The sequence below is a fragment of the Solanum dulcamara genome, chromosome 1 (genome assembly GCF_947179165.1).
Source record: "Solanum dulcamara chromosome 1, daSolDulc1.2, whole genome shotgun sequence".
NCBI classification, from domain to species: Eukaryota; Viridiplantae; Streptophyta; class Magnoliopsida; order Solanales; family Solanaceae; genus Solanum; species Solanum dulcamara.
The window spans coordinates 51,081,284-51,153,372 of NC_077237.1; the positions used below are offsets into that span (position 1 = coordinate 51,081,284).

The window sequence follows — 72,089 nt, forward strand, 5'->3', positions numbered from 1 at the left end:
TTCCTCTCCTTAATTTCTACCACTAGTGATGATTCAACCCCATTCTGAATAATAGAACCACCTTCCTTCGAGCTCACAAGGAGAACTCCCAAACATGCAAGTCTATGCACTTTCTTAGCCAACTACTTTTTTCCTTCCTCAATATGAGCGATGCTCCCCATGGACAACCTACTAAGAGAATCAGCAACAACATTAGCTTTACCTGGATGGTAGAGAATCCTCATGTCATAATCTTTGAGAAACTCAAGCTATCTCCTTTGTCTCAGGTTCAACTCCATTTGAAGTGAGTGTTAAGGGACTCTACGAATCATAGAAAACTCTATTTATCGTAGAGTTGAGTCGTAACTATTTATGATCTAGCAGCCTCTAGTTAAACGATCATAAATTTTTACTCTAAACTCCAAATGAGACAAACCTGATGGCGTTGGAAACAAGACTCATAGAACCTTAATTTATAGTTCATGGGCCACTAAATCTTTATATTCTAGGAGATATTATTGTTTGAAGTTGACCCAAGTAAAATCTTATATCAAAACTCAATCGGTAAGAAATCTTTCAACTCAACCTTGGGCTAGAGGATTCTTGTGACCCTAATTCACATCAAATACATTTCAAACACTCAAGAATCAGTCATAATAATCATATACAATTAGAGTTTATTGGATTTGGTCATATACGCATACGAAGAATGGTTCGAGTCTTATCATAAAATAAATTTGGGGTGTTACAATATCTCCTCCTTGGGATCATTCATCCTTGAATGATGACTAATCTAAGAATTTACCCAAGGCATGAGTAAAATGGCTCACGTAGAGTTACAAAAGTTGAAAGAAAAATTGAAGGACCTTTTAGATAAAGGTTTCATTAGGCGAGTATCTCACCTTGGAGCGCTCCTGTCCTATTCGTGTGAAAGAAGTAAGGTTGTACTATTCATTAGGCGAGTATCTCACCTTGAATGATGACCAATCTAAGAATTTACCCAAGGCAAGAATTTATTCTTTGAGTTTGTACTATTCCTACTAAAAAGATTCAAACTCAAGAATAACTCACTCAATTGATCAACTCAAGAAAGGACAAACTCAAAGATAAGAGTAGGAATAGTACCTTCAACATCTACTCTAGGTGGAATGAATAGGTTCAGGTACTTGACTTTCATATCCTCCTCAGCTTCCTATGTAGCTTCCTCAACGAATTGATTTCTCTATAAAAGTTTAACTAAAGCGACCTCTTTGGTCCTTAATTTACGAACCTGTCAATCAAGAATTTGTGCAGGAATCTCTTCATAGGATAAACTATCTTTCACTCCAATGTTTTTGTAGGAACAATGAGTGAAGGATCTCCCTAAGTATTTCTTAAGCATAGAAATATGGAACACCAGATGAACGACATCTAACTCTAGTGAAAGCTCACTCATAGGCAACGTTACCAACTCTTCTTATAATCTGGTAAGGACCAATATATCGCGGACTCAATTTTCCTTTTCTTCCAAATCTCATAAATCCTTTCATGGGCAAAACAGTTAGGTACACCCAAGTCTCCTCCTAACATCAGTGTAGAATTTCTAGCGACTTTGCACAGTCTTCAACCTCTCTTGGATAATATTCACTTTTTTCCATAGCTTGATGAACCAAGTCTGGTCCAATCTACTCAGCTTCACCAACCTCGAACCAACCAATTGGTGATCTACATCTCTTCTCATAAAGAGCCTCATATGAAGCCATTTGAAAGCTAGAATGAAAGCTACTATTGTAAGCAAACTCAAGAAGTGGCAAGTATTCAAATTACCTTTGAAGTCGATAACACAAGCTCTCAATATATCCTCAAAGGTCTGAATAGTATGCTCTATTTGACCCTCTGTCTGAGCATGGAAAGCGATACTAAGATTCACCTTCAAACCCAAACCTTTTAGAAAGGACTTCTAAAACTGCATAGTGAATTGGGTACCTCTGTCTGAGATGATGGGCAAGGGAACTCCATACAATCTAACTATCTCTCGAATATATATCCTAGCATAATCTTTAATTGAATCTGTAGTCTTAACAGGCAAGATGTGGGTAGATTCGGTCATTCTATCAATAATAACCCAAATAGAATCATGATGTATGTGAGACGTGGTAAACCTGTAATGAAATCTATGTTGATCATCTCCCACTTTTATTCTGGAAACTATATATTCTAAGCTAAACCACAAGGCCTTTGATGCTCAACTTTACTTTCTGGCAATTTGCGCACTTTGAAACAAAGTCTGCATTGTCTCTCTTCATACCATTCCACCAATAGACTTCTCTCAAGTCATGGAACATTTTTGTAGACCCAGGGTGAATCAAATATCTAGACTTATGAGCCTCCGCCATGATTCTATCTCAGAGGTCATCAACACAAGGGACACATAATCTGCCTTGATATATAAATACCCCATCTCCCCCTTTAGACAAAGCCATCACTTTCAGTTTCTGAACATCCTCCTTCAACTAAAGTAGAACAGGGTCTTAGTCTTTATTTTCCTTCACTTCAACCACCAATGAGGACTCAGCCCCATTTTTAACAATCACACCGCCTTTACTAGAGTCTATAAGTTGAACTCCCAAACGTGCAAGCCTATGCACTTTCTTAGCCAACTCTCTCTTTCCTTCCAAAATATGAGCGGTTCTCCCCATGGATAACTTTCTAAGATCATCGACAACAACATTAGCTTTACCTAGATTGTAGAGAATACTCATGTCATAATCCTTGAGCAACTCAAGCCATCTCATTTGTCTCAGGTTTAACTCATTCTGACAAAATATGTATTATAGGCTCTTGTGATCAGTGAACAGGTCAAAATGTATGCCACAGAGATAATGACGCCAAATCTTGAGAGAAAATACACCACTATAACTCTAGGTCATAAGTCAGATAATTTCTCTCGTGAAAATTAAGTTGTCTGGAAGTATAAGTTATGAACTTACCTCTCTACATCAACACAAAACCCAATTCAACTCTGGATGCATCGCAATTAATAACAAAACCATTTATTCCCTCGAGTAGGAATAAAAATAGAGCAGTAGTCAATATCACTTTCAACTCTTGAAAACTTTCCTCACAAGCATGGAACTATTGAAACTTAGTCTTCTTCTAAGTCAACTTAGTCAATGGAGATGATATGGATGAAAATCCTTCAATAAATCTTCTGTAATAGCCAGCCGAACCTAAGAAGCTCCTTATGTCTGTTAGAGATGTGGGTTTGGGACAGTTATTTAAAGCCTCGATTTTCTACAAATCCACTCAAATACCATCACCAAAAATAATATGGCCCAAGAATGCCATAGATGCAAGCCAAAACTCACAATTTGAAAATTTAGCATACAACTCCTTCTCCTTAAGAATTTGGAGGACAATTCTGAGATGGTTGGCATGCTCATCCTCATTCCTCGAATAGATCAGTATGTCGTCGATAATCACAATAATAAACATGTCTAGATATGGCTTAAATACTCTATTCATGAGATCCATAAATGCTATAGGAGTTTAGTCAAACTGAAGGACATAACTAGGAACTTATAGTGACCATACTTGGTACTGAAAGTTATCTTTAGAATGTCACTTTCCCTCACTTTCAACTGATGATAGCCTGATCTGGGGTCTATCTTAGAGAAATAAGTGGTACCCTGAAGTTGGTAAAAATGATCATTGATTCTCTAGAGAAGGTATTTATTCTTTACGGTGACTTTGTTCAACTGACGGTAATCAATGCATCTCCTCAAGAAACCTTACTTCTTTCACACGAATAGGACAGGAGCGCTCCAAGGTGAGATACTCGCCTAATGAAACCTTTATCTAAAAGGTCCTTCAATTTTTCTTTCAACTTTTGTAACTCTACGTGAGCCATTCTATATAGCGAAAAAGAAATAGGTTGAGTATCGGGGAGAACATCTATGCCGAAGTCTATCTCCCTATCGAGAAGGACTCTAGGTAAATCATCAAGGAAGACCTATGGAAATCATTCACTACTGTAACTGGCTGAATGAATGGTGTCTCCACACTATAATCTCTAACTCGGAAAATGTGGTAGATACCCCCCTTGGAGATGAACTTTCTGGCCTTAAGGTATGAAATGAATCAACCCCTAGGCAAGGCTGGACTACTCCTACACTCTATAACTAGCTCATTTGAAAACTAAAACTTGACAATTTGGGTTCTAGAATCAATTGAGGTATAATAAGCATAAAGCTAGTCCATACTACGAATGACATCGATGTCAACCATATCTAACTCAACTAAGTCAGCATATGTGTCTTTATGATAGATGGAGACAATACAATTATGATAGACTCTCTTAGAGAGGATAAACCCACCAACAGGAGTAGAAACACAAAATGGTTCTATAAGTCATTCGGGAAGAATTCCAAACTTAACAACTATGTAATGGGACACAAAAGACAAGGTAGAACTTGGATCAAGTAATGCATAAACATCATGAGAAAATACTCAGAGCATACCAGTGACAAAATATGGCAAGTTCTCTTGGTCATGACGATTTTCCATAGTATACAGATGGATTCAACCTCCATTTATCCCCGAATTAGCATCTCTCTAATTACCTCTATTCAGCGGTGCTGCCAAAGAGGATTGAGCCTTGTTCCCCTCATTACCCTAGTTCCATATAGGAAAATCCTTCATAAAGTGACCCGTCTACCCACACTTGTAACACCCTTTGGTGCCGACAAGACACTCCTTCGAATAAGGCCTCTTACACCTATTACAATATGGCTTTCATGAAAAACTCTGAACCATACTTCTCTGGGACTGAGATCCTTAAGATCTGACATTCTAATTTCCTTGGGAAATCTGGTCCTTCCTTTTATTAGCCTCATATGCACTAGCTATATATAGTGCATAACCAGAAGACCTATTTCGAAAAAAAGAGTGGTTGCCATTTCCACCTTTTTGATAGTTGCCTTCATTACCTGTGGACTCAGATCTCTTTCTTTATTTCTTCTCTTTGTCCTTCTTCTTATTTTCCTCAACTTTTTGGGATTACACCATGAGTTTTGAGGTGTCCATATTTGAGATCAATAAATCTTCTTGGCACTCCTTCTTCACATGCCTGCCCAAACCTGACTTAAACTTTCTCATTTGGGCTCTTATATCAAGAAACATTTCAAGAGCATATATGGACAGCTGAATGAACTTAAGACTGTATTCCTTGATGGCCATCCTCCTTACTTTAGGTTCATAAACTCTTCTACCTTTGCCTCCCTCAGCTCTTATAGAAAAAATGGTCCAAAAATACATTCTCAAACTCATCCTAAGCTGTAGGATCAGCATCCTCACCTCTACTTTCTTCCCATAGATTATGCTAGATATTGGCAATATCTTTCAGCTGGTCAAAGACAATTTCAACTCCTTCTATTTATGTGCATGCATGGCTTTCAAAATCTTCCACACGTCATCAATAAAGTTTTGGGAATCTTCCTCAGCTTTCAAGCCGGTGAAACTGGTAGGTTCATCCTCAGAAAATGTCTAATTCATTTGGTAGTAGATGGCTCTTGAAAGCTAGATCTTGATACATGAGTACTCTTATGAACAGACTATGCAGCCATCAGTTGGGTAAGCATAGAGATAGCTCCCATAAATTTAGCCTCTGGGTCATAGTAGGTCAAGCAGTCTGTGGAACCTCCTAATTCCATCCTCACCTTCATTCTCAGCTTCTCGAGAACGGTTTCGAGTATACATCCTGTGTTGTTGTGAAATCTCATCCTCGGTGATGTTGCTCTAGCTCAAAGTCCTTTTGGAAGGCATGATCTGCAAATTGTGAAATGCACTAATTAGAAAAAGATCTCATAAAGTTAAACTCTAAAGCACGAACTGGAGTATGAAAGATGTGAAATAATTCCTAACGACTTGTAGCCTCCCCATTATAGATATGGCTCACTTCATACCGATAATAGGAACTTTACTAGACTCGGGCTCATAGACACCCTAGAACTCTTAAACTCTATGCTCTGATACCAAGTTTCTCACACCTTGAGTCTACACCCTAGACATGATTGGCACTTAAAAACCATTGTTGGTCTCAAGCGAACCATTGGCCTTCCTATCTCACTTAAGCAGAAGACTTAACTTATGACCAGTAACTTAGATGGGCATAGTAAGTACATAAACTTTACCATTCAAAGATAAGTCTCAATACTTAATCATATAGATAAGGAAATATAGTGCAATGTTTAAAAACATTCTCAAAATAAATACCTAGACACTGTCTGACTAGTCTATGAAGCATCTAAAATACTAACGCTAAACTAGGTACCGATAAAGGCCTACGGCTACATCAACTAATAAATAAAGGACTTAAAATAAGGATTGAACTAAGACTCAAGAGCTCCTCTGAATGCTAAGCGGTCTCACCAAAGCTGAGTAGAAAGTTGATCTTTAACGGTGTGCCTATTGAGGATCTCTATCACTTGTGTCTGTATCATAATATGATGTTGTCCAAATGGCGTCAGTACATGGAATATATGAGTGTGTAATAAATCTGAAAAGAAACTTACTCAAGAAGCTCAACTCTGAAAATAGCTCAACTCAATAAAGTATACAATACAATAAAAACAATACTTTAAAATATGTGCAAGAATAAATGCAACTCAGTATATCATATAATACTTTAATTGTTAGGGAGTTTCTCTAACCGACAACCATTACTATGAGCCTCGTGATAATACAATGTTTTTTCCACTTTACGAGAGCTATCATATACCTTGCCAGTGTATAGGATAATAACTGAATTATGAATCCATCTGAAAAATCCTCTTTTGGGACCATGCAGAGTCGCCTGAATGAATGGTACAATCCTATCTACACTGCGGTTTAGGTTATGGGGTTGAAGTTATCTAAACTCATACCCAAATCGATGTTCGATACTACTCCTCAAATAACTTCACTCTACTCATTTTTGAAGTGATTGTACTTACTCAAACTAGCTCTTTTAGTCTCTTTTGGACTTAGCTCAAACTTAAATTTGCTTAACTGATATCTTTTCTTTAAGATAGGTAAAAATCATGTCATCAATAATGCATTTAAAAGCATACTTTATTTCTCAATTTAATCTCAAAAATAGATGTTAAATGTAATAACCCCAACTCATCTATGCATGAAATACTCATGCTCAAAATACATATTAAGAGACTTCTTCATCTTATCTTAACTCATGCTTAAACTCTTTACTTGTTAAATGATGTAAATAATCATTCTTTAACTCAAAATAATGCATAAAAAATTCAATGCAAAACTTAACTAGGGTTCATGCGAATACAAAAATGCTACCATAATCTCAAGGACTTAACTCATGAAAGTATAATTAAATATGCATACTAAAATTCAATGATGAATAATATAGATACTCAAGAATTCACTTTATCAGAATTGAAACTTAAAACTCAAAGCTTAACTTGACTATATGAAGATGTAGGGAATGAGTACGAACTTAGTCCAATATTCTGATAGCCTTACATACTTGGACCGAAGATTATCAAAGCAAAACTTGAAACTCTTGAACTCTAGCTTCTCTTTTTCTCCCCAATCCTTACTCTCAGAATATTCTAAGTAATAATGAGAGGAATGGCACATTGGGTATTGATAAGGGACTGATTTTAGTCCCAAAATGGCTTAGGTTCACAGTTTTGGAAAGGTGGTAAGAGACTAGAATACCCCTCACTAAAACTGACTTTTGGCCATATACGGGTCCTTCTAAGGATCGTATAAGACCAATCGTGGAAACTATGGGTAAAAATTGGACCTCGCTGGTTCAAGGTGTTTTGGGTCTACGACTAAGCTTCTATGGGTCATTGACTTTTATACTAATCGTAGAAAGCACTTCTAGGATTCTATGGAGGTTAGGCTTAGGGTCTACGGATGTCTTTTTAATGAGTCATAACTTTCTCTACAGGTCGTAAGACCCATTCGTAGGAACTTTGTGCAGATTCCAGTAGCTACTGGAATGTGACACTAAAGTCTACCATTAGTTCTTATGAGTCGTAAGAACTTCTAATAGTCGTCAAAATCAATCATAGAGAGGACCTTGCGGACTGAAATTTGACCAAGTATCGAGAGACTCTATGACTCGTAGAAAACTCTACTAGTCGTAGAGTTGATTCATGACTATTTATGATCTGGCAGCCTCTAATTAAACGATCATAACTTTTCACTCCAAACTCCAAATGAGGTAAACTTGGTGGCGTTGGAAAGAAGACTCATAGAACTTTAATTTGGTTGTCATGGGACACCTTAGTATTTATATTCTAGGAGATATGACTATTTGAAGTTGACCCAAGTAAAATTGTATATCGAAACTCAATCGATAAGAAATTTTTCAACTCAACTTTGTGTTAGAGGATTCTTGTGACCTTAATTTACATCAAATACACTTCACAGTCAAGAGTCAGTCATAATAATCATATACAATTAGAATTTATTGGATTCGAGCCTATACGCATACGAAGAATGGTTTGGGTCTTAGCGTAGAAATTTTTGGGATGTTACAAGCTTTAGTCAAACCAAAGGACAAAACAAGGAAATCATAGTAACCATAGAGGTTTATAAAGGTTGTCTTCAGAATATCACTCTCACTCAATTTACACTAATGATAGCCTGATCTCAAGTCTATTTTTGAGAAATAAGTGGTACTCTAAAGTTGGTCAAACAGGTCATTAATTTTGGGAAAAGGGTACTTATTCATTAAGGTGATCTTGTTCAATTGATGGTAGTCAATACACATTCTAAGGGAATTGTCTTTCTTTCGCAGAAATAGGATAGGAGCACCCCAAGGTGAGACACTCGACCTAATGAAACCCTTATCTAAGAGATATTTCAACTGCTCTTTTAACTCTTTTAACATGGTTAGAGTCATTCTATATGGGGATATAGAGATAGGCTGAGTATCAAAGAGGACATTTATTCCAAAGTTTATCTTCCTATCAGGAGGGACTCTAGGTAGATTGTCGAGAAAGACTTGTAGAAAATCATTTACAACTGAGACTGAGACTGACTGAAGGGATGTTGTCTCCACACTAGTATCTCTAACTTAAACAATGTGGTAGATACACCCCTTGGAATCTAAGTTTTTGGCCTTAAGGTATGAAATGAAATAACCCTTAGGCACTGCTGGACTACCCTTCCACTCAATAACTGGCTCATTTGGAAATTGGATTTTTAACAATTCGAGTTTTACAATCGAATGAGGCATAACAAACATAAAGCCACTCCATGCCTAGAATGACATCAAAATCAACTATACACAACTTAATTAGGTCAAATGTGATATTCTGTGATAGATAGATATTGTACAATCTCTATAGACTCTCTTAGACACACCAAATGGAGTAAAAACATTAAAAGGATCTAGAAGATGTTTAGGACAGATACCAAACTTTACGGCTATAAAAGGAGTCACAAAGGACAAATTTGCACCTGAATCAAGTAGCATAAACATCAAGAGAAAAGACATTAAGCATAACAATGACAATAGTTGGTGAGTTCTCCTGATCTTGGAGACTAACGATGGCATATAGACGGTTTGAACCTTCGCCTTTCCTGAAGTAGTACACCTTTGGGAAACTCTAGCTATTGTTATTGTTGCTGACACCCACTACCTTGGTTCCACATCGGACATTCCTTCAGAAATTGACCACTTTCCCAAACATGTAGCAACGATTTGTGCCAATACGATACTCCCCTAGATGGGGCCTCTTATACTTACTTCAAAATGGGTTTCTCGAAGAACTTTGAGCCGAACTGCCTTGTGACTGCGAATCCTGAACTTCGAGATTCTGGTTACTCTGCTACCTTTGATCATTCCTATTGCAATGAACCGATGCACTTCTTGATAATGATGCATGACTAGAATACCTCTTTTAAAAGAATGACTTTTTGCCATTACCATTATTCAGGTGGTTATGTTCATGTCCTGCGGACTTTTCCTTTTTGTTCTAATGCTTCTTCCTATCCTTATTCTTATCCTCCTCAATTTTTTGTGCATAAACCATGAGTCTGGAAATGTCCATGTCAAAAATCAGCAAAGTGGCCTAGCACTATTTTTCACATGCTTACCTAAACCAGAAATGAACTTCCTCATCTTAGACCTCACATTTGGGACCATCTCTAGAGCATATCTAGGAAGTTGAATAAACTTAAGACTGTACTCCTTCACTATTAACTCCTCTTGCTTCTAATTCACAAACTCTTTCACCTTCGCCTCCCTAAGTTCTCTAGGCAAGAAGTAATCCAAGAATGCACTTTAGAACTCATCCCATGAAGTTGGCTCAAAATCCTCCCCATGAATCTCCTCCTAATGGTTGTACCAGATGTTAGCAACATCCTTGAGCTGATAAGAAACAAGCTCAACTCCCTCGATCTTAGTAGCATGCATAGCCTTTCGAGATCATCCACATCTCGTCAATGATGTTCTGGGAATCCTCCTCCAGCTTGGACCATGTGAATACTGGTGGGTTCATCCTTAAGAAGTCCTTTATCCTCGTAGAAGCTGAATATTCTTGGGAACTGGAGCTAGTAGCTAGAGTACCTTGACGACCTGACTGGTCAGCCATCGATTGGGTGAGCATAGTAATTGGTCCTCTAAATTCTACCTCAGAGGTGGGATAAGGTTGTGGAGTGGGTGTTTATGGAACCTCCTGAGGTCCAACATCATTATATTGGTCAATCAGACAAGCTCCATTACTTGTTTGTATCCTCGAAGGTTGAGGCATTGTATTTGGTGGGGCTTGTACACATGTGAAACCTATGAACCTGGGGATCTAATACCAATTTGTCACAAACCAAAATCGAGTGTTATGGCACTCGCCTAACCCACCGAGACGAGTCGGCCGAAGAGTCTAAGTAATTCAAAATAAGTGGAAAAGAAAACGGAAATGGAAAGTTTAATATGCTATAAATAAGTTTAAGCAGAAATAGATTCTATACTACCCAAGACTTGGTGTCACATGTACAAACCACTATTTCAAACAAAATGAAAATGACACAAGTATATATGTCCAGTTCTCAAGTAGAACAAAACATAAAGTAAATAGATGACGAGAGTCTGCCGAAGAGGACAAGTTGCTACCTCTCAAGCGTTCAGAAGCTCGACCTGATCAAGGAGTACTAAATCTTATAATAATACAATGTTCTACCCATGTTGCCAGCGTCATCCTATACCTTGCCAGAGTATAGGACAATAACTTCACTTATGAATCCATCTAAAAAGTCCTCTTTTGGGACTAAGTGAATTGTCATCTAAATTAACGGTACTATCTATCTAAGCTGGTGGCGCAGGTTATGGAGTTAGAGTTATGTATACCCGTACCCAAATTGATGCTTAATATTACTTCCAAAATATTTATTATTTTCAATTATAAAAATATTGTCTGTGATGAGTCAATGCTCAAAATGCTTCTTGAAGCTATACTGAACTTTTCTTTTAACTAAGTGAGACTACTTTTGAAAACTTATTTATGCTCTTCTTAAAAATACATGTGTTTTTCTCGGTGCTAATAATGTATTTGGAACCCCTTTAATTCCCTTAAACTCTTTACTTATAAATATGCAAAATGCTATATTATACTAAAGGTATGAATTCATGCATTATAAATTAGTAATGCAAAATACTTTACTTAATCAAGTGCTGAAAATCATGCATAATGAGTAACAATGACATACCTTTAACTTTTCAACTAGGTAGGGTTCATGGATGAAATAATCATGTACTATACATCAAGAAAATCAGAATTCATATGAGGAAAGCATATATTCAATAATAATACTCGAAATTCAATAAAATGAATATAAGTTTAATTTAACCCTACATAAATCTTTCACCGATTGAATTTAGACATAGTCTGTGAGAACGAACTTAGTCCAACACTCTGAGTAGTCTTATATACATGGAAGAACAATGTTCTTGACGAAACTAGAAAAACTCTAAGAATATGCTCAAAACCCTAGCTTTTCTCCTTATGAATTCTTGCTCTAAGTCTTTGAAGTGATTATGAGAGGAATAGGGTCGTATGATACTGATAAGGGACTTGATTTGGTCCCAAAACATAAGGCTTTGACTTAGAAAAGGTGGAAAAAAACAAAACTACCCTTCATTAAAAGTTGACTGGGCCGTCTATGGATACCTCTTATAGGCTATAGGAGCCCTCTCATAGAAGCTAAGCTAGGCTACTGGAGTTACTGGAATTTCCTAAAGTTGGGCCACCGGGACCTTTTACGGACCGTAGACCCTTATGCGGGTCATACAAATCCATTCATAGAAAAACCCCAAGGTTCGTCTGAGGTTTAGGTCTTCAGGACCTGGTTTACGGGACCTTCTACATTCTGTAGAACCTTCTACAGATTGTAAGGTCCCTTCGTTCTAAATACTTGAGGGTTCTGAGTCTCTGATCTTCTCCTACGGGAACCACCTACGCTCCATAGGAACTCCTACGAGCCGTAGAAGCCATCCCTATGAAGTTGAAAAATGTCATACATTTTTGTAAGTCTAGCACTGAACTACGATCCCCTAGCTATGACCCGTAGCACCACCTAAGGTCTGTAGATACTTCCCGCGGTTCACAAATTTGAGGGACTTTTCTCACTTTCTCTTGGGTTCTTCTGCACTAATCTAATTTAGAATATTTCAGGGTGTTACAGCTCATGTTTCAAACATTTCCGCACAATTATTATTGTTTTTAATATAGTAGTAATTCAGGCCAAGACTTCTCTTAGGACCAACAATGATTTTGAGTGTTGACTTCGTCTAGGGTGAAAGCTCGTAGAATGACATATCTCTTCATATTCTAAGAGATATGATCATTTAAAGTTGACCCTTGTATAATCTCATGTAAAAATAATCGATCGAAAAGTAATGAACTCGACTTAGTGCTAAAGGTCTCTTATGACTCTAATTCACATTCAATACACTTTCCACACTTAAGAATTGACCTTAACACCTATGCACAATTAGTAATCATCTAGTCTGGACCTATATGCACACAAAGAATGATTTTGATCTTAGCTATGAATTCGCGGGATGTTACAATTGTAGACTAAGGAATCGTTTGGTAGGGTGTATAAGAATAGTGTTGAATATGATGTTCTAGTAATGCTAACATCAGTAATGGTTGTATTAGTGATGCTTGTAGTTATGCTGAGATAATGTTTTATGTAGTGTTTGGTTTAGTGTATTAAAGGTAACGTGAATCTATAATTTCTAAAAAAATATTTATTTATAAAAATACCCTCCACAAATATGGTGAAAGAGATGTGGAAAATTGTTTAGGGGCAATTATTTTTTAATCATGCTAATACATGCATTAAAATTCTTTGCAATACTATCATGGATTTTCAAGTATTAATAATACACACCTCAATACACAATAGAGTGTATAACTAATGATTCCATTAGTTAAATCATAGGCTCAAAAAGTGTACCAAACAAGGTACTAGTAATACATAAAGCTAATGCATGCATTATTTTTTTTAATGCACTCTATCAAATGACCCTTAAGTGTTATGTGATAATTAAGCATAGTTTAATGGAGTCCTAAGGAGTTTCTCGAGGATAAACAAAGATTCTAAGTTGGGATGTGATGTGCCCGAAAATGGGCACATATAATTATTTTTAATAAGAAATTAATGCAAGTCTTAAGCGCGTTTTGTGTGATATGATGATTTTTTGTGATGTTTTAGGCGAATAGGATAAAGGACAGAAAAGTAAAAATTGGAGATAGAACCAACTACGGTCCGTCAAAGGCATCGATAAATCATTATTGATGCCATTAAAAAAACAAAATCCTGCAAATGCAAGCGGATCCAATCACAGAACATAAAAGGAAATGATAGACCATCAGTGACACTGTAAATAGGAAAGAAAATCGCATACCAAAACTTCAGAAAAGGTGTAATTTTTGGAAGAGTTCATGTTGGTGAAATTACAAGATTATAAATTATAATTGAAAAATAAAATGAAGAAATTAACTTCACTTCTTGGCTGAGGCGCGGATATCTCGCTCCCTTTAAGGAGATTCAAGCCCACTATAGTAAATTGTTTCACTGGTCCAGCAGTAGTCCTCTTGACTTGTCCCCTTCAGGATACAACAGCCTTATCACAAAATATAACTCAATAAACTCTGGACAAGAGTTGAGTTTAAAGCTCCACACAAATAACACCTCCCTTCAACTAATAAGAACTCTCTTTTTAGACAAACTTAATTCTCTCAAAAAAAATTCTATTATCTTACATTTCAAAACAAAGAAGACCTCTCTATTTATAGGAGAGAAAATCATACAAAGATGAAAAAATAATGAAATGTCATCATTATCATCATTTAGTGTACCATTATGATTTAGTGCACCATTATGATTTAGTGCACCACTTATTAGTGATAATTATGTTAAAATACATAATGGAATGATTTAGTCTTGCACTAACTAAAGATGATAATGAAAGGCATTTTATGCACTAATGAAAAATAGAATAAAGATGACATTAAATGTCATCAATGAAAAATTACTAAAATTGCAATTTAATAAAATGTTAAAATGCCCACACTAACAATCCCCCACTCATTTTAATATTGTATAAGAGAGGTTATCAGTTGAAGGAAGACTACTATACATAATAAAGGTGTGCTCTGCATTGAACCTTTACTTAGTGAAACAATAACATTTATTCCAGAGTCGTAGTGGTCTCAGACTTGAACTATGACTGCTTAAGGGACATAAAATATTACTGCTCACACAAAGTAATCAAGGTGTTGTCACGAGCTTTATAAGCCAGCACATTACGGCCTTGTGCTATCCCGATTTTATGAGTGCTTTTGAGAATAAGCCCAATTCTCATAGGAAGAGGCCTACTTCCACACTCACATAGGTGAAATCTGTCGAGAGTGCTCCTGTAAGTTTAACACTCCACCCATACGGGCTACAGATTTTCATTAAGAGTTTTTTAAACTTAACCTCCACAATTCACTACAGGAAACAATGCACTCACATCATAGAGAGGGAATAAAAAATAGTGCATTTTTTCACAACAAGTCATCATATGATTCGTTTTTCCCATTGAACCTGGTTATAGGATCTCTAGTCTTTAGGTTGGGTTTTCTCATATATGACTCATGGATTTATAGGCTTCAATCCCATCCCCCTCGATGTGCTCCAGACCTTTTCTCTTGTTAAGGCCTTAGTAAGAGGATCTGCAAGATTTTTACAAGATTTGACATAATCAACATTAATGGTACCACTTGTCAAATACAATCATACATTACTGTGCTTCCTCCTTATAGGTCTAGATTTACCATTGTAATAACGATTTTGAACTCTACCAATTGCTGCAGTGCTATCACAATGAATTAAAATTGGAGAAATTGGTTTTTCAAAATAAGATATTTGAAATAATAAATTTCTTAACCAATTCGCTTCCTCACTAGCTGAAGCTAAAGCAATAAGTTCAGCCTCCATGGTAGAGTTAGCAATTATAGTTTGTTTTTTTGATTTCCAACAAACAGCACCACCACCCAATGTAAAAATATAACCAGTGGTAGAACAGGAATCACCTGCTAGAGTGTTCCAACCTGCATTAGAAAAGCCTTCAAGTACAGCAGGATATTTTTATAGAACAAACCACAAGTTTTTGTTCCAATTAAATATCTCATAACTCTTGTTATAGCATGTCAATGTTCATTACCTGGCTTGCTTGTAAACCTGCTAAGTACTCCTACTGCATATGCAATATCAGGCCTAGTGCAATCAGTCACATATCTCAAACTCCCAATTAAGCTAGCATACTCCTTTTGATTTATTACATCATTTTCACTTTGAACAGGAAATAAGTGTACACTTGAATCAAAAGGAGTTAAAACATGCTTGCAATCAAGAAAGTTATATTTTTTAAAAAATTTCTCAACATAATGTGACTGGTCAAGGAAAATTCCATCACATGTTCTAGTAATTTTTATTCCCAGAATAAAATTTGCCTCACCAAGATCTTTCATATCAAAATGGCTTCTAAGAATGTTTTTAGTATTATCAATAGCATTCATATTCGAGCCAAAGATCAATAAATCATCAACATATAGGCAAATAATAACATGTGTATTATTCCAAAACTTATGATATATGCACTTATCACACTCATTTGTTTTAAAATTATATTCAATCATGCAGGAATCAAACTTTTTATGCCATTGCTTTGGTGCCTGTTTCAAGCCATATAGATTTAGTAAGTTTACATACTTTGCTTTTTGGCCTGCTTCAACAAAATCCTCAGGTTGTTCCATATAAATTTCTTCATTAAGGTCTCCATTTAAAAAAAACAGTTTTTACATCCATTTGATGAATATGCAAATCAAAAATTGCAGCCATAGCAATTAAAAGTCTAATAGATGTAATTCTTGTAACCGAAGAAAAAGTATCAAAAAACTCTAGGCCTTCTAGTTGCTTAAATGCTTTAGCAACTAGTCTAGCCTTATATTTATCGATTGATCCATCTGGTTTTAACTTTTTTTGTAAGACCCATTTGCAACCAATTGTTTTACAACCTGGTGGTAAATCAACTAACTTCCAAATTTTATTAGAAATTACTGATTCAATTTCATCATTTACAGCCTCTTTCCAAAAAATAGAATCATGCGAAGATAAAGCTTCTTGTAAAGTGAAAGGGTCATCTCCAACATTAAAAACATAAAAATCAGGACCAAAATCTTTTTCTACTCTAGCTTTTTTACTTCTTCTTAATTCAAAATCATCAATTTCTTTATTTTTTTTAAAATGGAAGAAGAACTAGGTAGTGATAAAATATTTTGTTCAATTTTTTGACCCCCACTATTTTTAGAATCAAAAGAAAATTTATTTTCATGAAAAATAGCATCACCTGATTCTATTACAATATTATCTTCAAGATTAAAAAATATATAGGTTGTACTATTTGAAGCATAACCAAGAAAAGCACAAGTAGTAACTTTCTTATCCAATTTTATAACTTTGGGATCCATTAGCCTCACAAAGGCTAGACAATCCCAAACTCTTAGATATCCCAAACTTGGCTTATAACCTTTCCACAACTCAAAAGGTGTTAGTTTAGTCTTTTTATGAGGTACTCGATTTAACACATAACACACAGTCAAAATAGCTTCACCCCAAAAATTCAAAGGTGCATTTGACTCAATAAGCATGGCATTAGTCAATTCAACCAAAGTTCTATTTTTTCTTTCCGCTACACCATTAGATGAAGGAGAATAAGGAGGAGTAGTTTCATGAATTATTCTCAATGATCTAACAAAAGAATTAAAATCATTTGACTCATATTCACGGCATCTATCAGTTCTAATTCTTTTTATTTTCTTTCCAAACTGATTTTCAACCTCATGGAGAAAAAAATTAAAATTTTTAAAAGCATCACTTTTATTTTTCATCAAGTAAACATATGTAAACTTAGAAAAATCATCAATAAAAGTGATAAAATATCTATTTCCTCCACGAGTTAAAATTCTTCCAAGTTCACAAATGTCAGTGTGAACTAATTCTAATAAATCAGTTTTTCTTTCAACTTTAATATGAGGCCTTTTAGTGATTTTTGCTTTACTACAAGCTTCACACTTTTCAAAATTCTTTTTAATCACTAGGATTAATCCTAAAATACTCATGATTCCAACATAACGATCATTAATATGACACAAACGAGCACGCCAAAAATTAGTAGAAGAAAGCATGTAAACAAAAGTAGAAATTTTATTCATTTCAACATTCAGTTTAAACATCCCATCACAAGCATACCCCTTTCCCACAAAAATACCCTTTTTCATAATTACATATTGATCAGATTCAATAATCTGTTTAAAGCCTGCTTTATTAAGAAGAAAACTAGACATCAAGTTTTTTCTCATGGAAGAAGTATAAAGTACATCTTTCAAAGTTAATACCCTTCCAGAGGTAAAACACAATTCGACATCTCCCATTCCAAGAACTTGAGTAGTATGAGAATCACCGAGCATGATGGTTTTGGGCTTTCCAAAAGAAGTATATTTTTTAAACCAATCTTTGTCATAACAGACATGACGGTTTGCACCAGAATCAGCCCACCATCCATCAATATTCTCAACCATGTTTATGTCTGTAATCATTGCCACAAAAGGCTCTTCGGTAACGTTTGTCTGAGGTATAGGACCACGTTTTCGGTATCTGCAAAATCGAGCAATATGCCCACTCTTGCCACAGACAAAGCACGATCATTTATCATAAACTTGTTGATTTTGTGCTTGGCTATTTTCACAATTATTTTTCTTGGGAAGTCTTACCATTATTTTTCTTAAACTTTTTCTTCTTAGGCTTCAAAGAGGTATTTTTGTTAGATTCAGGAGTAGCATATTTTGAAGTAACTAAATTTACCTTCGTTGTGATGTTGCTCTCATCATTTTGTAAAAGTGCATCTTGGCCCCTTGCCTCCTCTTCCATGCGGATTTTCATGATCAAAATTTCAAGAGAGGTTTCCTTTTGTTTATGGCGCATAGTTTTTTGAAACTCCTTCCCTGAAGGTGAAAGTTTGTCTATTATGCCACAAACAATAAGGTTGTCTCCAATTTTGACTTCCTCGGACCTGAGCTCTCCAACGATTATTATAAAATCTTGAGCTTGGTCTATCACTGATTTGTCATCCACCATTTGGAAATGAAAAAATCAACTAGCAGCATATTTTTTCGCTCCAGCTTCTTCGGTATCATATTTACTCTGCAATGTTTTCCATATTTTCTTTGCACTAGAGTAAGTTCTATCATAATAATCATAAAAATTATCAGATAGACAATTAAGCATATAATACCGACACTTGTAGAAATCATTATTGTACTTTTCCACTTTCTCTTGATGAGAAATAAGTTCATCATTATCCATGGAGAGGATGTCAACTTTATTAGGATTTTTTTGAGTTAACACATATGAAACATTGAGAAGACTTAAGTAGAAAAGTACTTTACCCTTCCATCTCTTGAAATGATTACCATTGAACCAAAATGGCTTGTTTAGATCTCCCATCTTGATATCCGTGGATTTTTCAATTGTAGCCATATTGAATCTCCTTAAAATTGTTGGTGAAATTACAAGATTACAAATTACAATTGAAAAATAAAATGAAGAAATTAACTTCACTTCTTGGCTGAGACGCGAATATCTCGCACTCTTTAAGGAGATTCAAGCCCACTACAGTAAATCATTTCACTGGTCCAGCAGTAGTCCTCTTGACTTGTCCCCTCCAGGATACAACAGCCTTATCATAAAATGTAACTCAACAAACTCTGGAAAATAGTTGAGTTTAAAGCTCCACACAAATAACACCTCCCTTCAACTAATAAGAACTCTCTTTTTAGACAAACTTAATTCTCTCAAAAAAAATTCTCTTATCTTACATTTCAAAACAAAGAAGACCTCTCTATTTATAGGACAAAAAATCATACAAAGATGAAAAAATAATGAAATGCCATCATTATCATCATTTAGTGCACCATTATGATTTAGTGCACCATTATGATTTAGTGCACCACTTATTAGTGATAATTATGTGCATTTTATGCACTAATGAAAAATAGAATAAAGATGACATTAAATGTCATCAATGGACAATTGCTAAAATTGAAATTTAATAAAATGTTAAAATGCCACACTAACAGTTCACGACAAACACTACGAACCGTGAAATAGATTGACGGTCCATAGAAGATCCCGTAAATCAAGAATCACAGAAGTGTATCTGCAGAAGATCCTGTTGATAGTGAATCGGAAGGGTCGTGAAACCCATTGATAGACCATCAATGTGAATTATGGTCTGTCTGAGGTAGCGTCGAAAACATTTTCCAATTCTGATAGGACTCATTTTTAGTTTATATAGATATTCTCCTTATATTTTTAGGTCAGAACACGACGTAGAACAGAGCATTATCAAGGTTTTTCTTCAAGTTTGTTGATAAATTCCTAAGTTTTAGAATGCAATCTTTCAGTTTATTTCTCTCTCATTCTCCACAAGTATGATGCTTTCAAATTCTGTGTTCGTGCCTTAACTATGAGTAGTGAAATCTATTGCTAGTGTTGTTAACCTTAATGATGAAAAGCTCATAAGATATGTAGTGTGTTTTACACAGAAGGTTGTTGATGGATAATTAATTCTCATTTTTTATATAGATTAATAGTTGCAAATGTTGGTCATGTCATTGCTCAAACTTAACTTGGAAAAGTTAATTGGGTTGGACCGATTAATTATCAAGAACTCAAGGTTTCATCCCCTGTTTAATAAACCCGCATAGGAATAAGTTGGCTTTACTTGTTTTAGTAGGATCAATAATATGTATCACTTCAATTTGTTTGGATAATCAATTGGAGGAAAGTACATTTAACCATTAAAAACACTAAACGTTAGAGCAAAATATCATCGCTCATCAAAAGACAACCTACTAAATTTTGTATTATCGCAAGTATCTAGTGACACTAACCATTAGGAAGGAAAACAACTCTAGTCATTACATTCATTAGAAAAACAACACATAAATCTTATGCTAATATTGCATTAGATACAATACCAATTTGTTATACATTCTTACAATATTAGATCTGACAGAAAGCAAAGTAAGACCAACCATCATAGGTGACATTTTTCTAACCATATTCCGTGTGGATTCAACCCGACCTATTTGTATTTGACTACGATCGCGTGCACTAATTGTAAGGCGTACTTAGAGCATATCACCATACAAGGAATCATCTCCTATAACGTAGGGAGTTGTTTATTTAGGGAATTGAGGATTAAACTAGATATGTAAATGATGCAAATAGGCAACCAGTGGGAAATACTTGGTACTGCATGGGTTAGCCGTAAAAATCCCATATAATTACTGCCGAGAATTACAGCATCTGTTTAGAATGGAAATTGAGAATTCCAGTTTAAATAACAATCCAATCAAAGGACTTTAGAAATATCATATGAATTATGGACAGGTCCAAAAACTGGATCACTGAAAGGCACAAAATACAAGTACAAAAACTCTTGTATAGCTATTGAGTATTCCATTTGCCAGTATATAATCTTTTGTACAGCTATTGGGTATCCTAAAGTATCATAGTAGTCTTCTTCTGTTACCACTTGCATTTTTAACATCTGCATGCTTACACATGCAATCTGGCATTGGGAATGTGTAAAGGGAGCTACTAGGTTTCTTTAACTCGACCCCCTTTGTATCACTATGGCGAAGCATGTCTTGCAATTGGCTTTTGAAGTCACTCCATCTGTAGAAATTGAATGCAAATAGATTGTATTGTAATTTAAGTTCACAACATGCATCCCAAATGTTGTCACTATTCAAATGTTACATACTATAAGGCAATGCATCATTCTCAGCACTTGCTATGACAGATTTTTGCAGATACCATCAGCAGCAGAAATGATAGAGAAAACTGACGTTCCAATAACCAATATGGTATTGTTTTCACTTTTGAAAAATAATGACCAAGTTGAACTGCAAATTCAAACTAATAATTAGTCTCCAATGATTACCTAGGTTCTCATTTACATTTTTTCCCCTATTGACTTTTCAAATAACGATTCATTAAAACTGTACTTTCAAGTGTAAGATAAATATTGCGGATATCCAACTGCCAAACTGAGAACACTGATGACTTATAGAATTTCCCGTCTCTGGTTTCACTAATTATCAGGGCATGAAAGATATTTCTGTCCTTTTTTAGTCCGGGAACAGATGCCTAAGTACTATAAAAGTTCAACATAAAATGAAAAAGAAACACCTTATGATGCTGTCAGCTGTGTATTTATTCCTTTGGATTTTATTGTCTTTCCTGTTTTCAGTTTTACATGTATTCCATGCAAATCTATGTGGAAAGAGAGCTTGGACACCACAATTATCAAAAACAAAGTCAGAAGTAAAGAGAGAAAAGCTGAGAAATTCCAGTTTTTTAGTGCCAATGCAATGAAAAGATGTAAGACCATGTGAGTATGTTTGTTCATATCTGAAGCATAATAACACAAGAACCTGCAAGGACAGTCAACTGGTGCAAGTAACCACTGAAAAATTAAAAGTATGTTGCATTCACTAACCTGATATCTGGACTGTCAAACAGAAGAGCCAATTTCCTTTTATCAGGTCTGATTGTCTTTGCATGTCCTTCATACAGATATCTTCTGTGACCCACTAAGAAGTGAGGAAAGTTGCCACCCTGAGTTGTGACAAAAGCTTCACTATAAAGACAGACTGTATAATCAAGTGCTGCCAACCTAGATGAGTATCCCTGAACCAAAAATTTATGCAGCTTACTTTTCTGATAGAATAAGCCTGTTTCATGAGGCAAAATGGGCAACAGAGTTGTACCTCAAATGGAGCAAGTTCTTCTGTGGAAGCTAATGTATCCTTTGATTCCATCCGTGGGAACATCTGTTTGACTGGGGTCATATATTTCTCAGTTTTATAAATTTTTCCCGCCGCAACATAAAGTGAGGTGTTATTGTCAAACCCCATACCTCTAAGCATCATGCCTACCTAAAGAATAAAATCATTGAATTGCTCAGCTTGATAAACCAGAAAATGAAACGTATCCTTCACCCTATCAAAAGACACCACAACTTTGCGGAGCTCAGTAAAGAACAAACAAAGTGGGAAGTTCTTGATCAGTAAAGAATACCCAATCACCTATTTCACAACCCTAATATTCTAATCTTTTGATAACTTGTCCCAGAAGCATTTCTTGGAAAATATTTATTGATACAGTTTGTCATTCATCGTAGTGCAAGTTGCAGGCAAGGAGACAACCAAAGCAGTTAAGAAGTCTTGCCTATATAAACAAGAGTTGTGTAGAAGAACATAAAGTATATCAATTTTGGTCCCAAAGCCACACTAATCTTTTACAAGATCATTTGAGTAATTCTTCATTCATCAAAAGTCAATTGAATCTTCCCAAAGAACGTGGGGAGAGAGAATAGTAAAATAAGAAAACCACCAATTCAGTTGAATATTATGTTAAGAGAGGAAGGAAACTGGAAAAGGCTAGCTTTTGGACAATTTATTGGAGAAATAACTTAGATATTTTATTAGAGCATGTTATGGAGAAAAATGTGTTTTCACTTGCAGAGTTTACTCAAAGTTATACAAGAAATTATGTTTTGATTGAATGTTTCCTAAAGGACACCCACATCATTAAGTCACTCTATTCCATTTCAAAAGTATGCCTAAAGTGATGCTCTCTTTTAATGTCATAGCTCATTATTGTTTAGGCAATTGAAGTAAAAAGCAGAAACGATCTGATCGTCATGAATGCTTCTGCCTTAGTGTGCTTCACTGTTAGCTTTATGTTCAGAAGTTGCTGATTGAATATTGTAACGGACCTTGCACCTTTAGTTCAGAAGAAACTCTTTCTCCTGGCTTCTTAGAAAGCTTCAACTTCATCTGTGTAATTTTTCTTACAGCGCAAAACACATTCAATTCTTGTTTTGTGGTATTAGAGGCTAAAAATATAATGGAACTAGAGTGGAGTGTGCCTCACAGTGTTCACTATATTGTCCTAATCACTGCTGACTTTGGCACTAAACCACAACTTTACAACTGCCTAGTCAAACTTGTATGGTTGTTGGTGGTCACAATTCTGTTTGGAAAGAAGGATTCCAGTCTTAGATTTGCTTTCAAACAAACACTTAGAATGACGGGTAATTGAATAAGTGACCTATTTCCAACTAATTCCAAGCCTATTTTCAACCTACTTTCTTATAGGCTGAACCCATATTTCCCACATTGTAAATGGGAGGGATGAATATGATTTTACCATGAGCAAATTGGGTGGGTCAGAAATTTTGGGTTAAAATTGCTAGCACTATTGATGATATAAGTATCAAAGGGGCATTTGACTAGCTTGAAAGTTGAAACGACATCACTTTCATCATTTTCATACAAAAGACCTGGGTAAATTACAGTATTGCTAGGTATTGAAGGAACAAAAAAAAAGTAACAAATTAGGCATAGTCATTCGTTATAAAACAATGTTCTCGACATAATTGAGGACACCGAAATGACGAACAGTAAACCAATCAATGCTCTTGTGGATCCGAATGTCAAATTTCTGTCAAGAGAGTCTATCAATCAACCCCGTGAGATTAGGAGATTGGTTGGAAAACCTAATTATCTCATTGTAACTCACCCTACTATCGTCCTAGATTCTCCATATGAAACTCATTGGGATGCAACTGTCTGTATCATTCAGTATATTAAAGGGTTACTTTATGAGGATAGAGGACATGAAAAAATTCTAGGGTATACAGATGTGATTGAGCAGGGTTCTCTTCTAAAAGACATTCTACCTCTGGATAACGTGTTATAGTCTCAAGGCAATTTAGTATCTTGGGAGTACGTTAAGAAATGGACTTTGGATCTAACTCAACCCTAAAATGCTAAGTTATGAGATAAAAATTGCCCAAACAATCATATAGGGAGATGACAACTCATTTCCCCGGCAATGTGGGACACTAACAATCCTCCTCACTGTACGTGTATGATTTGACATCTAGAGTACAGACATTATAACATGAGGACCCATCTTCTTCCTATGCCATAGTTGGGAGGGTGGAACCCTGTGATATGACGAGAAATCCTGTAATTGTGCCTCAAATTCCCAAGTCGAGTGTAGGCACCAATCTGCAGGGTTTCCCCTTTCCAGCATCTGTCGTCCCATAGCATTATGATACCCCCTCTAGGTCCACTAGCTTCCAAACATGCATGTCTTACCCATCTAACTCTTAACTACTATTCTTTTCTCCCTCCCATCCAGATCCCCGACATTCAATGAAATAAGATTGAACTTCATGGATCTACTAAAACTATACTCCTGCCCCTGGTTGTCTTGCCACTGGTTTTGAATTTTACATCAAAGTTAACTAAACCTTTCAATTCCCGTGCCCCTTTAAATCTCGTTTTTTTACAGTTAAAATCAGCTTCCATTCTACAGGCTTGTCTACAACTGTCAACCTGTAATAGAAGCTCCAAAGCTGCCTCCTCATACCCCTGAAAATCTGCTCCAAACAGTCTGGTAACTCTTGAGCATGTTTTGATTGAACCAAATTGTAGCATCCATTTCTCTATCCAGTATTCAACGATGGTCCTGAATTTTCAGAGGTTCTACCACCTCCACCTCCCAATTACCAGTATCTGAAGTGAGTAATTGTCCTTGTTGGGACTCGCCCCCTTCTATAGCATAAATATTCTCTCCCCTTGTATTGAGATTACTGATCCTTCTTCCAGTACCTGCTTTTCTCCCATTGTTCTGATGTCTTTGTTTCCCCCAGCTACATCAAGAACAACCGTCTCCAAAGAGATTTGTGCCCATGCATGCATCAAGTTCTGTTTATAAGAAGAGCAAATGTTGGGTTCTTTGAGTAAGGAATCAACTTTAAAACCTTCTTTGGGCTCCCCTTGTATATCATTAAAAAATAAAAAGGCCTGCTAAATCCGGCCCAATTACTCTATTTTTTAGCTTCTGACTGGGTCCCCAAACAGAGCAATCTTGAGAAAAAGGACTTTTAACTCCTAAGCTTGCAAGTCACGTGACTTCTCCACCTTAGGAGCCCCAGTTGTATTACAAGTACACATACTTTCTCTTTCCAGATCCTAAATATTAGGGATTCCTGGTACTTCTTTGTCAGCAGAATTTGATTTTGTCCTGCGGCGATTAGGAGATGCTGGAAACATGGTCTCTATAGGAACTCCGGCGACTTCTCTGGTTGTCGTTGATGCCATCTCAATTCTCAAACCTAGGTTTTCTCTCTATCCATACCGGTATGAAATATAGAACTCCTTCTCTTTCGATGACAACCTCATTGGGAACATTACGACCATCACCGACGACCGAAATTCTAGCCCATTTTAGATGGTTCTTGAGCTCCGTCTCTTCCTCCGTGGCCATCCAACCTCCACAAAGGTCGCCGATTTCATGAAAAACGTTTTGAGACCAAAGGTGAAGAGGGACAGCGATGACCCTGATCCAGGTGGCTTTGTGCTTGGATGAATTTGAAATACAATTGGGAATGGGTTTTCCACCATCCCAGATGAAGTCTCGAGTTTTTCACAGACCAAGTTTTCTTTCAGGATCTTCTCCACCATGTCTATTAGAGAACTCGAAGAGAAGACTCTCCCAGCATTTCAAAAATATTCACTCCAAAAACTGCTTTCCAGTTAGTAGACATCCATCTTCTAATGTTTGCCAGCGCGGGTTTTTCCTGGATCTCCTTACCGAAATGTCCCACCATACATCTATTCAAAAGCCCAACCTCCTTGGGACCAGCTCCTGCATCAACACTAATACTTCCCTTTATGATGCTCACCTCAGCCTCTCGAAGTTTTTTTGTTTGCCATTTACTATCTTGGACAGTTTTTGCATAAGGCTAGCTTGCTTCAGTTAATCTTGGGGGTTCTGTTTTGTCCAGGTGGGAGGAAGAGTTAATGAACCTCTCTATCTTAAAAGTAATGTCCAACCAACTTGCATTCAATGCAGCTTCAGGGATGATTAAAGTCGATCTCATCTTCACCATTTAATGCCAAGATGCTCATATATCTGCCATAAGCATTGTACTTCCTTGTACTGAAGTAATTTGTACTAGTATCTTTTGTCTTCCATCTCCAGACCAGATTTTTCTTATCCTTTGAAGCCTCCTTAAAAGTGTAGCAAATCCATTCCATGATCTTTTGGCTCAAAGATACTCACCTCATCATATTTCGACTTCTCTCCACCCATTCATACAAAGAAGATCTATCAGAATTCCTTCTCGTTATATCAAAAGACTTGAAGACGACGTTAAAATATATTCTGTTTTCCCCCATGTCCAATAAAACTGCCAGAGAGCAGGAAAAAAAACAAAGGAAGAGAGATGACTACCACCAACCAACCAGAATCTCGTGGCAAAAGTACTGTGAAAAAACTCGAACTAGGGTTTTGTGACTGGCTGGTTTGTACTCTTGGGAGAGAAATGGTAAAAGGGGTGTGTTTTGCTGATGATAGAGGTAGCAAGCACGAGAAAGAGAATAATAAAAGGGTTTCGAGGACAGAGAATTTCTAGAAGAGGGCTGGGGAAGACGAAGATCGGTAGGGTTTTGAGGAGAGAGGAAGTGGATGGGTCACATCGGAAAATAGTTTCCATCGGTGATGAGATTTAAAGAGAGAGAGTGACAGGAAAAGGTGTTTACGGACTTACCTTGTGACCCATGTCTGAGAGCACAACTTTTGTTATTTTCGATAATTCAGAAGTACATCACATTACTTATCAAAATTTTAAGAAATTGTTACAAGCTGAAATGGGAGGCCATCAGAAAGGAAAAAAGTACAGAGAGCATAAGCAAGAAATCTGGGTCATTAATCAAATCCTTCATACCTCAAGTGGAGTTAGTGGGCACTTGCCATCGATTCGGTTTGCACCTGGCCTTATAACTCTTCCTCTTCGCCTGAATTTTCCTCTCCAACTTCTTTCACGGGCAATATCCATTTCATGTTGTTCTTCTTCACCACCATCATATGTACAGCATGAAAATGCAACCATGTCCTATTATAAGAGGAAAAAACAATTTTAAGTTGCAGTCTTATCTTTCAAAAGGAAAAGAATCTTGGATGATCAGCGTAGCCCTTAAAGAGAACAAACAATTGAAGCATGGTTTAAGAAGAAAAGGTAACACCTCTTCAAAGCGGATGTGCACCGAAACATATCTTCCACTCGTTTTAGAGCTCTTTTTTACCATTCGATCAACCATCTTTGCTGCAAGCATGCGTATGGGTTCGGAAAACCTAAGCGCTTCAAAATTGCACAGACATCGCAACCCTTGGATATTTGGAGGAACTGAATGGGCCAATCTGTTAGAAAACGGTGCAATGCGAACAGCCCTGCACATTCATCTTAGGCACAAGTAAATATGGCATCTTTACAAGATTAAAGGAAAAATAGGTTAAAGGAAGATGAAACATTAGCACATTGATGGTGCAAGTGAGGCAGGGGTAAAACCCGATGTTTATGAGCATATGATCCCTTCATCACCTTATGAGACCATATAAAATGCATATTATATGAATCTAGAATTTCAGATATTGTTCTTTCATCAGTGAGACAGCAGATTCTAGAGAAAAAATGGAACATGTCTTTGTGAGACAGTATATTCTAGAGCAAAAATGGAACATGTCATTTGCAAAAGCTAAGAGAAGTGGATATGACCTACTTTTCACTGTAGCAAGAATATTAATTACCCTCAAGATGAAAAATACGTAACTGGCAAAATTCCTGATACACAAAAGTATTTCTTTTCGCAGATAACTCTTTTTTGACCTATATTCCTGATCACAAATTAAGAGTTATTATCAACAAGAGCGAGAGCTTCCTTCGTGAAATTGGGAAAATAAAAGAAATTTCTTTATCCAGCAAAGGTAGAGGTAGAGCTACCAAAATCGGTTGCGTTCAAGGTAAAGCAAAAAAACTTAATCTGCAAACGAAAAGACTCGCAAAAACCATATTTCAAGAGCGAATGATTTTTTCAGGTTAAGTTTTTAGATCTCACAATATCCTGAGGCAAAGTTTTGAAATAACAGACCAGTAGATTAGAATTAAAAGAGGTAGAGAGGATTCTGATGACTGAACCACAAATATTTTATTTTCTATAGTATGTTCCTTCGTACAATAGACCCTTGTGATGGGGCCCTTCCCCGGACCCTGCGCATAGCGAGAGCTTAGTGCACCGGGCTGCCCCTTTTTATTATGTTCCTTGAACTATCCATTATTCATGAAGTATGTGTCAAATGAGTATGACACATGTACATATACAAATACAAACTGTTCAATGTGCGCCAAAACTTGCTAAAAAGAAGTCATACACATACTAGGTACATACTTATATCTGACAGTCATACCTGAGTTCATAACATAGTTTTCTTTTTTCATTTACAGTACTGGGGAGGGGGAGAGAGAGAATATAGAATCCCCAATTAAAAAATTATTGCATCCTCCCATATTGGTTTCTTAGTTTAAATGGATAAAAGTTTAAAGCGAGAGTTGCAACTATAGTCATTTATAGAGAAGTGTGCCCAAAATAAAAATAAACATATGATACCTTTGTTTCTTTTCTTTTTATTTTGCAGGGATAGAAATGGAGTAGGTATTTTAGTAGACGGGGACCTTAGGGAGCATGTGGTAGAGATTAGGAGGATCAATGATAGGATGATGACAATTAAGCTAGTTGTTGGCGGGTTTAATTTGAACGTTATTAGTACTTATGTGCCTCAAGTGGGCCTGGACGAGGAGGTCAAAGAGCTCTTTTGGGAGGATTTGAACGAGGTAGTGAGAGGCATACCGAACTCAGGGAAGATTTTTATTGGTGGAGATTTTAATGGACATATCAGGGCAACTTCTAGTGGCTTTAGCGATGTTCAGGGAGGCTTCGGTTTTGGAGAGAGGAATGGAGGTGGAGCTTTGATTCTGGATTTCGCTAAAGCTTTTGATTTGGTAATTGCTAAACTCGTGCTTTCTGAAGAAGGAGAATCACTTGGTTACCTTTCGTAGCATGGTAGCTAAGACTCAGATAGAATACTTACTCCTTAGGAAGGGTGATAGAGGCCTTTATAAGGATTGCAAGATCATTTCGAGTGAGAATCTTACTACCCAATACAAGCTTTTGGTGATGGACTTGGAGATTAAGAAGGATAGGAGGAAGAAGACCTTCAATGACATACCAAGGATTAAATGGGGAGGCTTGACCCCTACCCTTTCTCGGGAGATGGGGGAGAAGTTGATTGGTATGTGGACTTGTAGTAGTAGTGGGGATGTGAACAACATGTGGGATAAGACAGCTAGTTGCATTAGGGAAGCAGTTATAGAGGTGCTAGGGGTATCGAGGGGTAACTTTGGTGGTAACCAAGGAGATAGGTGGTGGAACGGAGAAGTCCAAGGCAAATGGGAAGCAAAGAAGGTTGCATATACAAAGTTGGTGGGGTGGGGACGAGGAAGAGAAGAAGACACTTAAGGAAGTCTATAAGATGACGAAGTTAGAAGCCAAGTTAGCGGTTACGGTTGCTAAGACGATAGCTTTTGAATGCTTGTATGTCGAGCCAGGGGACAAAGGTGGGGATAAGAAATTGTATAGGCTTGCAAAAGCAAGAGAGAATATAGGAAGGGGACATTTCTTGGTATCTCCATTCTAGAATTACTTCCCTTCACTTGGAAACATTTAAAGAATCCTGAACATTTCTTGGTATCTCCATTCTAGATAACCGAGAAAGAAAAGCAATATAGGAAGGGGGCAAGTTTCTCTATGACACAAAATTCAACATAAAAGTTATATAGAAGGGGACATGTTTCTATCTGACACAAAATTGAACATGGGATGCTCGGTGACTTTTCTAACGCCTTTACGTTTGTCAACTGAAATGTCAATGTCTAAAGGAACAAATGTAAATTAGAGTTGGACCTTGGAGAGCTACCTTAAATTTCAGTGTGATCTTGTGGGGTGGGCGATCCTTGATCACTTTTTTTCTAGTTCCAGTTTCCCCTTCCTTTTTTTGTTCCATGTCCTTGTCAATAAATGTGTCATGAAAAGGCTCTATTGTCTCGGTATTTTCCATTTCCATTATTTAAGCCTTTATGATCTCTTACCTTTCTTATATTGTTTTCTGCTTCATCACCAAGATTACCATTTCCAGCATCTCACAAAACTTTATCATTTCTCTTTTGACATACTAGATGGTAACACGTAGTGGGTTTCATGGATTTTAGTAGCCAAGTGGATACCATCGAGTTTCCTGAACTCCAAGCATTCATTCTTGGGTCTACTGGTTTAGGCTTTCTAATCTCCCTAGTTTGGTGCTCAAGTTCCCCTCAAGTATCAATAGTTGAACCGAATGATTGCACCCATTTTCTAAATAATTCTTGCTATTCAATCATTGAATGGTGAGACAAAAAGACAATGAGAGGAATCACCGCCTTGGTTTATGGTTGTCTGGGCCAGAACTTACGTCATTAGGCTTCTATTGATGCCGCTTGGTGATCTTTCCTAGAAAATATTGTTTTAGTCATGACTGATGAGAGGCCAAAAATACATATATTTAGCTATTATTTTGTCTCTCACTTTAGTGTTTTTAATCATTGCTTGAGTATATATTATATTGAGTCCTGCTTAATATTATATTTTAAATGTATAGGAATAAAACAGTGTTAAGATAAAGAGATTCTCAGAGCAAAATTGAATAAGAAGCGAAAAACGAAGAAAGAAAATAAAGCGGGGAGACAAGGGGACATATTATTACCCATATCCACACACACACACACACACCGATTGTGAAGACAAGAGGCAAGCAAATATTAAGGAAAAATAACAAAGAAAACTCGTGAAAGCAGCGAAGTAAAATAGTGCACTCGACAATTGCCTTGCCGCAGCCCGCATCACGACAAGCTATTTAGGGCTGATTTTATCCAATTTGTTCTGGACTCGATTATTTCATCTGAGACTTTTCCCTACACCTATAAATAGTCTATAAGCACGGTTTTTACATAACTTTTGATCTGGAAAGAGGTAGGAGCTACCGTGGAGGACGGAGAAAATTGATTTCAATTTTTCTTCTCCAGATTTATTTATTTTTACATTTTTCTTTAGATGATTTGTTGTAATTCATCCATGTCTATGTGGAGCTAAACTTCTCCATCTACGATTATTATAGTTGCATGATTGTTGTTGTATGAACTTGATTGACTTGTTAAGATAGCTATCATCGTGCTACGGCTCGTGTCGTCACTTATTTTTTCTTGACCTTAATCATTTGATTGTTTGATCACCTTTCGACTACTATTTTTGGCTTGTAGGAAGAGAGAATTGATTCGCTAACGTGAATAGGAATATACCCAGTAGCCTTGCTTAGTTGATATAGAAGAAATATACATCCACTTCACTATTGACCGACGACCATAGGAATATAGACGTTAGGGATAGTCGAGTAGTCTTAGATTTATCGACAAGATGCTTAATAAGTAATATCAAGTTGCAACTAGTAACCGGATAGAAAATCAAAGTCAGTTCAAATGATTACTCAACATGATTACTAGCGAAACCATAACCCTGGATCGATTTCATCTCATTGATTACGTAAAAATATGCTCTTCATTTAGTTATTTGTTCATTAGTAATTTTCTTTTTACTTTTAGCTTAGTTAATTCAAGATAATAACTTTGGAATTTATTGCTTGAATAAATAATTAGCATTAGTTTAATTTAGTAAATAGTTAACCAACAAATCTCTATGGGTACGACATCTGGCCACATAATCCTATATTACTTATACGACCGCGTGCACTTGTGTGTGCGCTTGGACACAACAATGACCAACATAGGGATAAAGTTTTTTTTGATACCACTTAATTTAGGTACCAAAATGTTTTATTTTATTCATTTGTAGAGGTACAGATTTATAGAGAAAAGAAAAAAAAAATTAGGAACCTAATTCATTAACTTTGGGAGAAGACAATCAAGGGATGGTTTCAACCTGATCTAATTCCCTAAAATAATTAACAGCCTAGCAGATCTGATTTTATCAGATTCATTTAGATCCGACAAATCCTTTCTGATCACAATTGATCATAATCAGATATTCAAAAATCAGCACAACTCTTTATGTTAATGTTGTTATTATGTGATTTCTCTATGCAAATTGATGTTTTAGCAGTAGTATTTGTCCCCAAGTATGTATGACAAGTAATATAAACCTTTCCCCAAAGTATATATGAAAAGTAATATACACCTGATTTATCATTCAATGAGAACAATAAAGGAGAAAATATCTAAAAAGAATCACAAAGAAAAATGTAACTTTACAACCAAAAAGGATAAGACAAATTAGGTCATAGGCAAAAGACTCATACCCCAACTCCTTCAGCTTTGGCAGGACCTTTAGAAGATAATAGGTTGTGCTGGACCATGCCTTTACTCTCAAGTTTACAATGCTACTTATGTTATTGTCAAACTTTAGTAGAAGATCTTCAGGGAGCTCTCGAACCACCTTCACATGATTTCTTAGAGCATAGATGAAGAAGTCCTCATCAAATATGTCACAGAACTTGCTGCAAGTATGGCAATATATAAGCACTTCTGGAAAATTTCAATAGACACTACATAAGGGATGAACTGATATTTTCTGAAAAGAGGAGAGCTTAGTTACATATAACAAAATGCTAAATCAATCCACACGAAGAATGACATTACCACTTTTGAGTATTTATGAATTTGGGAAGCTCGTCATGCTTTAACTCAATTTGTAGATCGGCCACATAAACTTAAAAAACATACACTGTTCAGCTGAATACAAGTCCTATAAAAGTGACTACTGAACAAACTGACATGATACTTGAATAACTAGGGAAAACGAGCTAAAAGGGGCCTTTAAGAGTGGAATGAAGGATAAGAGACTTTGACCTAATTAAAGTTAATTAAGTGAATTTGAGGCTTATTTAAAAATGGGAAAATTACGCGAATTGGCAAACATTACTAGTATATTTAATATCGCTATAGTTTCAAAAAATTACGCAAATTGGCTACAGTTTAATGAAATTTGCTATTATATAAATCTGGGGGCTCATATACAAATTTGGAAGCGAATATACAAATCTCCAAAGAAAATTTATATTTTCTTCGGTATTTGTATATTTCGGAGCTCATATACAAATCTGTGGGGGCACATATATTAATCTCTAAGGGTTTGTATTTGTATACAAAGCGAATTTAGGAGCTCATATACAAATCTCTAAAACAAATTTGTATTTGTATATACAATCTCTCTGAAAACCCAATTTGTATAATGCGGCGAGATATACAAACAAGAAGCCCAATTTGTATGATACAGCGAAATATACAAACGGAAATTAGCATGGTAACTGAAACTATAGCTATGAAATGTAATTAGGCAAACTGTAGCTAAGGAGCCTAATTATCTTTCAAATTTATGCTATTTTTGAAAGTTCAAATTTGTTATTGTACAAATCTGGGGGCTCATACACAAATCTGGAAGCGAATATACAAACCTCTCTTCTTGTATTGACATGGAAGGGGAGAGTCTCCCTCATTTACGTTTTTCTTAGTTTTATTGTATTGAGAGGAGTCCTCTCATAGGTTTATCGATTTCCATCTACCAATGGAGAGGAGCTGGCCGATCTTAGTAGGTCGGCTGACTTCTGAACCATCTTAAGTTCGGAGGTAAGTTTTATGTCCCCCTCCGTGTATTTTATTATTTTTATTAAAAAAAAAATATATACAAACCTCTAAAGCAAATTTATATTTTCTTTGGTATTTGTATATTTCGAAGCTCATATACAAATCTATGGGGGCACATGTACTAATCTCTAAAGGTTTGTATACAACGCGAATTTTGGGGCTCATATACAACTCTCTAAAGCAAATTTGTATTTGTATATACAATCTCTTTGAAAACCCAATTTGTATAATGCAACAAGATATACAAATGGAAATTGGCATAACAACTGAAACTATAGCTATGGAATGTAATTAGACAAACAGTAGGTAAAGAGCCTAATTATTTTTCAAATTTTTGCTATTTTTGAAAGTTCCTCTTTAAAAAATTTAAAATATTGGGAAGAGGTATTAAAATATTAATATTTCAAATTTCAGACATTTTATTCCCTCCCTTCTCTTTTTCTAATATGCTTCTTTCTTCTTTTATTTTTCCTTCTCCTTTCTTCACCTTCTTCTTCTATCTTTTTGGTCATTACTTATTCTATTTCTTCTGCATTTTTTTCCTTCTTCTCTCTTCTCCTTCCTTCTCTTCATCTAGAGTTTCATCTTCAGTTTTTGTGATTTCATCTTCTTCATTCTGATTTGGTTGTGAATATTGTGGAGAATATTTGGTGAAAAAAGTTTAAAACATTGGAGGATTTTGCAGTTCATCGAAAAACAATCGAGAGTTGTTTAAGCAACCGAGAGACGTTGTTTAAACAATTGAGAATTGTTTAAACAACACTAAGTTGTTTAGTTCAATCAACCAGAACATGTTTAAACATCTATCTGAGAGGTGTTTTAAACATCCTATGATTGCTAGTTAAAACGAGGACTTTTTGAATATCAATTAGTTGTTTTGAAGATATGAAAACATTTTCTAGTTGTTTAGAAAGATATTTAAACATTTGCTAGTTGTTTGAAGGTGGTGATGATGTAGAGGGGGAGAGGATGGGGCTGAGGGGATGGAGAGGGAAGAAGAGTGGGAGGTTAGTGCAAATAAAAAAACTTGTGGGTTTTAAAAATATGTGGCACTATCACTAATTAAAGAAGTATTCCTTTTACCTAATTTTAAGTCTTGAGTCCTTGAAACTTGAATAAAAGTTTCAAAAGTCCTTGATAATTCTATCCCCCGAATAAATAATCCTTGTTTCAGACTATTTCCTATTAATTTTCTTTCCCTCAATCATTTACCTGTGTGAGAAATATTGGAGAAAAATATTATTGAATTGTGTATCTACATTATTACACAGAGACCTATTTATAGACACTATAATACAATCTTTTACCAAGCAGGATACTATTTATTAATTCTATTCTTATTTCTATTCTTATTTCTATTCATATTCATATTCCTATTCTAAGTAGGATTGTATATAACTATTCCTATTCTAACACTCCCCTTCAAGCTAGTGCATACAAATCATATATACCTAGCTTGTTACAAATATAATTAATACAAGGACTGGTGAGGACTTGGTGAAGATATCTGCAAGTTGGTCACTTGACTTCACAAATTTGGTAACAATATCTCCTGAGAGTATCTTTCTCTGACAAAATGACAATCAATCTCAATGTGCTTAGTCCTTTCATGGAACACTAGATTGATGTGATATGAAAGGCCGCTTGATTATCACACACAAGTTCCATATGACCGGTTTCTCCAAACTTTAGTTCTCTCAGCAACTGTTTGATCCAAACTAGCTCACAAGTTGCTACCGCCATTGCTCGATATTTTGCTTCTGCACTAGATTGAGCAACCACACTCTGTTTCTTACTTTTCCACGACACCAAATTACCTCCTACTAAAACACAATATCCAGATGTAGAACGTCTATGAGAGAGTGATCATGCCCAATCAGCATCTGTATATCCAGTAATATGCTCATAGCCTTGATCCTCAAAGAGTAGTTCTTTATCGGGAGCTGACTTTATATATCGCAGAATACGAACAACTACATCCCAATGACTATCACAAGGAAAAGTCATAAACTGACTTACAACACTCACAGGAAAAGAGATGCCAGGTCTAGTCATTGTAAGATAATTCAACTTTCCAACCAGCCGTCTTTATCTTTCAAGATTACTAAGTGGCTCCCCCTGTCCTGGAAGAAGTTTAACATTTGGATCCATAGGAGTGTCAATGAGTTTACATCCCATCATTCTGTCTCCCTCAAGAATGTCTAAAGCATACTTGCGTTGAGAAATAACAATATCTTATCTAGACTGAGTAACCTCAATACCTAGAAAATATTCAGTCTGCCAAGGTCTTTAGTCTGAAAATGTTGAAAGAGATGTTGTTTCAAATTAGTAATACCATCTTGATCAGTGATAATGATATCATCAACGTAAACCACCAAATAAATACACAAATTTGGTGCAGAATGTCTATAAAACATAGAGTGATCAGCTCCACTACGAGTCATGCCAAACTCCTAAATTACTGTGTTGAACTTCCCAAACCAGGCTCGAAGAGATTGTTTCAAATCATAGAGTGACCTACGCAATCAACATACAAGACTACTAGACTCCCCCTGAGCAACAAAAATAGGTGGTTGCTCCATATAAACTTTTTCCTCAAGATCACCATGCAGAAAAGCATTCTTAATATCCAACTGATGAAGAGGCCAATGAAGAACAGCAGCCATAGATAGAAAAAGCCTCACAGATGCTATTTTAGGCACGGGAGCAAAAGTGTCACTATAATCTAGTCCAAATATCTGAGTATACCCTTTGGCAACAAGGCGAGCCTTAAATCAATCAACTTGATCATCAGGACCAATTTTGACTACATAAACCCAACGACAACCACCAGTAGATTTACCTGCAGGAAGAGAGACAAGTTCCCAAGTACCACTTAAATGTAAAGCAGACATCTCATCAATCATAGCCTGCCTCCATCCAGAGTGGGAAAGTGCTTCACCTATAATCTTAGGAACGGAAATAGAGGACAAAGATGATACAAAGGCATAATAGGATGATGATAGACGATGCTAACTCAAGAAAGTATAATGTGGATTAGCATTTCGAGTATATCGTATACCTTTTTGAAGTGTTATCGATTGGCCAGGAGAAGGCAAGTCCGCAGTGGGAACAGCGTCTGACGCATAGACATGAATCATCTGGGACTAGTGCTAGATGAGGGCGACGATGATAAGTCAGGCGTGGTGGCACTACAACTGGAGATGTAGAAGTAATCGTAGATTCCTCAAAAGTCGGTACAGGTAAGACCTGAGGTATGGGTAAGACCTTAGAGAGATCGGCATGATCAGAAGAGGTATAATAAGGTTGAGATTCAAAGAATGTGACATCGGCACAGTGTTTTGGATGGCAAAAGGCGACAAGGGTTTGTCTCACCTAGCGGCGAGGCGCTCGCCTTTTTGAATTGAGGCGCCAATTAATACCAAACTCTTAAAATATTTAATTGCATATATAAATATCCAAAATCTCAATAGCAATAACATACATTAGCAAATATTTCAATTCAAAAACTAATAGTAGATACTAAAAGTCTAGAACTAGAATGACTTAATAATTCATAAGACTAAATTGAGTAGGGCAGAAATAAATATAGAAGGATTCGAATTTTTTTTAAAATATAGGCAGATTGCATAGTAGTCAGTAGCTCCAGTCTCTAGAAATAAAAAAAACAGAGGATTAAAAAGAGTTTAAAACAGAGCATTAAAAACACTGTTGTGATAACTGCATATGAAAGAAAAAGAGGAAAAGAGGAAGAAAAAAAGAAGTTGGTTGAATTCAAGTGTTGTCTCGAAGTAGAGGAGAAAGAAGAAAGAACTGAAGAAGAAAGAAGAAGCTAAAAACTTACTTGTTGACTATGAACTGGAGAGAAGAGGGTCGCGAGCTGGAGAAGAAGCTCGCCGACTGCAACTGGAGAGAAAAAAGGGAGTCTAGTCGCGGAAACCCAAAACTCCAAATAAACCCTAATATTTCTTTTTAATTATTAAATCAGGTCTATTTAAAAAAAAAAAAGGCGACGCCTACAACACCTCACCTCGCCTCTCGCATTTCGCCATTTTCTCGCCTCTGACCGCCTTTTTGAATGTCGCCTCGCGTTGCCTGTAATAGGCGAAAGGGCTTCGCCTCGCCTCGCAATTCACCAAAGGCGCAAAGGCACTCTCCTTTGAGAACACTGCATCGGTGGACATAAGGTATTGACGAAGATCAGGCGACTAACAACAATACCCTTTTTGAACTCGAAAATAACCAAGGAAGATACATTTGAGAGCACGGGGGTGCTAATTTATGAACAAAGCATATGCTCCCAAAGACACGAGGAGGGATAGAGTAAAGATGTGATTGAGGAAACAACATGGAATGTGGAGGGAGGGATAGAGAAGATGAAGACATTCTATTAATTAAATAACAAGATGCAAGGACCGCATAGCCCCAAAAATGCAGCGGAACATAGGATTCAATGAGAAGAGTGCGAACAGTCTCAATAAGATACCTATTCTTCCTTTTTGCTACGCCATTCTGTTGAGGGGTGTACGGACAAGATGTTTGGTGAATAATTCCTTGGTGAGTCATAAACTCCTGAAATTGGGAGGATAAGTATTCTAAGGCATTATCACTACGAAAAGTACGAATAGAAACACCAAACTGATTTTGTATTTTAGAAAAGAAACTTTTGAATATAGAAAATAACTCAGAACGATCTTTCATTAAGAAAACCCAAGTGCATCATGAATAATCATCAATGAAACTAACGAAATAACGAAATCCTAAGATTGAACTAACTCTACTAAAACCCCAAATATCAAAATGAACTAATTAAAAAATAGACTTTGAATGCCCCTCAATACTACATGAAAATGTAGCACGAGTGTGTTTCCCAAGTTCACATGACTCACAATCTAATATGGATAAACTAAACAAACTAGGCACCATCTTGTGTAGTTTGGATAGACTCGGATGTCCCAAACGTTTGTGAATTACGTTTGGAGGATCTATAACGGAGCATGCTGTGAATGAATTTGAAGAGGTAAAATAGTAAAGGCCTTGTGATTCATATCCAGTGCCAATCATTTGTCTTGTACTGCGGTCCTGCATGAGAAAAAAATCATCAAAAAAATGTTATGCCACAATGTAGGGCACACATCAAACGACTAACAGATGTCAGATTAAAAGAAGAACCAGGAACATAAAGAACAGAGTCTAGAGAGACAGAAGATAGGGGTTTGGCTTGTCCAACCCCTTTTGGTTTTGTTTGGATTCCATTGGCTAAAGTAATAGTAGGAAGAGATTGCGAATAAACAATATCGGACAGAAGTGATTTGTTACCAGTATTATGATTAGAAGCGCTTGAGTCCATGACCCATGATTCAGGAGTATTAGACTGTTAAACACAAGCAAAAGAATTACCAGCAATAGAACCATCAGGCTGAGCAACCGAGGCTACTTGTGGAAACGTTTGCTTGCTCGATACTAAAGGAACTCATCATATTCTGTCTGAGCAATATCAGCAGTATTGGATGGTCGATCAGGCGGAGCAACCAAGGCTACTTGTGGAGATGTCTGTATACTTGCACAATTTCGAAGAAACTCATTATATTCCTTTAGAGCAACAGGATCAAAACTGGGAGGTGGACCATGCAAAGTATAACACATGTCACGAGTGTGTCCAAGCTTATGGCAATAACTACACTTGGATCGAGGTTTCCCAAAATGACTTCCTCCTTGCCGATTCTCCATAGATTGATATGTTGGTTTTTCTATGACTTGAGATGCGAGAACAGAGGAGTCAACGGTGGATGATGAAATGTCTTTGTGACTGGGAGGCGCAGTAAGATGAAGCAGTCTAGAGAATAACTCATCTATTGTAGGAACCGTAGGAATAGCTAAAATCTGATCACGCACTGCATCATGGTCAGTAGGCAGTCCAGCAAGTGTAAGAACTAGAAACAACATTTGTTTGTGCTCTCGTTGTTTTTCCACATTCGTAGTGACGAGTATCAACGTTTCAATTCCTCCATGACTGCTTGTACTTGTCCCAAGTAAGTAGACATATCGGATTCTTGTTTCTTTAAGTTGGTCGTTCGAGATATCACATTACAGAAACGAGATATGTCATTAGTATATAAAGCACGAGCCTTTTTTCCAGATTGAATAACATGTCTAGAAAGGGCGGAACAAGGGCATCAACTTGGAATCAATAGAGCGCCACAAGAGACTACATAATTGAGCATCAACCTTCTCTCAATGTGTTTTGGTTGTTGCACCTTCAGTAATAGATTTTTCCTTTTCATCAACCACACATGATTTGTTCGTTAAGTGACCTTGGACACCTTGACCTTTGCACCACAACTCAAAAGAGGAAGCCCAATCAAGATAATTTGAACTTCGCAGTAATGGTTCAGAAGTCATCATAGAGCTTGAACTTCCAATTCCCATAATTTTTTTGCCAGAAGTGTCAACCCCAAAGACATCTTGTGAAATCAGAATTTCTCCCCCTCAAAAAAAGAAAAAAAAATATAAATAAACTCAAAATAGGTTGTCGGAATCTGGAAATTAAATGTCCAGTCGCCGGAAAATCTGCACAGTAACCCTAATTTCCAGGGATATTTTTCTCACAGTTGCTCTGATAGCATGTGAGAAATATTAAAGAAAAATATTATTGAATTGTGTATCTACATTATTACACAGAGACCCTATTTATACACTACAATACAATCTTTTACCAAGTAGGATACTATTTACTATTTCTATTTCTATTACTATTCATATTTCTATTCCTATTCTAAGTAGGATTGTATATATCTACTCCTATTCTAACAACCTGTTTCTTGCATCCATCAATAGATAAAGATGTGCAATAGTAGAGAAAAATTACAATAATGCCACGAGTCAACAATATTCTAACCTTACCTAGAGTCTCGCCATACGCTATTTAAATGAAAAATTGGAATAACAAGAGTAGCATTCAGTAGTCCTGCAACTGCTACAGCATCACATATCTGCAATTTATACATAGAAAAAAAACATGTTTTAGCAATCCTACAGTAAATGAATAGAACATTGTCTTACCCTGTAACTAAGACACAATAAGTGGCTGCATGATCAACTAAAATGATTAGTGACATCTTCAATTGCCTAGACTCCACATGGCAAATGGTCAAAATATGCACAATAGTATAATCCGCTCAAAATATATCTAGTAGTTATGCTTCTATATTCAACAAAATTAGGGTATGGAAACTGTTTTCCTCCCTAGAATGGTGAAAATATGAAACTGATGTTATTTTCACCTTATGAAAAAGGTTATCACTAGCTTTGTTGGTTCTTTTAAAGACGGTGCAGAAAAAAGGGTTGGAAGTATTGATTGAATATGTCTCTCACTTTTTTATTAAGCATAAGAGGGCTTCAAATAACCAATTTGAGCACATAATATGCAGAAAATCTGCAATTCAAAAAATTTAAAATATCTCAACTTAAACAATCTAATAAAGATTCAAATTTCAAATTCATCCTAAACCTAGACAACTTATTATACTAAAAATTATTGCAGTAACTAAAAATAATTTCCAATACTCCTTTGCTTTAGTTAATGCAATTTAAAAACTGCTCCTCCTCAATTTTTGTTTTGATGGTTGATGTTGAATTGTTTTGATTGTTTTTTAACTTCCAAAATTTTATCTTCTTCTCTTTCTTCTTTTGAGTTTGTGCATAAATAGGATTTGTATGGAGTATTCGTATGGATTGTTTTTCCATTACAATATTCAATTAATCATAGGTTTCAAAATATGATTTCAATCTCACCGACAAAAATCGATACTTCTCATCGGTGAAAATTTGTGGGGCGTTGAAAGAGCACTGTTGCTTGTCATAGTCGAAAAATGGGTTAAAAATTGGTATGGGTTGAAAATAGTTTACGCGTTGAAAATAAGCACGGATTGAAAATGGGTTGAAAATAGCCTTGGCAGATTAAAAATGGGTTGAAAGTAGATCTTCCAAAGAACTCGCAGATTCCGTAAGATCAATGAGGCTCTTGATACCATTGTTAGTTTTTTTAAAAGATGGTGCAGTAAAAGTGTTGAAAGTATTGATTGAAAATGTCTATCAATTATTTTATTAAGCATAAGAGGATTTTAAATAGTAAAATTGAGCATATAATATGCAGAAAATCTGCAATTCAAAATTCAAAAAAGCTAAAATATCTCAACAACTAAAACAACCTAATAAAAATTCAAATTTCAAATTCATCCTAAACCTAGACAAAAGTTACTATGCTAAATATTACTACGGTAACTAAAAGCAATTTTCAACAAGCTTTGCTGAAACGAATACCAAATTTCTCAAAGGTGATTCATGTAGAAATGGAAAAGATATCTTCACCAAATAAACCATCTGATCCACTATGTAAACTGGGTTTGGGTACAGATATTAATTAGTAAATGGTTTGACTTTTGAATAGGTTTAAATTGTGTTACCCACTAACCCTTCTAATATCTATTTATGAGATAAATAAATGTCAAAGAAATTTGTTGTAAGCTTTGACTTTTAATAGTTGAGCTTTTCTAGGAAAGGATAATTTCTTAGTTATCAGGATCCCTGATTTAAGGATCATTGGTATTATAGGAAACTATTCCTTGAGATCAGAAATTAGAATCCTTGACATTAGAATTAGTTTCCTGGTTTTTGTGTATATTTTTCCTTTAAGTACTGTATCAGATTGTACAGCAATATGTGAATGAGAACTAATTTTTCCTCTTGCAAATTTATACCTGTTCTCAAAGTGGGAATAAGATTTCCACTGATATATTGCTGAAACGGCCACTTCACAAAGTAGCATATCAGCGGCAGCAAAAGGAGAAAGCACTTTGATTTCTGAACATTTCAGAAGCATCATGATTTTTGGGGGAGATCCGTGTCATCAGTATGTCAGCCAATTTCACACAAGCTGTACGGGAAGAATTACTTGGAATGCGCATAAACCCTGAAGTTGGGCGTTGACAGAATAGGATAGCTGGGATATCTGAGAGGATATATCAGGAAACCTGAAAAGGGAAACGCTTCACTAGGCGAAAGGAGTCTGAGTACTCCATTATCATTGCCTGGCTGATTAAATCCATGGAACTTTCAATAGGCAAACCCTACCCTTTTCTTCCTATTGCAAAAATGTATGGGAAGCTATTAGGGGAACTTATTCATATGTTAAAGGAAGTCTTTCAAATATTTGAATTAAAACTAAATTGTGGAGGTCTAGGCCAGGAGATTAAGAAGTTATTGAGTATTATAATGAAATGTGACACTTTGGCAAGATGTTAGAAAAATGCATAAGAACTGCAGTAGTCCAAGTTCTCTGTATCTGTAGAGCAGGTATTTACTGTTTAACAGTTAATTAGTTTCGATCTTATCCCTAATCCTTAGGAGTTGGTTTCTTAATTTCAGTAGGCTAGTAAACTCTATAAATTAGTCTGAATTTATAATGAAGTGTGTAGTTTTGCTTTGATCAATATCTTTTTGTTGGTTTATCAAACTTATGTTCCACTTATTTAATAACAAGGAAAACTAGATTTTTATGTTCTTCATTCACTGAAAACTCACAATTTGGTATCAGAGCACTTATTTCTTGAGGGATCTGTCGGTGTTTCATCAAAGCTAGGATTGAAATCAACAAGGCAAGTTTATCAATCATGGAAGCAGAATCAAGTTTTTCAATAATGGCACCACCTGTTTTTAATGGTGATAATTATCAAATTTGGGAGGTAAGGATGAAAACTTATCTAGATGCCATGGCTATGTGGGAGGCAGTCGAAGAGAATTATGAAGTAACTATGTTGCCTAACAATCCTACTATGGCCTATATCAAGAACCATAAAGAAAGGAAAACCAAAAAATCTAAGGCAAAGGCCTGTTTATTTTAGGCAGTATCTTCTTCAATTTTCACTCGAATTATCTCTCTAAAGTCAGCCAAAGACATCTGGGATTATCGCAAGGCAGAATACGAAGGGGATGAAAGGATCAGAGGTATGCAAGTGCTAATCTTATAAGATATTTTGAGATTCAGAAGATGAAATAAACCGAAACTATCAAAGATTACTCTGAAAGACTCTAGAACATAGCAAACAGGGTAAGATTGCTTGGTTCCATGTTCAATGATTCACGTATTGTTGAAAAAGTTCTGGTAACTATGCTGGAAAGATTTGAAGCAACCATAACTACTTTGGAAAACACTAAGGATCTGTCCAAGAGTACCTTCGCAGAGTTGTTGAATGCTTTGCAGGCTCAAGAACAACGAAGGGTCATGCGAGAAGAAGGAAATACCAAGAGAGCATTGTTTGCAAAGCCTCAAGATGGAGGCAAAAAAAATAGAAGAAGAAGAATGGGGAAGGCGTTCCAGCAAGTAATACCAAAGGAAAAGCTGGAAACTCAAAGAGAAGTCATCCTCCTTGTAAGCATTGTAACAAGAAAGGCCATCCACCATACAAATGTTGGAGAAATCCTGATGCTAGATGCAGTAAATGCCAAAGCTGTCATTTGCAAGAACAGTGATCAACAACAAGAAGCAGAGGCTCAGATTGTTGATGGAGAGGAGGAAGATCAACTCTTTGTTGCGACATGTTTTTCAAGTAGATCATCAAGCGAGTGTTGGCTGATTGACAGTGGATGCACTAATCACCTGACAAATGACATGTCTCTCTTCAAGGAACTGAAGCCCAAGACCATTACTAAAGTCAGAATAGGTAATGGCAGCCATCTTCCTGTGAGAGGAAACGAACCATTGTTATTCCAAGTCATTCAGGTACTAAAACAATTTCTAATGTGCTTTATGTACCTGACATAGATCAAAACTTGCTTAGTGTTGCTCAATTGATGGAAAAAGGCTACAAATTAAATTTTGAAGATAAACATGGCTTAATCAAGGATGCTTCAGATCAAGAAATGTTTAAAGTAAGAATGAGAGGCAAAAGTTTCTCATTAAATCCATTTGAGGAGGAGCATGTGGTTTAAGAAAGTTTTGCAGAAGTATGGCACAAGAGGCTCGGACATTATCACTATGAAGGGTTGCTTAAAATGCAAAAAGCGAAAGTAGTGGAGGAGGACTTGTCTAGTGAGGTGCATCTAAAAGCATCAAAATGAGTTATCAGATACATCAAAGGTACCATTAATTATGGTGTCAAGTTTTAGAAAAAACTAGATCTGAAACTACTTGGGTATTCTAATAGTGATTGGGTTGGTTCTGTTGATGACATGAAGAGCACATCTAGATACTGCTTCAGTCTTCGCTCAGGAATTTTTTCGTGGTGCTCAAAGAAGCAAGACATTATGGCTCACTCCACTGCAGAGGCAGAATTTGTGGCTGCAACAGCAGCAGTGAATCAAGCGTTGTGGTTGAGGAAAATATTTGTTGATCTGCACATGAATAAAACAAAGGGTACTGAAGTATTTGTGGACAACCAATCTGCAATAGCAATCTCTCATAATCCTGTATTTCATGGGAAAACAAAACACTTCAACATCAAGCTTTTCTTCTTGTGGGAAGTGCCAAAAAATGGGGACGTGATTCTGCTCTATTGCAAAAATGAGGAGCAGTTGGTTGATATCTTCACCAAACCTTTATCAGGCAATAAATTTCAACTTCTCAGGCAAAAACTTGGAATTTGCAGCTCTTAAAGCAAGGAGGAGTGTTGGAAAAATACATAAGAACTGCAGCAGTCCAAGTTCTCTCTATCTGTAGAGCAGTTATTTACTGTTTAGCAGTTAATTAGTTTCTATTCTATCCCTAATCCTTCGGAGTTGGTTTCTTAATTTTAGTTGGCTTGTAAACTCTATAAATTAGTCTAAATTTATAATGAAGTATGTAGTTTTGCTTTCATCAAAATCCTTTTGCTATTTTATCAAACTTATGTTCCACTTGTTTAATAACAAGAAACTAGATTTTTATGTACTTCATTCTGTGGAAACTCACATAAGAGTTAGGGGGTATTTGGATTGGCTTTTTCTAAGTGGCTTATAAGTTAAAAGCTAAAAGCCATAAGTTGGGAACACCCAACTTTTGGCTTTTGGCTTTTGGCTTTTGGCTTTTTTTAAAACCTTTTTAGCCTTAAAAAGTGTCTTTTTTGTGTTTGTCAAACACTTCCAAAACTTAAAAAGTGCTTAAAAGCTAAAAAACACTTAAAATAAGTCAATCCAAACACCCACTTAGACCAATATTGTAATGATGATGAATTTTAGCTATAATGTTCATGAAAAGCGAAGAGATGATAAAGTTTATCTTTTTCTTTGAAATTAATAGAAGTTTCTCCTTTTTGGCTGGGGCTAAATCAAGATTTTGCTGAAGGGACAAGATTCTTGGGAAGAAACCTTTAAATACCAGAAGCCATTTCTGAAATTAGAGGGGAAGAAACTAGCAGAAAAGTCATGCTAAGACCTGACCATGACCCAAAACCTGCCACAGAAAACTCTGCTCTAGCTACAATGTGAAGTGACTTAGAAAATGATAAGAAAACAAATTGTGGTGTTATCATCCTAAGATACCTTGCCATAATTGTGAAACCTATGAAAGTCACCTAGAACTTGATTCAAGAAAGTCACTCAAGTTGTAAAAAATCAAGGATAATCTGAAGGGAAAGGAGATCATACCTTGTTTGTAAAGCTCTCGCAGAAGGAAAGACAGTTATTTCGATTGTGTATGTCAATGACATCCTCCTCATCGAAGATAATCAACAAGAAATGAAGTTGTTGAAGAAAAAATCGGCATTTAAGTTTGAGATCAAGAACTTGGGAGCTTGTGATGCTTTCTTGGCATGGAGATAGCTTGATCAAAAAAGAGTGTCGGTTTCACATAAAAATTATGTGAGTAACTTACTTAAAGAGACGAGACTTAGTAGATGTAAACCGGCAAAAATGCCAATTGATGTCAATCGCAAGTCCGGAACAAAAAAGAAACTATAGCATGTGGCATTGTAGCACAGTACCAAAGATTAAGAAAGCTTATCTACTTATCTCACACTTGTGACTTGACCAGACATTGCATCTGTTGTCCTTTTAGTGGGTCCATCATGCCTTCACCACATGAAGAACATCTTTTTTTTATAAAGGTAATTTTTCATTCACATCAAAAAACTCATCCGCAAAAGACTGATTAGGTGGGATTTACAGCCCCCAGGGGGTAATTTCCAAGCCAAAAATTGGGCAAAAAACTTTACAATTGAGCCATAAATTCCACTAACATTTCTACCTCCCCCACCAAATCCTGTTTACACCAAGAATACAACAGACTCAAGCTATTCATCTTGATTTTCTGGATGCTCCTGGGTTTCCCATCATGGGATCTTTTATATCTTCCTTCCACAATGTCGACCAAATGCAGGCTGGGAGACATTTCCACTAGTCCTCTTTGAATCTTCTCCTTCTGCCCACTCCGTCCCACTGTCTCAGGCTCTCAGCATGTCTAAAGCAGTCTTGGGCATTACCCGGTTAACCCCAAATATACATTAGAACATGTCCCACAGATTTATAGTTGTTTTGTAGTGTAAGAATAAGTGACGGTCAACTTCTGCCTCTTTCCCACACATGCAACACCTTGAGCAAATCTGTATACCTCTTCTTTCAAACACTTCATGGGTTAAACATGCTTTCCTAAGTACCCAACAAGTGAAAACTGAGACCTTGTGAGTAATCTTGATTTTCCAAATTAGTTTTCATGGCCATTCCATTTCCATTGTCTGAATTAGTTTAAGCTTCAGTAACAAGACTTCACAAAAATGTCCCTTTTCTGTGCATTTTCCAAATTGGAACATCAAGACCTTCAGTAACACCTGGGAATGCATTTAGTATCTATAGTAAACCTGCCACTCTACTAATTTCGCAGTCATTCAAAGCCCTCCTAAAAATCAAATCCCAATCTTGAGGGCTTCACACCTATGCCACAGTGGCCATCTGTTGTATGCTCAAAATATAAAGGTCTAGCAACATGTTCTTCAAATTTTCTTCCCCTAACCAGAGTTCATTCCAGAAACTTGTTTTCACCCCACCACCAATCCTAAAGGAAAGGTTGGGGATAAAGGATGGCCACAATCTTTTGATTGTCTTCCATACAGAGCATCAAAAGGCTAAGTTGCGCGAACTCTTCCCTTTTGATGCCGCACCCGTGTTGGATTCTCCAAAGTACTCTACAACAACAACAAGAAGCCCAGTATAGTCCCACAATGTGGGGTCTAGGGAGGGTAAAGTGTACGCAGACCTAACCCCCACCTTAAAAGGTAGGGCGGCTGTTTCCGAAAGACCCTCGGCTCAAGAGAGGAAAACAAGATAAAAGGTCAGATAGGGACAAGCATATAGAAAACAAGATGACACGCACCCGTTGACATTTTTGAAGAGTCCTAGCAACAAATTCCAAAGATACCATTTGCTTCTTCAGTGATCCAACTGTTTTGGAGACCATATTTTTGTGATATGAATCTCCTCCACAGAGCCAAATCTTCACCACAGAACCTCCATAGCCAATTCTTCAGCAAGCTGGCATTCTGCACACTCAACTTCATAATACCCAAACCACCTTGAATTTTGCTAACACTACATCTCATTTAACAAGATTATATCCAAGCTTCTCTTTATTGCCCAGCCAAAGGAAGACTCTTCTTGATTTGTTGATTTTCTTTTTATATCCACGCTTCTCTTTATTGCCCAGCCAAAGGAAGACTCTTCTTGATTTGTTGATTTTCTTCTCTATACTGCTTGGATTGGGAATAAGCTCATCATATATGTAGGGAGTGCATCCATCACTGATTTGATGAGTTATTCTGCCTCCCAAGGATAGATAATGGTTTTTCCATCTTGTCAACTCTCTCACATCTTTCTAGTACTTCACTCCAAACTTCCCCCACTTTGTTCTTTGCACCAAGAGGCATTCCAAGGTTTTTGTTGCGAGAGAGGCCACCTGACATCCTAGGTTCTCAGCAAGTACATGCATATTAATGACCTGGTTAACAGTGTATAACCAACTTTTGTGCCAATTGACATGGAGTCCTGATATGCCCTCAAAAATGGTTCAAATGTCCCTCAAGTGTCTAATTTGATTTACTTCTTCTCCACAAAAAAACAAGGAATCATCTGCATATAACAGGTGTGAGATCTCCATAGCATCCCCCTCCTTATTTGCATTTGCACAGAAACATTGCAACCAGCAGTTCTCACTTGCTTTCCTAATCATGCAGTTGAGACCCTCCATAGCTAAGATAATGCAAAACGGGAAAGAATCTCGCTACCGGCGGTTTAAAAATGTAAAACAGGTAAGAATCTCTACTCACATGCTCTTTTCCTTATCTTCTTTGTTCCTCACATCAACACATCATCGTGAATCTCACTGGAAACACTCTTAAAAATTTCAGATCTAACTGAAAATTAACCAGATCTAAAATTAACCAGATCTAAAAGACACTACTGGAGAATATATTTTTTCCAACTAAGTTTGTCCTCACTTATAAATTGTGTAAACCATGTATAATAACGGTATAATATGCTTCTAAATTGTGTGTGTATATTATGCAAGTAGTATATGTTGATTATACATTTTATATACACAATTATTTTACAGAAAATGGGTGTGGAGTACGGTGCCTACAGTGGCTACTGATAAAAAAGTATATAATATGGATATAATATTGTATGAAAAGTGTATTTCATAGTGCATATGAAGTGTATAATAAATGTATATATGAAGTATATAATAAATGTATATATAGTGTATAATATACATTTTGGCTACAGTATGTCTTTTAATTTTATGAGGTCATCCTGTTGTCACTATTTCAACCGAATGGCTACTTATGTACTTGCCCCATAAAGAAATAGACTTTGAACCTAACTCAAACCAAAAGTTAGCTCAAAAGGTGAGGATTGCCCAAGATCATATAAAGGAGGCAAATTCCTCGTCCCACTTAATGTGGGACTTCAACATATGCCATTTAATTAATGTCACAACAACTTACAGACATTAGCATTAAAGTAATGCGTAAGCCAAGTTTTGAATCTCTAATTAACAGGTTGGGAGTGATAGATGTCTATGTTCCAGCTTTGGGGAGTGTCAAGAATCTACTGTACTCTTCTACGTTTAGTTGTTGAACTTTTTCATATAAGATAGTTCCTAATTTATCAGGATCCTTGATTATACGATCTTGATATTTTAGGGAACTTGGGATTGAGGCGTAGTAGTTGTTTTCGTTGCTGTCAGTATTTTAGGAAACTAATCCCTTGAGTGCAAAAATTAGAATCCCTCGAGATTAGACATTAGTTTCCTTATTATTGTGTATAGTTTTCCTATAAAAACTGTATCAGATTGTAAAGCAACATATGAATGAGAATTAATGTTTCCTCCTACTAAATTCAACAAAAAAAATCCCCTACTTTTCAGTTAACTTTCTCAAAAAAAAAAAAAAATAAGGAGCGAAAAGCATTTCTCTTACTCTCTCCCGTCAACTAGCAGTTCAACTTGTTTTTTCATTCATTTCCTCTTATTCTATTATGAATAGTTTGTCTGCTGTGTTCACCTTTTATTTTCTTTTTATAATAATTCCTTCAGAATTATAAAACTGCGGTCTCTGTAGTAACTTTTTCAAGCTAATAAAGACAATTTTTAGAAATAATATTGGAGCAGAGAATTGAGTCAGGAACCTTCGCTGCTACCACTAATTGAAGGATAATTTAACTATTTGAATTCCCCAAAGTGAACGACTGAAATGGCCTAAACTGAAATAATTTAAATACAACATTTAGCTAATCTGTAGTGCATGTGAACAAAAGTCCTGCCACCAAAATGGATTTCAGAGCAACAAAACTATGCAGTCACTAAACTAGAGCCAAAAACAAATGTAAACCAACTTTAGGGAAAATTAAAACTTTCATATGTTTACAAATTCTCTCAAGATGGTAATCCATCAGACCAAAAAAAAAAATCGAAAGAACATACCGATAACCTTTGTTGGTTCAATCCACCATTTGCTTCAATTATGAGGTAGCCATTCGACTTTGGCAGTTCTGTGAAACCTTGAAGCACAAAAATAATATATTACTAGACATTAATAATTCAGAATTTCTTTACAAAGACATAAGGTAAGTTATTTTGGATATTCAACAAGGGCAGCCAAAGACCTAGTAGTGGCAAATGGGTGGGTTGAAAATGGATTCGACGAAAATTGGTGCTGTTGCAGCCCACCCATATTAATAGGGGTAAAAAACGTGTTGGGTAAAAAATAGTCCTAACTCAAATTTATCTCCTTAAGCCGAAAGTGGAAAACCTAAACAAAAACTGATCTTCAAATTTCAACAATTCAAGAACCAAAATTTGTTCCAAATAAGCTCAAATTTGAAACAAATTCATTTTATATATCATCAAGAACAAATCTCAATCATTAATTTGTCAAAAGAATAGCAAATCTAAAAGATCAATTTTGCAATAATAGTGATTTTTCGTTGTTTTCCAGACCCATTTGATTAATCTCGCTTTCTATATTTGAAATTTCTCAATTTCTTCAAAGCATTACATTTCAATGGCTATACATTTGAAAAATACTACTGTACACTAAGAAGAAGAAGAAAAAAAAGAAGCAGAAGAAAAAGGTGGTAGGGATGGCAATGGGACAGGGCGGGTTTTGCCTTATGCAGGACAGGGCAGGTATGGCTTTATGCGGGTGGGGGGGCGGGGCATGGGTTCCCTCCCTTCACACTTCAAACCTGACACTTACGGGAGAAAAACTTAATCTTCTCCTCAAAATATAAAGAGATTCTAGTTACATTTTATTAGGAATTAAGGGCAGTCAATTTAACTAATTAAATATAGCACTAAAGAATTATTAAGATATGTTGATTAGCTAGAATTTGCTTGGAATAGTAATAAATAAATTATTGGTCGTGCTCAATATCAGAGTAAATAGTAAGAAACTATTGTTATATTTAATTAACACTTTCCCCAAATTATATACTGACCTAAGCATGTTTATTTAACACCTTATTCAAAGTATTACACTAGTATTGGGGGGGGGGGGGGGGGAAGAAGTAAAATGCTGCAAACCAGAGGAGAAAGAATGGAAATTGTCTAGGAGATTGAGGGAAATTGGAAAAAGAAACTGTACATAAGCTTCATCTGTGAAAGAATAACTTTTTTTTAATAAAGAATTATAACAATATAAATTAATTAATACGACTTAGCAGGATAGTGATTTTTTTCTTTTTATGACTACCATACTTTACTGTCAAATTCACTTAAAAAAAACTAAAAAAATTATATAGGGCGAGGTGGGGCAGGTTGGAAATAGAAATTGCCATGCGGGACGGGTTGAAGTCTACGAGGGTTTATAGAGGTTTGCCCCCACAACCTCCACGCCCTATTGCCATCCATGGAAGTGGAGAAAAAACCAATAGTTCTGTCTGAAATTACATAATACTAGGTAGCAATCATAAAATTATAATAAATGGATTTGTTAGCATAGAATTTTATTTATATTTTTGCAAGTAAACACCTAACCACACATGATATTTGGCAGAAGTACGTTGAATGCATATCTCCATTAAAATTGACTTTCATGCATATGTACTGTTCAAGTGCTCAACTTCCTATCAGTGTAGTCAAAGGCGCGCTTAAGCCTTGAAGCGAGGCTCAAAACGTGTTGAGCGCTTCGCCTCGCTTTATGTGCACTTCAGTGTCGTCATCGAGGTTCTAAGGTAAACATTTCCTTGTCAATGAGCCTCTTCTTAAGAAGTGACACTAAACAATTGATATTTCACTTTATCATAATTTGTTTTCAATTTCTTTGGTCATTTATTTGTCATTCATGTTTATAATTATTAGTCTTGGACTAAACATATATATTTGTTTTTTTTCTCCCTTTGCGCCTTTTTTTTATTAAAGCCCACGCTTTATTTGCGCTTTGTGCTTAAAGCCGCAACGGACCTTAGAGTTTTTTGAGCTTTTCACCTTTGATAACACTACTTCCTATTAACACCAAAATATGAATTCTTCCTTTGATAGTTTTAAACCCAAAAAAGAAAGTAATTCCCATCATATTCAATCGACACGCCATTTTTAATCATGTAAAACAGATAGAAGAAAGAGAAAAATATAATACTAGTACCAGATACAGAAAGTAGCAACAGTGGAAAATAGAACTTCAATAACGACAATTTGAAAATTATGAACAACTGTAGCAAATCCATGTTTACCCATATTTTACCACTATTTACCCATATTTCTATGGGCTAAATATGGGTTGAAACCCAAATTTTACCCATATAAAATATCCCTCACCCAACCCATTGAAACATGGACAGGTTGGGCAGGTTAACAAAATATGGGCTCTTTTTCCCACCACTAGGCTGTCCTATATGCCCTAGCAAATCAGAGAAATCCAAATAGTTTCCTATTTAGATTTCTTCAATGCCACTGTGGAGGGTGAAAGGACAGATGGGGGCGGAGAGTTAGAACTGGAGAAAGAAGAACCAGAGATACTTTCTTGATATGTTCTTGGCATGGTAGCTAACCATCCTTAACTCTTGAAAGCAATAATTGGGCAATTTCAAACATTAGCGATCTTACTTTGAGACTAAGGAAGGATACTGCTTTGCATCAATATCAATGTTAAGAGTATTAAACACTAATTGCAAGAAAAATAGACAAATAATAGGAACATTGCTACTGGCTGAAAAAAAAATTAAAACCTTCTTGAGAAACAGTACGGGCAATACAAGGCTTCCAAACTTGATGCAACTTAGGATTCCACACATTTGTTAACTGCATCATTCACACCAAACAAACTTTTGGGTTAGTGCTATGAACTTTCATAACAAATATTCGCCAAAAAGACATCTGCAAAAGAATTATTTAGAGAATACATAAAGAAAGAGTCAATAAACGTTACTTTTACCAATTAAGAATCACATAACCACCCATTACAAACTCAAAAGTTATATTCCATATACACACCGCAAAAAGAACTATGTGAAATAAATTGTTTAGGAAGACATAAAGACAGAAGAAAAAAATTATCAATTTTACCCCACTAAGGATCAAATTATCACCTTGTTAGAATAGGAATAGGAACAAGAATATTATATAGAATCCTATTTGGAAAAGGATTAGTATATAGAATCCTACTTGAGAAAGGATTGTAATGTAGTGTCCCAGTTATAAAAGGAGTTTAATGTATTGTCTATAAATAGGATCTCAATGTAATAATGTAGATACACAATTCAATAATATTTTTCTCCTATATTTCTCACATATCTGTTACCAGCTAACCCAAACTTCCCATTTATACCTATGCAAAAATCTTGAAATATTCTGGATAATACTCCTCACATGGGAAGCAATGATGATTGATGAATATAGGAAAACTTTCAAGATGTAAATCAAGCTCAGATAGCTCAATTCTACTCCCGTTTACCAAAATGTCTGAGTACAAAGCCAAATTTCAAAAAACACTTTATGCTGTCCATCTATATAGCTTAAATTCACTGTTCAAATATGGATTATCCCAGAAAAAGGAACCCAAAATTGTATTCAGTAAGCTAGACAAAGAAGAAAGGAAAAGTGAGCTCAAATGGAAATCGTACTAACTCAATGGAACTAACACGAGCTATTTATACTAATCATCTAACCAACTCACTAACATGTAACTAAGTCACTAACTTAATAACAACCTGAAAAATATCTTAAGCTACTGTTACAACTAAGCTAGTACATTTTTTATCATAAACACAAACTAAGGTAGTACATTAGAAGCAATATAACTTATACTTTCAACATTCACAGCAAAGCAGTAAGGCAAAATACAAAATGGACAGAAAATCTAATAGGGGACACGTGCCACTAAAAACTCATTACACTTCAATTTTTTTCTCCTGATTAAAGTTCACAAGTTACCTTTCTAAGCTTTCATGTTCAAAAAATTGTGGTTCCAGAATCTAACCAAACAAGCCAACTAAAATGTAACATCATATCAGAAATTTAATCACACTAAAAGAAAACCTCGGAAGTGAAAGAGAAGTACATACTACAAATGATTAAGTAGATTACCAAATTGGAGCTTCCATTGTTCTCAGCCTCCATTAATGGCCAGAGCTTTTCAAAAACTTGTGGGCTCCTGTAAACTGATCCAAGTGGCGCCAGCCCGGTGCCCCCACCACTTGTACCAGATGCATCAAAGCCTAAAGCACCCATATATAACAACATTCCAGATATATACAACAAGGGAGCAAAAAGTAACACCCCTCTTCGCCTATATACAGCAGATACTATCATAAAACCTAACTTCTCTGCAAAATTCTGCAGCTTTACTTGACAATTACCACCGGGGAAACTACCACATACATCAGTGTTCTTATTCCGGGTATGACGGAAACGGGGGGAGGATGGCGGAGACGGCGAGTTCACGCCATTGCCTAGCCGGCTTAGGCCGTGCATGTAGACCTTAAACAGAGGACGCAATTTCAGTTATTTCGATAGAAAGAAAGTATTGGGTAAAATAGTTCAAACAATGTGTGGGGAACAGCAAAATTGCTAAGTGGGGAGGAAGGGAATGGAAGTTGCAAGTAATATGGCTGTGAGGCTCACGGACACTGGCAGTAGGGACCGTTGTATAAAGCGGTGTAGTGTAAACAGCTATACGCAATAAAGAAATCCACTTGCCCAATTACAACCAATCCTTCACCGACACAAGGACCAAAAGCAAAGTGCAATGCGCATCAGTTCTGATACTGCTCGTCTTCTTCTTCGACTCTGAAATTGGGAAAGCTTAGATCACACAAACAAACATAACTCAAAAGGAAAACTAAGTATAGCATTTTTTCAAGCTGACAAACCTTTCTCTATACCTCTCTCTATGCTTCTTCTGTTTACAGAGAAAATTATCAAAATGGTCCTTCTGTTTACAGAGAAAATTATCAAAATGGTCCTTAATTTATAGAAGTCAGGACTATTTGGACCCTTCATTCTCTAATAATAATAGTTTTTAGCATATATACAAATATATATAAGAGTTAATTGTTAAAAAATATACCTAAATTATTTCATTTTGCTGAGTTCATATCTAAATTAATGGGAGTGTGAGTTTCATAGCTGAATTGTCATTCATTAGTTTGAGAAACATATCTCAAATAATATATAAGTTGGTTTGTGTCCTACACTATTGCTTTTATTTAAAAACCTTGTCACATGCTATTTCACATAGACAAAAAATTCCACCTTGGCAAATATTTAGCAAAAGATAACTTCAAATTCAAATAATTAATTTCATATGACATTCTTACCAATTAAACTCTTTTCTTTTTTCTTTTTCTTTTTTAATTTCTCAATTTTGAAGATTTTCATTTTTGGTATGCAAGTAGTAAAATATTTTCTTAAAATTATTTGTATATATCTAACCCAAACAAAAAAAATGTATATAAGAAAGAGGTTCGCGCACCAATATCCGCCATAAAAGGATCGAGCCATAACAAATGAGAAGCTATTTGACTCAACTCTAACATAATGACTCTGATATAGCTAGCCCTTTTAGGTAGTGAGTGAAAGTGTCTATATGGGAACCGGTTGTAAACTCCTTTTCTGGTGTAGATCCCCATCTATTTTATACATATACAAGACGATGAAACTTATGATATGCCATTAGATTAGTTCTTTCAATTTCATCAGATCTGAAAGGATATCACCCCTTCGTAGTGTTTTTGAGATTGTGTTTTAAACATCGCTTTTAGATAATCAGAGTATTTTCAGACAGTCTTTATGAGTTTATGTTTTAAGTATTTAAAATGCTCACTGCTTTTACGCATTTGAATCAACTTAAGTCTTCTGCTTAGATGTTAGTCAGGCTAAGGGTTTGCTTGGGACCAACAATGATTTTTGAGTATCGGTCACGCCTAGGATGTAGACTTGGGGCATGACAAACTTGGCATCAGAGCTCAAAGTTTAAGAATCCCAGAATGTATATGAAGACGTGTCTAGTAGAGTCCTTTTTATCAGTGTGAAAAATGGTACATCTATAATAGGGAGGCTACAGGACATTAGGAAGTATCACACTTTTTTCATACTCTAAATTCGTGAGATAGAGTTTAACTCTATAAAGGTTTCTTCTAACTTGTTTGTTTACACGTTTTCATATCATTCTTCCAAAGCGTACCATTAATTAAAGGAACGTATCCAGCACTGAGATCCCCCCGACTACCATGCCTCCACCATTAAGAATGCGGACTATGAATGGAGCTCGTGTGTCTGACCAAGATGCTGATATTGGACCTTAGGAGGTTTCACATACACCTACTCCATAGCCTTCCCTAACTTCTGAGGTAGAGTTCAGAGGAGCAATCAATATGCTCACTCTATTGATGGCTACTTAGTGAGGCCATCAAAGCACTCCGATCATTAGCTCTCGCTCCCAAGAGTCTTCAGCTGCTATGAGACTTAGAGATTTTCTGCGAATGAATCCACCTGTCTTCTCAGGGTCCAAGGTTGAAGATGATCCTAGAACTTCATCGATGATATGTGAAAAATTCTCAAGGCTATGCATGCTACCGAGATTGAGGGATTTGAGCTTGTTTCTTATCGGCTCAAGGACATAGCTAACATCCAGTACAACCAGTGAGAAGATAGTCGTGGTAAAGATGTTGAGCCAGCTATATGGGACGAGCTCGAGGGTGCGTTCTTTGACCATTTCTTCCCAGAGAGTTGAGAGAGGCAAAAGTGGAATAGTTTATGAATCTAAATCAGTAAAGGTTAATAGTAAAGGAGTGCAATCTTAAATTCATTCAACAATCCAGGTATGCTCCAGAGATGGTCCCAGATGTGAGGTCCAAGACGAGGAAGTTTGTCTTCGGTTTAGCCACATATATGAAAAAGGAGTGCAAAGATGCCTTGTTCATTTTTGATATGGATACATCCAGAATTATGGTGTTTGTACAATAAGTTGAGATGGATAAGATGAAGGATAAAAAGGAGTAACAGAGTAAGAGGGCAAAGTCAGCAGGACTTGAGCCCAGTCACCAGAAGAATGGTAATGGCAACTGGTCATTCTTTCAAAAGAGGTCTTCTGGCTATGCACCATTGTAACGCCCTTATTTATTTAAGCTAATATTCGTACTTCAAGAGGTTGTTTATTAATGATAGGATGTAATGACCTTTGATCTTGGGTAAATTAAATGTCAAATAGCACCATAAAACACATAATTCATTAGTCAGTTAAGAGCAAATTCCAAGAATTTAGTTCATATTATTGAAATTTTTGTATTGTTGTAACCAACCAATGTTATTAGACACTTTCAAGGATGATTGGAAAAGAATGAACATTCAAAACATGATCAGTTAGAAAGTGGAGCTCAAAAGAGAAGTTGGTAACACAATGTGAAGAAAATACATTATAATGAAGTGTGTCTATGTTGCGCACTTAGCTTCTGAGATTTAATTCCAAAACATAAATTTATTCAATGAAACAATGGTGCACGCTAGGTCCGCGATGCGGACCTGGTTCTAGATAGCACAAATTCTTGCCGACATAGGAAATGAAAAAATGCACTGAACTCAACCAAGTCCGCGTCGCGAACTTTAGTGCGTCTACTTTAATTCCACGTGTTTTTTGCTATAAATAGCACCTTTACATATTTTATTAAAATGTAGATCAGATTATCGGGTTTAGAGTTGAGGAAGACGAAGGAAGAGCTACTTTTGGTGATATTTTCTTCTTTTCTTTCATTTTGAATTCAAGTTTTTATGTTATTAATGATTGATGTAAATATGTTACACACTATGAGCGGCTAAATCTCCTTGTTCTTGGATTGTAGCCACAAGATGAAGGTTTAAATCTTATTTTCTTTGGTTGAAAATGGGATTTGTATGTGATTATTCTTATTTGGATTATTTTAATGCTTGATTACCATTAGAAAAAAATTATTGTCCACCCGAAACATGGAAGACAGAAAGGGGATAGAACACTAGAATATAAGGAACATGTTTTTTCTAGAATTGTCTAGAATAATTCGTGTATAAAATCAATATGACACATATATATACACCATGTTTGGTTACTAAATATGATGATATGATTAATGATTTTTTGTTGGTTCATGCTTATCCCCGCTCAATGATGTAGTTAAGTTGTCAACAAAAGTAGGCAATTAGAGGTCGAAAGATCATAATTGTAAAATCAACTCTGTAAATCAGTAATTGAAAAATCATTGAATAACAAAGTAAATGATGTTAGACTGGAAATCTATGAGTGCTACAACCCAAGACTCTTCTTTATATTGATAAAATTTCTCTAATATCTTTGAATCATTTTCCCATATCGTATTGTTATAATTATTTTTATAGACATAAATGAACTCAACTCTTTGAAAATACATATGAATAATTGGATTCATTAAAAATCTAACTAATGCCTGATTGCATTTTCCTGTGGGTTCGATATCCAGCTCTTAAAAAGGGTCACTATATTACTTTTGAGACCACATACACTTGTGTGTGCATTTGGATGCAATAAGTTTTTGGCGCCGTTGCCGAGGAACATTGTTTAATTTGGCAATAGTTTTCTTTGCAAAGTTTCTTTATTATTTAAGTTTGTGTTAACAACTTGATCTTAGCTGTTATTTCTGGTAGGAGAACTCAAAAAAGCATACTAGATAGAAGTGGAAACATTGTAGAGACGCTAGCTAAGCCTGAAAGATTTCTGCATCAGCAAGGAAGGAGAGCAACTGCTCTATATCCCGTACCATAGGTAAATCTGGGTGATAATAGCAAAGTGCCTATAGAGGTCTTTGTGGAGATGGCAGCCAGGACAGTACATGATATGGCAGTCCCACTCACAGTGAATGTTACCTCCAGTATTCAGAAACCGCCAGAATTAAAACAGAACATGGTGCAGTTGTTGCACTCTAATAGGCAGTTTACAGGTTTGCCTCATGAAGATCCTCAAGTTCACATCCAGAATTTCTTGGAAAATTAGCGACACTTATACGCCTAATGGGGTATCTCTTGACTATGTGAGGTTAACATTGTTTCTCTTTTCTTTGTTAAGGGAAGCTAAGAGGTAGTTGATTTGGCTCGCAAGTTTCTTATCAGGTTCTTTTCTTCGAGGAAGACAACTAAGTTGAGGGCTAAAATTTTAAGCTTTAAGCAAAATCTGGAGAAAATTTATATCAATCTTGGGACAGGTTTAAATCTTTACTCATTAGTTGTCCTCACCATCATCAAGCTAATGAGGTGTTGGTCCGTACCTTCATAGAAGAGTTGGAACCCAACACCAAAATTCTTCTTGATTCTGCTGCAGGTGGACAAGCATTGGATAAAATCTATGATGAGCTATATACATTGCTTAATCACATATATCAGGGAAATATTGAGTGGAATGGAGGAAATTCTAGGCATGTGGTTCAAAAACAAGCAGGCATGTTGGAAGTTTATGCGGTGACAGCTTTGACGGCATAGATTACAGCAATGCAAAATATAATGACAACACATTTCAATATTGTAGCAAAAAGACAGCAGCAAGCTTCGGTGAATATGGTTCATTAACAACACATGTGGTGTGAGGTATATGGCAGTAGTGAACATGTGGTAGAATATTATGGAGCTAATCCTGAGTCGGTGAATTTTTTGGAAAATGTACCTAAGGATGGAGGTAATCAGAACTATGGAAATACTTACAACCCAAATTGGAGAAACCATCCTAACTTCTCATGGGGTGGAAATTAGCAAAACCAACATCAAAGGCCAACACAATTCAGACCACAAGGGAGCGGGCAACAATACAAAAATCAAGGCCACAGTCCATATAGATTATAAAGAGGAGGCCAACACTATAACCAACAAGACTAGAGTAACCAACAATCAAGCGGTGCAGAAAATATGAGTGTGGAAGACATGCTTAAAAAACTCATGAATGACCAAGCTAAGCTAGCTGCAGATATGCGTCAATACCAAATCACTACCCAAAACTTAGACAAACAGGTGGGACAGCTAGCTAGTGCACAGAATTCGCGCCCGCAAGGCGGTTTACCAGGTAACACTGATCAAAACCCTAAGTAGGTAAATTATGTGAGCACTCAAAGTTGACGAGCATTAGTTAATCTAGCACCACAAAGCAAAGGTAGTGAAGGCAAAGGTAAAGCTGTGGAAATTGAAGCTAGTGAATCTAGCCGATCACAGATGGAGCAAGAGCAGAAAATAAAACCACTTCCCCCATTTCCACAAAAATTTAAAAAGAATAAAGAGGAGGAATGTTTTGAAAAATTCATAGACATGCTTAAACAGGTACAAATTAACTTACCTTTAATTGATGTGTTACAGAGCATTCCAAAATATGCCAAGTTTGTCAAAGATATTGTGGCCAACAAGAGAAAGTTAGCTAAATTTGAAACAGTGGCACTCACTGAAGAGTGTAGTTCAAGAATCTTAAACAAAGTTAAGCTTCCAGCTTAAAAAAAAGATCCAGGTAGTTTCACTATAAAGGTAACTATTGGTAAGTACAGTAATACAAAAGGTCTCTATGATCTTGGTGCTAGTATAAACTTGATGCCTAGATCTATGATTAAGAAATTAGGTCTGGGAGAACTTAAATCAATAGTTATTTTGTTATAATTAGTTGAACGTTCTGTAGCTACACCTGATGGTATTATTGAGAATATGTTAGTTCAAGTGGGATCCCTCATCTTTTCTGTTGATTTTGTTGTATTAGATTTTGAGCCTGACCCTGATATTCCTTTTATCTTGGGGCATCCGTTCTTAGCAACAGTTGGTGTACTTATTGATATAGCTGCAGGTAGATTGACTATGAAAGCACATGATAAAGTAGAGATGTTCGATGTATATCAGGCACTGAAATTGCCTGTAGTCTATGAAGAACTGTCTGCTATAACTATCATTGATGAGGAAGTCTCAGCTCAATGCATCTTAGTAAAAGATCCTTTGAAAAGAGCCTTGATAGGTCAAGATATTGAAGAGAACATAGAAGCTAAAGAGTTGGCTAGTGTACTTGATATACCAAATATCAACATGTGGAAAATGAATGTGGAACCATTGAACAGAGAATTGGGTCCTTTACCCAAGCCATCTCTAGAAGAAGCTCCTAACTTGGAGTTGAAGCAATTTCCAGCATATCTCAAGTATTCTTTTCTTGGAGTGAATTCATTACCTGTAATTCTTTCATCTTCTTTGTTTGAGGCGCAAGTCACAACGACACTTGAGGTATTAAAAAGGCACAAAAAGGCAATTGGATGGCAAATGGTTGATCTTCATGGTATCAGCCTCGCTTTGTGCATGCATAATATTTTCATGAAAGAAGGATATAAGGTTAGTGTGTAACAACAGCACCAGTTGAACCTCATCATAAAAGAAGTGGTGAAGAAAGAGATAATTAAGTGGCTAGATGCAGACATAATATATCCAATCTCTGACAGTAAGTGGGTAAGCCAAGTTCAGTTGTACCAAAGAAAGGGAGAATGACTGTGGTGACTAATGAGAAGAATGAATTAATCCCCACAAGAACAGTAACTAATTGGCGTATATGCATAGACTACAGAAATTTAAATGATGCCATAAGAAAAAATCACTACCTGTATCATTTATTGATCAAATGCTTGACAGGTTAACAGGCCAAGAATACTATTATTTCCTTGGATGGGTACTCGGGTTACAACCAGATTATCATTGCATTGGAAGACCAGGAAAAGACAACGTTCACATGCCCGTATGGGATATATACATTTAAGTGTATGCCATTTGGTCTTTGCAATGCTCCTACCATTTTTCAGAGGTACATGATTGCTATATTTCATGATATGGTGGAAGAGTTTGTAGATATTTTTATGGATGACTTTTCAGTCTTTGGAGAGTCTTTTGATATTTGTTTGTAAAATCTAGAGAAAGTACTAGCAAGGTGTGAGGAAACAAGTCTCATCTTAAACTAGGAGAAATGTCATTTCTTGGTAAAGAAGGGTATTGTGTTGGGGTACAAAGTTTCAGAAGATGGTTTATAGGTAGATAAAGCTAAAATTGAAGTAATTGAGAACCTTCCACCACCGGTTTCAGTGAAAGGAGTCTATAGTTTTCTAGGTCATGCTGGATTCTATTGGCGATTCATTAAAGATTTTTCAAAGATTGCAAGATCCATGTGCAGCTTGTTAGAAAAGGAGGAAAAATTTATTTTTGATGATAAATATTTGCAAGCCTTTGAACTTGTAAAGAAGAAGCTGATCGAAGCCCCCATCCTGATAGCTCCTAACTGGGAGCTACCTTTTGTACTGATGTGTGATGCAAGTGACACAGCAGTGGGAGCAGTACTGGGATAGAGAAAAGTAAAGATCTTCCACTCCATTTATTATGCAAGCAAGATTCTTGACTCTGATCAGGACAACTACACAATTATAGAGAAGGAAATACTGGCACTGGTTTATGCATTTGACAAGTTTATATCTTATCTGGTAGGTACTAAAGTAATTATTTACACTGACCATGCAACTCTTGGGTACCTATTCAATAAGAAAGATGCAAAACCACGACTCATAAGATGGATCCTGTAGCTCCAAGAATTTGACATCGAGATTAGAGATTGCAAGGGTTGTGAAAATTAAGTTGCTGATCACCTTTCCAGGCTAGAAAGTTCGATACATGTTAGGGAACAGATGCAGATCAAAGAAGAATTCCCTAATGAGCAACTTTTATCTCTTGAGTTGACTAAATTGTCATGGTACGCTGATATAGTCAATTACCTGGTGAAAGGGGTGTTTCCCCCAAATGCAACCTCACAAAGAAGAAAAAGTTGATGCATGAGGCTAGGTTTTACATATGGGATGAGCCTTACTTATTCAAGCAGGGAATAGACCAAATAACAAGAAAGTGTGTGCTAGAAATGGAGGTGCGCCAGGAGTTAGGTATTTTCCACTCATCACCATATGATGGTCATCATGGAGGAGAGCACACTACACATAAGGTAATTCAATCTAATTTCTTTTGGACTACATTGTTTAAAGATGCTGAAGGGTATGTGAAGAACTGCGAGCAATGCCAACGAATGTGAACCATCTAAAGAAGACACAAAATCCCATTGAGATACATCTTGGAAGTAGAAATTTTTGATATATGGGGCATAGACTTCATGGGCCATTTCCATAATATTATGGAAACCAGTATATCTTAGGGGCAGTAGATTACGTGTCCAAGTGGGTTAAAGCCATAGATCTTCCCACAAATGACTCAAAGGTTGTGACTAAGGTCTCAAGATGCACATCTTCACTCGATTTGGCACTCCTAGAGCAATTATCAGCGATGGAGGATCACACTTCATAAATCAATTAGTGAAGAATATCTTGGCTAAGTATAGAGTGAGGCATAAAGTGGCTACAATATATCATCAGCAAACTAGTGGACAAGTCGAGGTATCCAACAGAGAGGTAAAGTAGATATTACAAAAGACTGTGAGTGCACAAAAGAAAGATTGGTCAGAGAAGTTAGATGAAGCATTTTGGGTATACCGAACGACATATAAAACACTCATCGAGAGGTCTCCATATCAGATGGTATTTGATAAAGCATGTCACTTATCGATTGAGTTAGAGCACTGAGCTTATTGGGCAATCAAGAAGTTGAATCTTGACCCAGATTTAGTAAGGAGAAAATGGTTGGACCAATTGCATAAGTTGGAGGAGTTTAGGCTTCGAGCCTATGAAAATACCAAGCTTTATAAGGAAAAAATAAAGCGATGGCATGATAAGCACATCCTCACTCGCACTTTCGAACCAGGGCAAAAGGTTCTTCTCCTTAACTCTAGACTCAAAAGTTTTCCAAGGAAATTAAGATCCAAGTGGAGTGGCCCTTTTGAAGTGATATGTATGACACCTCATGGAGATGTGGAACTGTGGAACTCCTAAAAAACGTCCACATTTCTAGTTAATGGGCAAAGAGTCAAGCATTACTTTGGTAATGATGTGGATCGTAAAGAGGAAGATATAGATATTGAGGATGAAAGATAAAGGCTTAAGTCGTTCCACGACGATAAATAAGATTTTGCATGAGAGAAAACCCGTAAGGTAATGTAACATGTTTTTAATTAGAAATTATAATGATTTTTTTTTGGGATTGCTAAAATTTTATTTTGTTTTAGTGTATAAGTTAGTTTATAAAATAAACAAAAAAAAATTTGGATGAAGCTTGCACAGAGAGGTCCGCGATCGCGGACCTATTCCATTTCAGTTCAAATTTTACTCAAGTATGTTTTCAAACATTTTTCGAACAGTTTTGAAGTAAGGTGCGCGCCAGGTCCGCGTCGCAGACCTAGCTAATTTCAATACAAAATGCAGTTTGGAATTTTTGGACGCTAAACAGTAAGGTACGCGACAAGTTTGCATCACGTACCTGGGATAAGTTTTGGGATTTTTTATTAAAAAGACAGGTTGAACCCATTTTTAATGGGTATACCCGATGAAATTAGTGTTAAAACGCCGAAAAAGACCCATTCAACTTTAGTTTTCAACTTTGAACCATTTTCTTCCTCTCTTTAACTCTCAAAATTCCTTTCTTCTAAGGCAAATCCGCGACACACTCTTCCAATTCAAGTAAAAAGTTTGTTGAGTTTCTACATCACACCAATAAGGTATGTGTTCTTGAACTACTTTTATGCTATAAATGGTTGAAATCTACATAAGTAAGTTCTTGGGCCTTGTGTTTTGACTTAATATGATTGATTTTCACTGCTCTTTGATTGAAATACTTGTTGGGTATGTCAAATTGCTTAGGAATTGCTTGTTGTGGTTAACTGATTATGGGTTAAGTTCTTGTAACCAAACCCTACTTTTGATGATTAGAAGAAATTGGATGTTGTGATTGTTATGATAATATGTGTTTAATTCTTGAGTAAACATGCATAAAGTAATGTGTGAAGTTGGTGTGGGTTCTGAAAATAGTGTGAAGTGAAGTTTATATTGTTCAAATTTTGGGATGAAAACATACTTGTAGTAATGGTGATCATGTATGCACATTTCTTCTTGAACTTGAATATTATTTTGGGTTAATCATGAGTTTATCTGTTACTTTAGTTGGGGTGATGTGGTATTGGTCTAAAGTTGGGGTTAAAATGGTTTGTAGTATTAAATCATGTAGGTTGATTTTTAGGGGATATGCTAGACTACAGGAGGCTATTTTGAATTTGTGTAGTATTGAACTCATCATGTGGATAATTTGAAGTGTGGGTTGGTTTGTTAGCATGCATGTACATAGTACTCAAATAAAGGGAAGTCTGAGTACCTTCATATTACTTGCATGCTAATGAAATGCTTAATTGTGGGGTTCGGGCCTGAAGTTCGAATGAACATTTAGATTCTTACATGTTGTTTTTGGGTGGCTTATTTGCAGCAAAAATTTCATCCAGCAGAATGCCAGAAAAGGAACTTGCATCTCCTGGAAGCATGAAAAGAGAAAGAGGGGCACTCTCTATACCACCTGCTCCACCCATGACTTAAGGCCAATCTCGTCGATTTGGCATAAAAGTAGTGCATCCAACTGGGAAAAAATGATACAAGCGACACACTGAGTCTCGCTATCTATCTGATATGACAACAGACGAGGAAAAAGTGGCTAGAGACTACCCCCAAATAATGCGTAGAATAGAGGAATTGAATATGCATTTCTTGTTCGCTGACCTAAAGCTGTGCAATTTGCACGTGGTAAGGGAGTTCTATGCAAACTATCAACATGATCAATGCACACATTATATCACAGTCCAAGGGTTTGATGTTCCTCTATCTCCCATGGAAATAAATGAGATATTAGGAACACCAGAGCTGCCAACCACCCCCTTGATAGATTTGAACATTCAACCGCCATACAGGGATGTCCGACATACTTTGTGTGGGCCTAGATTGACTGCAAAGTAGGTACACCACGGGCTTCGGGGCTACCACAACATATTCCCGTACGCTCATCTCAACAAAGAAGTACGTGTATGGGTAAAACTTGTCATGCACAGCCTTATTCTAGGCCTCCACTACACTGAACTAACATGGGATAGAGTGTGCTTGGTCTATGTCCTTATGAAAGGGATAGATGTGAATGTTGGTTTTGCTATCAAATCCACTATCCGGAAGTGTAGAGTCCATCGAGGTAGGGGATTTGCATTTGGAGGACTCATCATAGAGATATACCGAAGGGTCGGGGTCCCCGAAGAATAACATGATCATATGCCCCCCCTTCCCGCAGATTCTTATGATGTCACAAACATCAAGGTGCCCGACTATACTCACGGCACATTTCTCACTACCTAGGAGTACGGGAGGCATGATGATATGATCACAGCTCGCATATTTGGCTTGGAAATGCTTCGACATCGCACCGGAGGGTGAGCTTCAACTGAAGAGGAACTCTGTGAGGTAAAGAGACAATAGCACGCGATGGCTATCCTCGGACTGGGACCTAATTTCTATGATCCAATAAAGATGACATCCCCACAGATAAGGATAGAAGGAGGACCGGTTTAGATGTGGAGTCAGATTTGGAGGCCACAGAGATGGACCTCCTGGCGGTGAAAGATCCAGATGCTGGTGGAAAAATGGATGAGTAGACAGAAAAGTCTACTAACTTGTGCTACTGTGGACAGTGCCCAACTAAGTATAGGGCAGAGTCTGTTTAATTAAACCATTTAGTTCTGTTAAGTTTGGTATTTTATTTTATCTAGATTGCTAATTGTAGAGTTACGTTGTGGTTTATTTGGATTGATACTTATTTATTTGGGTTTATCTTAAATATTGGTTTTTGTTTATCTTAATTTTTTTGATGTCGTTTAAATTTTTTTTTTGACTTTGAGTTTCATGGCATTTGTTATCGGTTCTTTAGCCATGAATAGTCCCTTTGAACGTATAATTTTTTTTCTTTATTTTTAGATATTTGTAATATATATAAAGTATTTTGCCAAACTATAAAATTGCATAGGTAGCAGATAAAATGATTGAAAAACATGAAAAATTGACTAACTTGAGATATTAAGACTTGGTGTTAGATTTTAAATAATGTTGAATTCATGTAATTGTGGTTGAAATTTCTGAAGAATTGTCGTTCTGAAATTCAACATGTTCAGTTTGAGTAAGGTTAATTGTATAATCCTGGTTGCTTTTGATTGCTAGAACTTGTATTGCGTGTATTAGTAGTGAAAACAAATGAAGTTTAGAATTTAGGGAAAGAATCTAGTCAATTCTTTGGTAACCTCATTTTAAAACCATTTGTTGTACCCACCTTAATGTAAATCCATAGTTAGCCTTTTTGAGCCTTTGACTTGATTTTTTGGCAGCCTAGTTTGACGCCTATTCCCATTTTTTCTAAGACCATAATTTTGATCAAAGAAGCCAAATGCTTTGGAAGAGAAAAAGCGGAGAGATGGGGGGTTAACAACCTTGGGTTACTAAGAATAAAACCATCTGTGCAATTAATTAAAATAAAATGTTATGTTAGGGAAGACAAGCTTGTGGAAAGTGAAAAGAACGTCATTCACATTATGGTTAAAGTTAGTAAAGAAAAGAAGAATTCCTCTACATAGACAAATAAAATGAAAGATAAAGCTAACAAAATAACAAAAGGGTGAAAATAAGGTTATGTATTACTTGAAAGGAATTAAAGAATGTAGTGTGTTGAAAGCGCTTGGGAACCAATGTCACGACCCAACCCCGTGGGCCGCGATTGGGGTCCAACCTGGACCCCCATATATGTATCTATCAGATATAATAACTATACATATGAACCCTAGTGGGTGATAAAATTTTCATACACCTGTAGCCTCTTTCATTTGTATCATGTCATGAAAGGGCAACCAAGCCGACAAGGATGCCATAGCATAATAACATTTACAACTCATCGTACAACTATAATCGCACAAAACTCACATATTTCCCACAAACACATATCTACAGACCTCTAAGAATAGTAATGGTAACATATGGTGGGATAGGGCCCCCGCCGTACCCCTGAATAAACAAACCTATATATATATATCAAATGACCAGTATCAAAAGTTAGGCTCCGGAATAGTGGAGCACTTTCAATATCCCTGAGTGGAAACTCTAAGCTGGCGGATCTCCAAAATGAACATCTGTACCTGCGGGCATGAAACGCAGTCCTTCAAAGAAAGGGGGGTCAGAACGATATATGTACTGAGTATATAAAGCATGGACTATAAAAAGTAAAGTCATTACCAAAGTAGAATGTGCAAAAATGAGCAAGGTATACAGAAATATCAAAATGCTTATCATAACCACAGATAAGGTATGCAGAAAAATATATGCCATATTCAGCCCCATTATGGGACTCGGTGAATAAATCGTGGTCGCCGCCCTATCACTGGCGCCACAGCACATCATAACTCCAGAGTAGGGAATATCTTCATAACAGATAATATCATATCATATGGTCATATCAGATCTTATCATATCATATGTGTACATGGCACATCATAACTCCACAAATCCCATGTACAGGTCATACCTGCCCCCTCACATTGGGGCATGGCGAATAATGCAAAGAAGTACACATGATAACAAATCCTAGCCTGGGCTCAGTGAAGGAAGCATTGAGGCATCCACGAATGGAATAGTGAGAAACTATATGCAATTTAAATCATATTTGAGACTCAATGGAATAATCAAAATGTGCTATCATTCAAAATCAAGACAAGAGTCATATCAAATATCTTTTGAAAGTTACTATGTGTTATATCAAAATAAAACTTTTGGGAATCATATACACATATCAAGGCATAACAAATATCTTTTGGAAAATCAAGAAGTTGGCCATCCTAGCAGCTCTACGAGTAGGAACTTCCTTGGGATCATATAAAAGTCATATACTTGTTTCATAAAAACCATGTCAACAAGAAAGATTGGTTTTATATATTTATGCCCAAAACATGCCAAGAGATAGAATAAGCTTAATACACTTATGCCGAAGACATGCCAAAATAAAGTCTAAGCCTTACATACTTATGCCAAAAATATGCCAAAAGAAGGAAATGTTAGCTTTACATACCTCTTATGGATTACTCTTAACACGTTCGCCTCATCATCTCTTGAACCTATTTAACATGAAATCAATACGAGCATCAACAACCCTCGACTTTCCAGCATCTTAAGTTACATACGAGTATTCATAGAACTCATCTCTTCGCTCGCCTTCTTGACTAGTTCCTTAGTTAGTTAAGGAGTTAACAGAAATCGGACAGCACCTTCCCTATAACATGCCCTATCCGAATTTCCAATTAGATCCCTAATCACTACAGCCAACGAAAACAACAAGATGCAGATCATATACAACTAAAACATGGCAACATTACACAATATAAGCTCCAAACAACTTGCTAAAAATTATGATACCAAAATAGGGTTTCTAGTCTTTATTTCGCAAAACCTTTAATTGTACGAAACGAGGGGTCGTGTGGATACAACCAGCAGCCTCCACACCTCTTTTATAATACTTTTAGGCCCTGCAACATACCACCACACACCTGCAGCAGCACACCACAAGCACAACACCTTGCTTTGACTACAATTTAACTATAGCGACTCCAATTTAGTTTGCTTCGAACGTTAAACATTTCTACGACATTTTTACACTTACAGCAGCATACAAGGTGTGTAACACATCCTATAATAACACCATAAACTTCAAATTAGAAGAAAAGACCTTACCTTACCCGAAATTGGCCAAAACTCGCCAAAATTGTGACTCGGAAATTCTCTAAACATGCTGAAATTTCATGGTTCCTTGCTATCCATTTGGTGCTGCTCTAAACCATAAATTTATATCATTAACACTCTCATAAATTTTACAAACACTTACCAAAATATGGGAGAAGAGAACCAAGCCATACCTTGCTAAAACTTACTAAAACTTATCTCGGAAGTTCTCTTAGTATGCTGAAAAGTAATGGGCTGTTTGTGTCGCTTCTTCGCTGCCCCAAATAGAAATGTTTTGTTATTAAACACCACTATATCACCGTAGTATACCTTAAATAATTAATTTATAGAACGATATCAGAAACCTTATGTAACAACCCCTAAAATATTGTATGTCAGTATTTCAATTCTCGATGAAAATAATACAGTCTTTGTATTTTGGACATAACTTTTCATAAGTTGGTCCAAATTAGGTGATTCAAATTTCTGAGTAACCACAACATCATTACCTACAACTTTCATGAAGAACATATCTTAAGATTCGAAGTATAAGTAGATCAAATAAATTAATCTTTCCAAGATATAGTGCTGTGATGGAATTGAGTGTTTATAGAATAAAATTCATATCTCACTGTAGGTTACTCCAAATTGGTTGATTCTTGAACAATATGAAACTAGACTTCCATATATACAATTCTTATGAAGACACCAAATCATAATAAGGAATTTATCTTATTCAAACGTAGCTCCAAAAAAGAGTATTCTGTTAAAAAGAACTCATCTTACCTACCATGGAAAGATCTAGATACATTTGACATCATTCATGACATAAATTGTCCTCCATTTAACATCATCCATGACATCAATATATTCCATTAAATTTTCAGATTTTCTTTATAATTATTTTATTTATTGTTAGGTCCCTCTTTCCCACCTATAAATACCCACCTTATTTCCTCATTTTATTCATCAAGCTTTCTTAAGCAACTCTTTTCTCTATATACTTCTTCTCAAATATAGTTTTAGTTTTAGTAGTATAAAACTACTACTCCGGTGATTCTTATACTTCGGGTAGTACACAAAATGCTCCGGCGAGAAGAAAAGGCTAGGGGTCCAAAAGTGTTCTAATTTGGAGTAAAGCTTTAGATTTAAGGTATGTAAG

General features: G+C 36.2%; 1 protein-coding gene across 2 annotated transcripts; it reads right to left on the reverse strand.

Annotated features, from left to right (window-relative positions):
• Positions 1-20,859: 20,859 nt before the first annotated feature.
• Positions 20,860-56,156, reverse strand: LOC129884171 (O-fucosyltransferase 9). 2 transcript variants are annotated; one of them, XM_055958533.1, is made up of 11 exons: positions 56,099-56,156; positions 55,314-56,015; positions 53,957-54,029; positions 51,213-51,289; positions 41,168-41,256; positions 32,920-33,117; positions 27,708-27,912; positions 27,410-27,577; positions 22,374-22,541; positions 22,103-22,293; positions 20,860-21,276 (listed from the first exon to the last, which is right to left on the reverse strand). In XM_055958533.1, exons 2-11 carry the CDS (start codon positions 55,698-55,700, stop codon positions 21,108-21,110), a joined length of 1,725 nt encoding a protein of 574 aa, XP_055814508.1. In that variant the 5' UTR covers positions 55,701-56,015; positions 56,099-56,156; the 3' UTR covers positions 20,860-21,107. The 2 variants fall into 2 exon arrangements, with proteins under 2 accessions (XP_055814508.1, XP_055814537.1); XM_055958562.1 differs by lacking the exon at positions 56,099-56,156 and having other exon boundaries at positions 55,314-55,706; positions 55,851-56,092.
• Between the last annotated feature and the right edge of the window lie 15,933 nt (positions 56,157-72,089).

Excerpts from the sequence above, each read along its gene's own strand:
- LOC129884171 (XM_055958533.1), bottom strand. The coding sequence starts at position 55,700 with ATGCACGGCCTAAGCCGGCTAGGCAATGGCGTGAACTCGCCGTCTCCG. Across the intron at positions 51,290-53,956 it reads CCGTACTGTTTCTCAAGAAG|GTTTCACAGAACTGCCAAAG; the intron begins GTTTTAATTTTT and ends TTGTGCTTCAAG. Across the intron at positions 27,913-32,919 it reads CCAAAGCTGAAGGAGTTGGG|GGCTGTTCGCATTGCACCGT; the intron begins GTATGAGTCTTT and ends ATGAATGTGCAG.